The sequence below is a fragment of the Rutidosis leptorrhynchoides genome, unplaced genomic scaffold (genome assembly GCF_046630445.1).
Source record: "Rutidosis leptorrhynchoides isolate AG116_Rl617_1_P2 unplaced genomic scaffold, CSIRO_AGI_Rlap_v1 contig246, whole genome shotgun sequence".
Taxonomy (NCBI): domain Eukaryota; kingdom Viridiplantae; phylum Streptophyta; class Magnoliopsida; order Asterales; family Asteraceae; genus Rutidosis; species Rutidosis leptorrhynchoides.
In genome coordinates, this window is record NW_027266495.1 from 1 (window position 1) to 72,089 (window position 72,089).

At 33.1% G+C, this 72,089-nt stretch overlaps 3 protein-coding genes and 1 pseudogene across 3 annotated transcripts; 1 reads left to right on the forward strand and 3 right to left on the reverse strand.

Moving 5' to 3' along the window:
* Nucleotides 1–1,952: 1,952 nt before the first annotated feature.
* LOC139882228 (zinc finger BED domain-containing protein DAYSLEEPER-like) lies at nt 1,953–2,889 on the reverse strand. The gene is made up of 4 exons (XM_071866590.1): nt 2,794–2,889; nt 2,485–2,688; nt 2,083–2,407; nt 1,953–2,008 (listed from the first exon to the last, which is right to left on the reverse strand). Exons 1-4 carry the CDS (start codon nt 2,887–2,889, stop codon nt 1,953–1,955), a joined length of 681 nt encoding a protein of 226 aa, XP_071722691.1.
* A 19,046-nt stretch (nt 2,890–21,935) lies between these two features.
* Nucleotides 21,936–22,724, reverse strand: LOC139882224 (uncharacterized). The gene has a single exon (XM_071866588.1). It carries the CDS (start codon nt 22,722–22,724, stop codon nt 21,936–21,938), a length of 789 nt encoding a protein of 262 aa, XP_071722689.1.
* Nucleotides 22,725–34,871: 12,147 nt separating this feature from the next.
* On the reverse strand, nt 34,872–35,794 carry LOC139882227 (uncharacterized). The gene is made up of 2 exons (XM_071866589.1): nt 35,195–35,794; nt 34,872–35,090 (listed from the first exon to the last, which is right to left on the reverse strand). The coding sequence occupies exons 1-2, from the start codon at nt 35,792–35,794 to the stop codon at nt 34,872–34,874; spliced, it is 819 nt and encodes a 272-aa protein (XP_071722690.1).
* A 217-nt stretch (nt 35,795–36,011) lies between these two features.
* LOC139882225 (heavy metal-associated isoprenylated plant protein 8-like) lies at nt 36,012–38,454 on the forward strand (annotated as a pseudogene).
* Nucleotides 38,455–72,089: the final 33,635 nt, after the last annotated feature.

Here is a 72,089-nt window from a genome sequence, read left to right on the forward strand (position 1 = left end):
ATAGTGATGAAGTTAAGTTTTCTCATTTTGTTAAGTGCTGAGTGGATTGTATATTACTTTTATGTGAAACTTTAATATACAAGTGTAATTTTGTAAAAAAAGCCAACATGACAAGCATATAAAGCCCAACATCTAAGTCTCCCATTATTCTTTTGGTTGGGTATTTTTTTTGGTCGATTGAGTGCTTGATACAGAGTATGGCCAATTAATAGAGGAGTCACGTTTCATAAAAAAATTGGGGAGAATGAATTTTATCTGACTTAATCGGTGACATCATGATTTTTTTTTAATATATATAATAGAAAAGTTAAATGAGAGACTACAAGAAACCTATAAGTCTATGAAACGTGACTCATTCCCAAGATGAATTATTCTAGAAACCAAAATCTGCAACAAAACTAATTTTCCCAAGAAAAATCTTGAACACAGCTGGGAATTGGAGGGTGAAAAAGGAACTCATGGATTCATTGAATTCATCAGGCAAAAAAATATTAAATTGCGAGCGATTTGGCAAAATTTTGCTTAATGAGTTCAATGAATCCATGAAATGATGAGTCCAAAAATCAAATCTCGTCGAGAATTTGCCTTACAAAGATTCATCTTACGGACATATATCCCACCAAAACCTAATTTGAGAGCCGCAACTAATATTATAGGCAACTCCAGCAAGCAAAGTACATTTTTCTGTTGTATTCTCAATTAATAAAGAAGAAAGATGTTGTTACCAAAATGATCACGACGACGTAAGGGTCACGAAAGAGCACTGCCACAGTCGGAACATGCAAAACAAATCAGGAAAATGGGGGTCGCAGCTACGTTTACGGGTCTATAGTCTAGGTATGAGCTACAAGGCTCACCGCAAGACCAGATGATCGAGGGTGCGTAGCTACTCGAGATTAGATTTTCTCTCATGAAAAAGGATTTTTCTAGAGTGTCTCTAGAAAGTGTTGTGTTCATATTCCCTGCGAACGGTGGGATATATATATATATATATATATAGGAGAAGAAATTAAGACTTTTAGGTATGACCTTGTAGAGATCGTGTAGGAATCGACTCCTTTAATTAAGGGATGCTCTATGCATCAATCTTCTAATTAAGGTATAACTCTAATTACCCTTATTTTGGGGTCCATAAAAAGTCCACTTTTTTAAAGTGTCCTTTATTTTCGAGACCGTGATGCTGCCTTTGGCTCGTCCCGAACGATCGGCTTCTGCCCAAGTCATGACCCGGCCTAGCTAACTTGTCCAGCCCAACTTCGGCGGATTTTTCCCACTACAGATGCCTTACCCAAACCACATAAATTTTGAAGGTTTTGATGGTGGGTATGGGATTGTTAATGTTGTTGTCAGCATATTTTTCCATATTGCTTGACAATATCGTAGTGAAAGCAAAATCTTCTTCAACAAAACAATATCGTCCTTATCAGCAAGGAATGAAAAGTAAAAAATTATCACCAAATTGGAGAAGAGTTACCTGATTGGAATTACACAATGCTCACTCACGTTATGATCTAATCTGTAATATAGTTTGGCTTGACAATTTCACGCACACATATAAATTATGTATATATATAGAAAAAAAAAAAGCTCATAAATGCTTAGGGTTGGGAAAACGAGCTGTCCGGCCCTGACCAGCCCGGGCCCGGCCGGGCTCGGTCGGAAAACGATCCGAGCCGAGCCGGGCCTCAAAATTTTCCGATCTTCAAAATCGAGGCCCGAGTCCGGCCCGCTTCCGATCCCGAGCCGATCCCGGACAGCCCGTTTTAAATTTAAAAAAAAATAAAAAAAGATTATAAAATTCAAATACATGTTTCACAGTTTACAGTTAAACTTTCAGATCCCGAGCCAAATTGCCAATATTTCACAGTTTACATAAGTAACATAATCAATAAAGTGAATAGACAATAGTTAGAATCCACTACTTTCTTCATCTCCATGCAACTCAATTACATTTAGCCCTCGACAGAAGAGGCAGCCGGCTCAAAAACTTTCATCACATCAATTTCGTCTACAAAACAAATCAATACAATTGATCAATTCCACTCCAGTGATAGCAACATAACAGTATTTAAACATACTTACCAACAGTAGGCTCATAGCCATGAAGCCAATTACGTGTGCAAATCAAAGCTTGCACGTTTGTCGGAAGGAGAGAATTTCGATACTTATTCAGAACTCTACCACCAATACTGAATGTTGATTCCGATGCCACAGTGGTAATCGGAATGCTCAATACATCACAAGCCATTCTGGTCAATTCAGGAAACCTAGTTGCACGATCTTTCCAATAAGCTAAAACATCGAGATTTTCATAATCTTGATAATTCAATCGTGGCTCCTCTAAATACTTATCCAATTGAGATTTTTCAGATTGAGAATCAATACGACTGCTAAGGCACTTCATATCCTATTAAGTTTATTAATAATTAGCTAAAATAATCGATTTATTAATAATTTAACTAGAACAACAGTTAAGAAACTTACATTAGACACGCTGCGAGAATTAGAATTCTCTCCACTTCCATAACTTGCAGTCCTGAATATTGTGCGATGATGATCCTGTGATTGTGGTAGAATATTAATCTCAGCCGCATCCTTCATGTACTCCGCAAATAGCATCTTCAAATTCTCCATCACTCTTTCCACTTTCACATTAGCATTTATTGGATCAATTTCTTCAAAACATACCTTGCAAAAAAAGAACAAAAAGAAAAGACAGTGTAATAGAATTAGTAATAGAACGTGTAATAGAATTAGTAATAGAAAAGACAGTGTAACAAAAAGAAAACATACCTGTACCAATTCAAGCTTCATGCGAGGATCAAGAATAGATCCAAGAGAAAGAATCTCGCTGTATTCTTCCCAATACTTATCAAACTTCTCTTGCATTATCTAAATCATGACCTTTATTGTAGGATCTTCATTGCTCTTATATTTCACTAAAAGAGACTCTATCTTCCAAACTTGACTGAAATACACGTTACATGTCGGGTAGGCAGAACCAGAAATCAAAACTGTCATGTCATAAAATGGACGCAACAATTCACAATAGTTTTCCCCTCTAGTCCACTCAGCCTCATTAGGACACCACTTGTAGTTAGGATCATGAGCCTTTAGGAAATTAAAGGCTCTCTTATACTTCAAGGTACTTTCAAGCATCAAGAAAGTTGAATTCCAGCGAGTCACTACATCAAGAGACAAGTATACACCACCCTCAATACCAGCATTCTTTACTTGCTCAGCAAATACCCGTTTCCTACCATCAGATGCCTTGACATACTTGACACTCTCCCTGATTTTCATAATAGCTTCTTTGGCAGCACTCAAATTTAAACCATCTTGTACGATCAAATTCAGAATATGGGCACAACATCGTATATGAAAAAATTTTCCCTTACACGGCAAACCATCAAGCAATACAAGTGAATCTTTAAGCTTATCTTGCATGTTATCATTCGATGAAGCATTGTCTAATGTTATCGAGAATATCTTTCGCTCAATTCCCCAATCAGTTAAAACATCAAATACTTTTTGAGACAACATTTGACCGGAATGTGGAGGAGGAAAACTAGCAAATGCCAATATGTGACTATGTAACTTGAAGTTATTGTCAACAAAATGCACAGTGATAGCAATATAACCTTCAGCAGTACAAGCAGTCCAAACATCATATGTCAAACAGATTCTACCTTTAATATTCAGCATAGTTTGTTTTAGTTTAGCTTTTTCTACAAGATATATTTTCCAACAATCAGAGGATACTGTTTTCCTAGTTATATGTTGTACATCCGGATTCAAATACTTAAAGAGTTCTATTACAGCACTATACTCAACAAATGAGAAAGACAGATCATGCCGGATGATTGACATGGCCAATTTTTCACGAAAAACAGATTGAGAAATCTTTCTGCTCTTAACTCTACCCTCTTGATCCATAAACATGTCAGGCAGCCTACCAAATTTTGAGTGATATAATTTGCAAGATTTCATATGACGTTTAAGGGTTGATGTTCCATAGTTAGATCATCCACCAATTAATTTAGCTAAACAACCCCTACACTGTGACTTAAACTTGAGCTTATTATTGTCATTTTCATCAGGTTCTTCCCCAATTCTAATAAAACAATCCCATACCTCTGACCTCAAGCGTTTTGAAGTTCCACCAGTAGAAGGTCCATTCGGTAAGTGGACAACATCATCATCAGATTCAGCACCTGCACTGAATATCCTACTCTGCTCATCGATACTATCTTGATGTGCGTTCGTTCCTCGATCACCACTTAACGTATTGGCCTCAGAATCCATTCTACAGAGTACAGAAAATTACATTCGCATTTTAGAGAAGAAAATGTACTGAAGCATCCAACAATCAACAATGGAACAAAATACAGAGATTAATTAAGGTAATTAATTAATTAATCAATTCAGAGATGAGAGGAGAACTCAAACAGCCAGCCCCACCATAGTATTAAATTCTTTTATTGGAAAGAAAAACAACAAGAAGCTAATTAACATGTCATGTTCATCATGGTAGATAGTTAATTATTTCACAATCCTGTGTATTTACATTGTACTTTAACTATAAAATTAGGATTATAGACCAATATGGGGTGGCCTATCCCCGTAACTAATTTCTTTTTTATCTTTTCAATTCATGTTGTAGCAGGAAAAAAATGATTATATCCCCTTAAAAACAATCACAATATTTTGTCAAAAAAATAAAAATAAAATCACAATCACTAGCAGGTAGTCACAAAAAATGATACGAAAAGGAGATAATAAGCCAATATCTGAGTGGAATATTCAATATTGGATAAGGATTTTTCATTTTGTGTAGAAGTGGCTACCTTTAAATTATACTTCGATTGCCAAGTTCCCTTCAATTTACACAAGACGGTCGATATTAGTGATGACTGATGATGAGTGGAGACGACTGATGATGAGAGGAGACGACTTAGAAAAGGCACTGAAGCAGGAGAAGAGAAGTCGCAGAGATGAGAGGAGAACTGATGATGATTATTAGTGATGATGACTCGGGTTTCAAAGTTAAGTGAATACGTGATATAGCTGATGATGAGCTGGGCTGGGCCTCACATCAAGCCTTGAGGCTCAAGGCCTGGGTTTTTTTTTTTTTTTTAAGAAAGCCCGCGGGCTGTCCGGGATCGGCTCGGCCCGAGCCCGCAAAAAGCCCGGGTCCGTCGATCCCGATCCCAAAAAAGCCCGCGTTTTAAACGATCTTTATTTTCAAGCCCGAGACCGCTTATTTTTCGAGCCAATCCGAGCCGATCCAGAGCATTAAGCCCGTTTTCCCAGCCCTATAAGTGCTCAGTGAAACTTTATTATACACCACACACATGCACACTATTCCCCCCACTATTCATTCATCTTAGCCGTCCAATCTTACAACAATTCAAATCGAGTCATTCATTCTATGGTAAAAACAATATAATCTCTCTAAGTGATACAAAAAACCCTAATCACATATTTCTTATTCCACTCTTTACACAAAATAGAAACCTTTCACTCTATTAGGGAGAAACACACAAAACATGTAGCGATGCACCACCCTTGACTTTGGTTTTGAGGTAAGCCTTATGGATCATGTAGACCATAGACACCTAAGCATTGCTACCATCTCTTTCTTTCTTTTTCATGTTTTCATTATTCCACCTTTCTTGCGTGCCCGTCACGCTATCCCGTTTTTTATCGACGAAACATTGGCACCTGTGAATACATGTTGTATCGAGACATTGCATGCATCGAGTATAGGCACATAAATTGTCACTTTTTGACCATAACATGAATATTTTACTTGAAACATATGATTAAATTATACGAACATTTATCAAGTAAGACTGGTTCAAATCGATTAAATCGTTAAATCATGATCCAATTAATTATAAAATAAAGTTTTGGATCATCAACTGAAGACCTCACTTAGAGTCCCAAGGTGTACAAAGAAACGGACTAGAGAAGAAGAAATAACCATGTTAAAGAAACAAGTTACTGCATCAAAAAGAGAAACAATAAACAGACTTGCCACTGATTTGAGTCAATCCATCCAACAAGGAAAAGAGTATAATGACAAGATTCAATAATACAAGGAGGAACACAAAAATATGTGGTATCTAGATGAAGATAGCAATTTCCATCTTACAAGACATCTACATCATCTGTAGAATTATGTAGCATATGAAAAAGTAAGCATCATCAGACATAAACGGAGAGATTTCACAGTACTTGGAAAAGGAACATGCATTCACGAAAGTCTTCTAGAAAATATTCTACATGTACTACAACTAGAAGAAAATGTTATAAGTATCAAACTGCTCAAAAAATAACATCTAAAGGTCAAGTATGATGACACATGGTGCAAACGTGTCGATGATGAAGATAGAATGATATTCATAGGTGTCAAGACAGGAAGAGAGAAGTAACAACTCATCAACAGAGGAGGATGCAATGATGAAGTAAGTGAAAGCTATAGAGTCAACTATCTAATCAAGGTTGTTGAACAGATGGTACTAACTAACATCAAGATGAAGAGTCCAAGAGTTCATGGGCTGATCGGTGCGGCTGTAACAACGACAAAGAAGGGTTATTAGTCGAGTTAGTAGATTAGGTCTAGTATTACTAGAAGATTGCACTTATTGTTGCTAGTGAGGAAACAGAGTGTGTTTGCCACTGGATAATTTTGAGGCTTTCTCCCTGATTGTAAGAACACTTATTGGTTTCATTACCCGCATAATACGTATTTGTTAACACACCGAACTGCGATATAAATAAAAGACGCTAAGTGTTTTGCACTGAAATCTCTCGTATTATCTTTTGGTTTTGTTGAATCTAGTTTTGTGTGAAAAACAAATCAACTATATTGATAAAATCATTAGCACGGAATTTTTTTACCATGATAGGTTTTTGAAATACTGATCGAATCCATATTCGACTCAAGATTGTTTCCATAATCCATTGTTGTATCAACCGAACGAGTCAATACTCGCCTAGTGCTACATTCGTTATTCGAATCAATCCAACGCATCAATTGTCATATCATTTAGTTTGGTTCGCGCTTATAAGTCTCATATCTCATTATCGGTTATCTGTGAGACTTATCTTTTGCATGTCAGTCCAATTGAATCAATTTAACTTTAACATCATTAGAATTGATTCAATCTAAAGTCTCAACTCAAACTCCCGTTCTATTGTAGAGACTTATTCAACAAATAGTTTACTGCACCAAGCCCATTCATCAGATCATTAGATCAACAGATCATAAACTGTCTAACGTCACTAGTTCAGTATCAACTAAATTAAACTAGATCACCAGATATTGATTCAGTATTAACTAAACTGAACTAGTTCTTTACCGACACGCTAAGTCTCGTTACAGTTTGTTGATCTTATATCTTTATATTGTAAATTATTTTAGTCAAAACTAGTTTAGCATCCACTGAACTGTTCAAGTTCATTTCTTAAGAATAAATAATTAGATTTTTATTTAGAATATTCTTAAGTAGATAAATTGTAATCTTTTAATCACTTCGTTCAAAAATATAATTATATTTCGAGTGATTATTAGATAGGTGATACTGCAGAGGGGCTTTTAGGTAATTTGAACCGTGGAGCCGTGGGTGTCTTTGACTTAGGACTAATCAGGTACGTGCAGCGATTCCGTCCTCTTTGCGAGGCCACTAGCTCGGGGGCACGGACACCGCTGGCCTTGTCCTCCTTAAGAGGCCGTAAGCGTCTAAGGTCGAGGATACCTATGGTCTCCACTCTACAGAGGTCGCTTTCACAAGTATTGTGCATCCAAGAAAACCCTATATAAAGATTCATCTCAGAGATCCAGAAAAAGAGAAGTAACATTCGTAAGAGACACACAAGAGATTATGGACACTTTCTTACTCTAGAAGTCGGACACTTCCCTCTCCGGATTCGAGAACCTCCACGAAGCCCTGGGCTTCGTGGTGAGCCTTGCAGGCCTGCTCTAGGCCTTACACGCTCAAATACTTCTCAACCCCCTGTTCTGTTCTAAGTCATTCAAACGTAACTCGAAAACTAATTGGAAGAAGGCAGCGACGAAACAATAGATTCCAATTATAACTTCACATTAGATGACTTAGTCGAAAAATAGTTGGACTATCAAATTTCACGTACATCGATCCAAAAAAATTACAATAAAACTCACTGCCACTAATGTCTAAATAGAATAATTTATTCTTTCTTCATCCCAAATTTAAAAAACTTTGCTTTTCGATAAAAAAAAGTAAATTCTCCACATACCATGATATGATATATTAAATAAAATTAGAGGAACAATCCGTGTGCACACAAAAATTATTTTTATTATAAATATTTTTAATTTTGTATGACAAAATGTCAAAATTAAGATTATGTACAATAGTTATTTGTATTTAAAAGAAAAAACTACATTCTATTTCATATTAACATAAAAATAAGATTTTAGTGCATTGTAACTATGCAATGAGTTTTGTCCAACGTTCACATTTTGTTAGGGTATTTTGGTCCTCTCATAATGACCACTCAAATTTGCTCTTGTGTCAATTTTAAACAATATTGTTTTGATACTTACAGAACCTATTAAAATAATTATGTCACATTAATTCATCCAACGCAGTTTCAGATTGATAAACTATATATTTATGTCTCTAAACTTTTACTTACCCGTCTCAATAGTAAATCATGCATGTGTTATTTTGGACATAATATGTCGTTCGATTTTAAGTTTATTAAGAGTGTTTTATCCCTCCAACATAACAAACAAATTTTTGCATTAGATAAAATGAAATGGTGACCCGTGAAGACCCAAATACAAAGTTACAATATATCTAGACAAATATCATAACCCCACTGTCAAAAAATAATATAAAAGTTTACTTTTATATATCATTCCCTTAAATTATTATGAAAAATTGATAATCTTAAAGTTAATTGTAGAAATTTAAAATTTTGACTTGATCATATATTTACCTAATTTCTATATTATTCATTTTAATTAACACGACCAACTAAACATATATATGCACATACCCATAATTTTATCGAAAATATAATAATAAATATTTTTTATCTAAAATTGTAGAAATTTTAAAGTTTGGCTCTAAAAATTCAATTCCTAATAAAGTTATGCTAATATAATCTTACGGTGGATATATCATTAAATAAATATCATATTTAAATTACTCATAACTAAATAGTGCATTTGAAAACTTGACTCATAGCGACTTAAGTGTACGCTCGATAATTAGAATAATTTCATAAAACTATAATATATAAATAATTAGTGTGTAATGAAAATTTTGATGCAATAAATAAATAAATAACCGCATTTCCTAAATAAATACTCTCTCTGATCTACTTCAAGTATCTCATAATGAAATTTGCGAATCTGAAGAAAACAATAAATTACTTGTTTGTCCATCATTTATTATTCAGAAATCATAAATATTTATTTAAAATATAATATAAATTGAAATAAATACAAGGATAATAATGAAAAAAATAGCTTAAATATACATGAATTTCACAAAAAGACAATTAAAATGGACCAAAATAAATTTCATCACGAGATTCTTAAAATGGAACGGAGGGAGAAAACATAAATACACCCTCTTAACAAAACACGTAAATGTTAATTAATGATAACTAATGTTCAATATTCTCATTCACCTATATATCACTTTTAACTAGTAAATAGTATTAAAATTGTAAATGGATGATTATATAATAATAAATGTTTGAGTAATGATTAATAAATTTTATTTGCGACCATAAAAAAAATTCATTTGCGGATGATCCCCTAAATGACTCTACCCAAAACGGGAATCCTCTTTTATTAGACAAGTTAATTTCATGAGTGTTTTTACTAACATTGAGGGATTTGATTAGGCAAGTCAATATATTATAATTTATAAATTGATTTTTTAAGGTCATAAATTGATTTTTTTTATGGTCCATAAATTGATTACTTGATTAGTAACTTACCACTTTATGACATTTTCATAGTAATAATGTATCTGTATATATCACATTATTAACATCTATTCAAATTAAATCACTAAATTGAATAAATCTTCCCCTACTTTTGTTCACTTATTTTTATATTATCCTGCTTTTCTTTTAATTATCTAATGATTATGAATTTATGATAGCGAAATTTTTTCAATATCACCTTTAATCTTTGTTAATAAAGAAAAAATTGTCCACCTTAAAAAGAATCAAAATGAAAATGAATTTTATTCGTAATTTTCTCGACCTTTATATCTTAAGTGATTCATGTTAATGAACATGACACCATAATACTTGCGCCGTGCTATTTACGATCACACTTAATAACAGCTCTTCTTTTTCTTTTTGAAAGTACTTAATAACAATATTCTTAATTATGTTTTTTTGACGGTTCATTTGATACCCAAAACACACTTGCAAAATTCCAATTGCTCTCTACAATTTTGTACTTGACCATCTTTGATAATATCGCTAAGGTACTTTCCCAAGTGAACACTTGATTTCACTAACCTATCGGGAATCAGCTAAAAAAACATTTTGGATGGAAATGGAGAATATATCGATCACAAGATTAAAATATTTATCGTTGTAGTCGAAAAGTCTTCGACCGGTCTGGATCCGATCGGACGAGCAGTTTGGTCGAACATGTGTTTGGTTCATGACATCTAGTCGGTCAAACTCGGCTGACCGATCGAGAGTTTTAAAAGGAAACAACTTCTTCACCTAATTTTTTGATTCAAGAGATAGTCTTGTTGGATAAAATTTAATTATCCTATTGTGATTATGAAATTTCACACATGTTAAATGTGTAATTGGCATCATTTTAAGATATAGGAATATTTTTGACTGATCAAATATGAATTTAAATTTAAATGGCCGATAAATATGAATTTATTTGTCAGTTATGAATGATTTTTTGAGTTATAAAACCAGCTCATTGTGTCATTAAAATCCCATCTCAAAATTTCGAAATTACTGTTCATTGAGTCAAAAATCATCTTTGTATTTTTCTTGTGTCGGAGAGAGTTTGGCAATTTAGTTCAGGAGACTTTTCTCCAGCAAGTGCAGCTGTTCGAAAGGTAATTCCGTTGTATCCTGGGATCTGGCTGCTATATACGTTTTGCACTGAGTAGCGTGGCAATCATAGCTTAAGAAAAACGATTCCATAATCGTGCCTCGGTCTAGTATCACTTTCCTTTCGTTATTTAAATTCCTAATGAACAAATCACTCGTTATGATTTAATGTTGGATGTTGCGTGTTCACATGCTCTTATAAGTATTATACCGTTGTTACGTATTATAATTTCATCTTGACTGCTAATTAATTAACTACTTCATCGGATTACATGTATGATACATATATTATAATTTCATCTTGGCTGATGTAGTACGTAATTAATTTGTTTAGATCAATTCATTTGTCATCTGTTTAAATTTCAGATACTGTAATGCTCTCAATATTTATTTGATCCAATCGATACTATCTATGTCTGCTAATGCATATACTATGTATTATTTGTTCATGGAAAATTCAGTAGTTACGTACGTTTCAAGTGTTATAGCTTATGTTATCAGTTTGCAATTCAACTTTTATACCAAGTTATTCCAACAATTCTCTATTAAAGAGTCTACTTTATGTAGAAGATCATGAGGAATAAAATTTCTTGATCAAGGGGATACCACCCTATATAATCTTTATTAAGGGAAATCCTAAACAACTCATTCATTCTCGAGATACACAAGTGACCACTGTTCACGAGTGTTTTTACAGGAACTTTTTTCACGAGAAAGTTCTGTCACCTTAATCCGGTAGTTATGCACCACTCGACTAAGGTCTTGTGGTGAGCCTTGTTGGTCCCGTTCAGACTGTAGACGCTTAAATGTAGTTGCCACCCCTTTTTGTCTTATCTTATTTCACAGATTCCGATCGTACTGACATCCTACAATGATCCTTCCATAATCATGATCTTTTTAGTTCCAACAATCTTGAAAGTCAGAGCTACAACCAAATAAATAAAATATCATTATGAATGTCTTTCCCATTTGTTAATTGATTAATATATATGATTTATAAAATATTTTGCCTGCACAAAAGGAAAAGGAAAACACAAAAGGCTTACTTGAGGAATAGTAATAAGTAAACCACGCAACGAAATGTGAGTAATCATGAATAGTTATACTTTTGTTATACTCTTAATTGTTTAGGAGCTTTGTAGGATGGGATATGTTTGTTAGCATATGGAAAGCTCATTAATGAGATATAATCCCTCATTCCTAAATTTTGTATCATGTTATTTTATTTTTATAATGAGATTGGACAATTGATTAGCTCATTATCTTATTAATATTAAGATAAATGGAATAGATCGATCGATTGTCACGTTTTTTAAATTCTATATATATATATTGCTCCTCGTGATTGTTAATAAAAACTATTTTTGGTATTCAAAAATAAAGAAAAAAATCTTATATATAATAGAGAGATTTTTTTAATTTGTTTCAATTTCAAATTCAATTGCAATTCAATTGCAAATTTTATTGTCAAATCAACATCTGACACGTGGCTTTTTATTAACGAATAATAATTTGACATATATTTAAGAACTTTGAGTTTAATTAGGAAGCAAGTTATAATTTTAAACTAATGATATTATTTTTTTCCTATTCTAATTAGGTAAGCAAAATACAATAAAAACATAATGAATCCTAATAAAATTCTACCAATTAATTTTTTCAAATAAAAAAATATAATAATTTTAATTCTAATCAATTTCCTATCTATTATTTAAAAAATTATTCATAATAAAATTCATATATATTTATTTTCTATTCCTCATTAAAACGGACACATCTTCTTCTTTTTTCCTATTCAAACGAGCATATTATTGAAAAAATTCTTCCTAATTAAATTATAATATATATTATTATTTTATTAATATTATTAATATTAAGATAAATGGAATAGATCGACCGATTGTCACGTTTTTTAAATTCTATATATATATTGCTCCTCGTGATTGTTAATAAAAACTATCTTTTGGTATTCAAAAATAAAGAAAAAAATCTTATATACAATAGAGAGACTTTTTTAATTTGTTCCAATTGCAAATTCAATTGCAATTCAATTGCAAATTTTATTGTCAAATCAACATCTGACACGTGACTTTTTATTAACGAATAATAATTTGACATATATATTTAAGAACTTTGAGTTTAATTAGGAAGCAAGTTATAATTTTAAACTAATGATATTATTTTTTTCCTATTCTAATTAGGTAAGCAAAATACAATAAAAACATAATGAATCCTAATAAAATTCTACCAATTAATTTTTTCTAATAAAAAAATATAATAATTTTAATTCTAATCAATTTCCTATCTATTACTTAAAAAATTATTCATAATAAAATTCATATATATTTATTTTCTATTCCTCATTAAAACGGACACATCTTCTTCTTTTTTCCTATTCAAACGAGCATATTATTGAAAAAATTCTTCCTAATTAAATTATAATATATATTATTATTTTTCTAATTTTTTTCATTAAACTATTATTCATCATAAAAACCCGTTATATTATTGTTTCTATTCTTAATTAAAATGGGCATATATTATTTTTCAAACAATAAGAACAACTAAATTGATTAAATGCAATTATAAATTTTATTATGAAATCAATCTTGATATATAACTTTTACGTTTTGCTATGTTTATTAATTTTGAAAATAAAATAAACTTTAAATTTAATAAGATTGTAGATTTTGAAATCAAATCAAAATAAATATAACTGCTATAAAATTAAAATAATTCTCTTTGAATATAATATTTACATAAATTCAAAGTTTAAAACAAATAATTATTATATAATTTTCTATATAATATATGTTTAAATTATTAATTTTTGAAGGTACGGACTTTTCCATCCTACAAACGGACCCACTGACTAATTATTGATCAAACATGGTACTACATGTAGATACACTACCCGATTCATGATTGGAGATGGACTCGAGATCAATATATATATAATCATATCTTATCTTATATATAATAGAGAGACTTTTTCAATTTGTTTCAATTGTAAATTATATTGTCAAATCAACATTTGGCACATGGCGTTTTATTAACGAATAGTAATTTGACACATATATTTAAGAATTTTGAGTTTAATTAGGAATCAAGTTATAATTTTAAATCAATGATATTATTTTTTTCCTATTCTAATTAAGAAATCAAAACATAATAAAAATATAATGATTCCTAATAAAATTCTACCAATTATTATTTTCTAATATAATAATTTCATTCCTAATCATTTTCTTATCTATTATTTAAAAAATTATTCCTATATTCTTTTTTTCTATTCATAATTAAAACGGACATATCTTTTTTTTCCTATTCAAACGGGCATATTATTAAAACAATTATTCCTAATTAAATTACAATATACATTTTTTTTCTTATTTTTTCATTAAACTATTATTCCTCATAAAAACCCGTTATATTTTTTTTTTTCTATTCTGAATTAAAATAAGCAAATATTATTTTCAAACAATAAGAACAAATAAATTGATTAGATGTAATTATGAATTTTATTATGAAATCAAATCTTGATATATAATTTTTACCTTTTGCTATGTTTATTATTTTTTATATGTTTATTATTTTTTAAAATAAAATAAATTTTAATTTAATAGGATGGTAGATTTTGAAAACAAATCAAAATAATTATAACAGATATAAAGTTAAAATAATTCTCTTTTGATATAATATTTTACATAAATTTAATAATGTTTAATATAAATAATTATTATATAATTTTTTATATAATATATATTTAAATTATTAATTTTTAAAGATAGAGATGGACCCACTGACTAGTATATGCAATAGAAAAACTGAGAATTAATGTTTAAGGAAGATAAGATGCTTCTCTCCGTGTTTGGACTCTTTTATCTCTTGGTTGTATTTGTTCCCCCTTTATCACAAAAAATAAAAATAATACAGTTAGTGAATTATAAAACTATTATAAGTTAGACTGAAAAGAAAAACAAACTCAGGATTTATTCGGAATATAAAACCAAGGGTAAGAACATATTCTTCTTTTTTAAAGAACATAGTGTATACCTGGGAGAAAATCAAATGTAAGAGCACGTCTGAACAAAAAACAACCAAAAAAAACAAAAATCTTCTATTTATATATTTCTTTCGTCTTTTTTTATGTCATATTTATCCATTTTTTCAAATTTTTAAAAATAACATATAATAAAAAACAAAAATAATTGTCAAAAATAACATACAAAAAGGACGGAAGAAATATATAGTAGTAGAAGACAATCCATATGAGTTTGACACCTCAGCATTTGGAATGTTTTCATGCTGCCACCTCAACATAGTGAGGGAGATTTTATAAACGATTCATTGTGTAGTGATTATTGCTAATTTTATAGAGTATTACTCTTTCTCTTTCCGTTCCAAAATAGATATAAATTTTTTAATATAAATTATATATAAAAATTTGTATCTATTTGGAGACGGAAGTAGTAATTATTTCCTTCCTGACTTCCTCCCTCCCTCCCTCACATTTCATAAAATTAAAATATCAATAATAGTAATTATTAATAAATGGGTGCAATTATGTATATAACGTATATCATCCTTTCAAAAAAAAAAATAGCGTGTATCACTTTTTATTTATTTTGTCGGTTTTTCCATTCTAGGTTCATCTTTGTCCTTTTGAATAACAATATAATTTTCATTTCTAGATAAGTACATTCGTAGATTTGTTTTTTACTTAATCTTTTTTATTATACAAGTTGAAGTTAAGGTACATTCCAACCAATAATTGGTGATAAACGATCGAGCAAAGGTGGAGAGTGACGATAATGAACGGTTATACATCAAAGGACGAAGCAATATTGGTGGTCTTGGGACGATGATGTATATATAGGTCGCGACAAGAGGACCTCTTGATTGGGATGCACAATTAAAGATTGCACTTGGAGCGGCTAGAGGATTGGCATATCTTCATGAATTTTCAAACCCAAAGGTGATTCACAGACATAATTTGATGGAATTGATATTGCATGTATTTTAATTTTTTTTTTTACAAACATAAAGCTGGAAATAGCAATTTGAAATTTAAACAATATTATGGCTTTGTATTATATATATATATATATTTGGTATTCATTTCTTACGATTTTTTAATCTCTTGAATTTCTTTAACAATAAGAAAATTAATTCGATTTGTTATTCTTGCTTGATGATTGGATTTTTTCCCCTTAACATATTTCACTTATTTTCTTTTGGAATAATTAAAAAGCCGGCTTACGCTTTTGGTCTCTTTTTCCCGGATTTCTTATTGAATTCAGAATTATGTCGAACAAGAGAATTTCAAGATAATTTTCATTTTTACTTTCAGGAGTTGCTTGAAGTTAAAGGTACATTCCAACTATCCTTAGTAATGTTAAAATTTGGGCCGTCGGCTCACTTACCACCCACGGCCCATTCGTCTACACCAGCCCAAGTCTTCCTTTCTTGTCTCTACCGGTTGCTTGTGTTACAAGTCAAAGTCTTCTTCTTCTTCCTACACAAACATGGGCATATTTTCAATAACTCTAGTCATTCCAACCCCATACTAAACATATGGCACAAATATGGAAAGTGATTAGATGGTAGAAGCATGGCAAGTGATTAGATTGTTTGTACTAATTATTTTTCTAATAGGTTTCTCATTAGATGAAACTTGTAATATAAATACAATAAGAGTAGGATGTAAAAACTAATTGAGTTGAAATCAATAAAAAAGAAAGTAGTTTTCTCTCAAAATGTTCTTTCCCATATCCAAATTTCAACATGGTATCTAGAGCCACAAGAGAGAATTCTATGTTGGTTTCAACTCAATTCAACTCAAAATCACTCCGAATTTCAAAAATTCACAACTCACTCATTACTTGATCAAATCCGATAATTCAAACTGGATTTGATTCTCCTATGAGTCTTCTCCAACATATCCAAAAATTGACTCAGTTGGATTTTTCAAACTCTCAAAATTCATCCATTTGTCAACCATCATTGGCTGAGCTGGACCAGTCCGGTATGTACCTGACAATCGTCACTTTTTCGATGGAAGTTTTGATTCTCTATCATTTTTTCTATAAACTAGACACATCAATCTTCAACTTTCATGTTTATGGTAACCTCAAATTCCATCTGTGGAATGAGTTAAAAATCATCAAACATGCTGTAGTGAACCCAGTTTTTCACTAGTGTCTTTCACTGTCCAATTTCACTCAAAAATTCATAACAAATCCAAATGAAGTCCAATAATCCTCAAATCAATTTCAATTGACTCCTAACTTACGTATCTTCATTTTATCTCTTATAGCCTTTGCCTGATTCGGCTTGGTTCATGAGTATGAAGCCTCAAAGTTGGAGTCAATTTCAAAACTCACTCAAATTCTGTGCTACCTTTATGATGGCCTCAACATCAAATCATTTGGTCTTCAATCATGGTTTCGTCTTTGATTTAATATCAAGAACAATAATCATGTTTCACAATTGAAGATTTCATCAATGTGGCATTTAAAAATGTCATTTCAACTCATGAACATCAATTATGTTCATTCAACTCATTCTTGACATTTTCAAAAGTGTCAATTCAACCAAAGGAATTCAATTCCTTTTCAAATTTCAACTCCTTTAGAGAATTGTCTTCAAATTCACTAGACTTGTTGCATAAAACTTGCATAAGTTTAGATTTGTGATGTAAACATTTAGGTTTATCATCATTCTTGGCATCCTTAAAGATGTCAAAGTCAATCATCATAAGAGAATACATATTCTCTTCATGTTTCTCAACTTCATATGGAGATTTAATTCTCTCTTCACTCATATCAATCATTTTCATGGTGTCAACGTTCAAGCTCGCCTTCTTCATGTCCAAGCTCGGCGCCTACGATTTCTCTCCATTGCCGGCTTGAGGGGGGTGTTAAAATTTGGGCCGTCGGCCCACTTACCACCCACGGACCATTCGTCTACAACAGCCCAAGTCTTCCTTTCTTGTCTCTACCGGTTGCTTGTGTTACAAGCCAAAGTCTTCTTCTTCTTCCTACACAAGCATGTGCATATTTTCAACAACTCTAGTCATTCCAACCCCATACTAATCACATGGCACAAATATGGAAAATGATTAGATGGTAGAAGCATGGCAAGTGATTAGATTGTTTGTACTAATTACTTTTCTAATAATTTTCTTATTAAATAAAACTTGTAATATAAATACAACAAGAATAGGATATAAAAACTAATTAAATTTAAATTAATAAAAATAAAAGTAATTTTTTCTCAAAATATTCTTGACCATATCCAAATTTCAACAAGTAATATAATCTTATCCATGCTTGGTGTATAAACAGGTTTCAACTATCATTAGTTTTCTTGATTGTATATGGTCTAGGGAATGTTGACCGATGATCAATATGAGGTATAGTTCGATCTGTTTAATATATAAAGGACGTGTACAAAGATGCTATTATATTTTATTGTAATTAAATTGAAATATTCTTTATTTTTATTTTTTGGCAAATTATTATTTTCAATAGATAGTGAATCCAATTAATTTAGACATAATAGTATTGCAGTGACAAATGACATAATAGTATTGTAGTAATTTGCTCAATAAAGATATGAAAATTCATCATTGCATGCATGTCATGGTAATAAGATAAATGTAGTCATGAAAGCTCAATAATGCAATAATTAATTAAGCGCCCTTTATCATTTCACGTCTCGCTTATACTTGAGAAAGGAATTGTAAAAGTATGAAGCCTTTGCAAGTATTAGTTCCCAGTTGTAACAAGGAGTATTTTCCATTTCTTAGTTGTGTTACTGTAATTAATTAAATTTGCTTTGTGATTTAAATCTCTCATGATTTTCCCTTCTCGACGGAGAAAGTTGAATATTATCATATGTAATTATAACTTCACAATCTTAGATCTCTCAACAATATTTGAGATTGAATCTCAAGAAATTTTGAATTTTCTATTATATAAATTTATCCATATATCAATTTTATATACTGGCTTCCTTTCTCATTCGTTGATTGTGTATGAAACATTAAGAACCGTAGATTCATGTTTATAAATTTTTTTAATATATTTCCACTAACTTCGATAGGACTAAGAGTATTCGACAATTACATCAATGCAAAAGAGTACATGGATATATTATTTCTATCATATATAGTGAAGAAGGTTCACCACTTTGACCTTGCAGCAAGAAAATCACCTGGCGTATAAGGGTGTTAGTTGTATCTGACTGGTTTAGGCATTTTGTATTCGGAAGAGGCTCGAGCCAGTTATAAGTTGCTAGCTGAGATAACGGAAAATAGATCTTACGAATTTTTCAACAATATTTATATGTTTTTATCTAAATTTCATCAAAATTTCCCGATTGAAATAATGCCATTTACTAGCATTTCTCATCTTCATGCCATCCCATATGTAATTATATTTTTTAAAATGGTTATAATTATTGGCACCTTTACCCATTATAAGTTTAGTACATATCGAAGAAACGCCAATCAGAGATCGCATACGGATTGAACGCTTGCGCGGGCTTTTGTCTAGTTAATCATGATTGTTGTGAATGGAATGAAAATGGAGCATTATATGATAGGATGAAATATCACAAACTGTTGACAAATTAATAGGAGTATTAATGTGTTAATTGCATAATGGGTATAGAATATATTAATGTGCTATGTCAAGCTTTAATTTCAACCATAAATTATGATATAGGAAACTAAATTGGGTAAATAAGATATACTTTGAGGAAGTATTTATGTCTTTATAATGTGCCGATTTTTGTGCTAGTTCATGGTATCAAGACGTGATTCCGATTATTTCGAAACAAATATTTTTATTAGTAGGTTAGAATATAGGATCGATAAAAAAATTTATGAATAGATTTTTAAAAATATTATTATAGATAGAACAACAAAAATAAGATTCATCATAGTCTATACTGTGTGCAGCCGTATTTCCGGCTGCTAAGCAAAATGAAGATGGAAATTAGCAAAACAACGAGAATTCTTCAGTTTAAAAATGATCTAAATTTGTGAATTGTTTATTACTCCTTCCGTATTTTTTTAACATTTTTAGATATATTTATTAATATTGATTAAATATTTTTTTTTAAATATATAGAAAAAAAATATGTATTAATAGACGAAAGAAATATTATAATTCTTCCTTCCTAACTTTGATAAAATAGAAAATCTATATACATATATATTTTGTTGGGCCAAGATTTAATGGCTTCGGCCTAATTAGATTCGCGAAATAAGTCTAAGGGTCACTGAACTGCCACTCAAAGTCAAGGACTCAAGGTAGGCTGTCAATTGACAGATCAAAACCCTTCCGTAGCTAAAATAATTTGTTGGAAGGGAGTTAATTTTCACCGTAAAATAATTTCACTGCGTATAAATGTTATCATCATTACAATTAAGTATACAACCCTTGATACAGTATAATTTATTATTTATGAGTGTATTGCATATAAGTTCTAAAAGGAAAGGTGACAAATGGAGTTAATTCAATTGTTTTTTTTCTAGTTTTCTTATCCTAAAAACAACAAGAAAACGACCACCAAATCCCCTTACCTTTCTTTCTTTTTGTAGGACCCAGTACTCGTAACAAATAACCATCTATATCTCTTCTATTCAATTACTTCATATCTCTTCTATTCAATTACTTTACATTACAGACTCTAGAACAATCAATTTATATTTAGTTAAATTCCGAGTTACTACTACTAGCAACCTTTTATTTTGATTTTTATCTTTAAAGTGAGCAAACTGTTTAATTGCTTCAAGCTTTTAATCAAATAGAAAAAGACGAAATTCTTTTGGATTGAATGACCCACAAAATTACGGACAAGTGGAAAGAAGAAGACGAAATACTTGTAAACAGGGAAACTCAAAAGTTCCATTATTGCAGCCATTAATTAATGTTGCTGAAACATTTATCCAAAAACCAACCCAGCTCTTTAGGACAGTTATTTAAAGCTAAACAACATAAGCAAACTCCAAACTTTTTTAATCAATTAAGAGCTCAAATCCAGAATTGAACTAGCTAGGTCATTCGGAGCTCAAAGATGCTAAATTTGACTTCCATCGATCATCCGAAAATTCCAATCAAATTTCAACTACAATCCAATGTTAATTAGTTACTAATAACAGTACTATATATATAGTTTCATCGAAATCTAATCCCAACCCAGAATCGCCTTTGCAGTATCCAATACAAATGGCTAATTGAGAGCAAAAGAAAATTCACTACAGACAAGGTTAGAGGACACTGGAAATCAAAGAATCACACACTCATAATTTAAGGAGAAAAAAAAATAAAGGAAATTATTTTTGGGGTTTCCACTCAAAAAGGAATCAAAAGCATTAATTTGCATGGAAACCCGAATCCAGTCACCATTTAAAAAAGGTATTTTAAAAGAAACACCGAATAATATATATAAGAAAGAAAGATTTAATCAAAAAATAAAATAAAAAGGAAGAAGTCCACTACATTTCAAGCTCTAATTTAAAAAGAAAAAACACATTTCGACATGTCATTGGTGCATTAAAAATAAATTTTCTCTCTTTCTTAATCATATACCTAATCTCAGAATCTTAGTTCAAAAGAATAAACTTAACAAACCTAAAACAAAATTAAGCCAAATTAAGAGAGAGCTTTGTTGATTTTGATTAACCATACTCTCTTGTCATTCGAGTAGGAAACTAATCTGCCACACCAAAAAGTATAGTAATTTACTGACTTTTTTTCGCGGCTCGAAAAGTAGTATTAAAAATTAAAAAATACATTTTCTTATTATTCTTGTAGGGTCTAAACATTCGGACCCCAAAGATTCCATAAACGAGAATTGAATAACCCCAATACGTCCGGCAATACTTTCCTGGCCAATCCCTTATGACTGTTTCCGCTCGCCGCCGTCCGTTGAACTATCACCGTTCCTTCATCGACATTCACCGGCTCCGGCAACGGAGAGTCATTTACCGACGACCCAGCACCGTTATTCAAACTAACATTAATAGTCGTAAAAGATGAATCTTTCTCAACTTCCTCGATAAAAGAGATATCTTTGATATCTTCAGCCACAACGGGTAGTAATTTCTCGTGCTGACCCAAAACATCGGCAGGTTTATCGGCGACACGGCGGTTCGATTTGTCCCTTCTCTTACTCGTTCTCGGACTCTTCTTTGATTTCTCGCTTTCACCCTTTGTCAAGTGTTCTTCAAAGGCTTCAATGGCTTGATGTATGAGTTCACGATTCGGGGAAGAATCCCATTTTATCCAGTAACTCCGGTAACACTCGAAACAGTCGCAATCAAAAACAGGAGGCTTGTGTGCCCCAGCTCCTCCGCCACCACCATTAGCAGGACTTCCTTTCTTCGAGGATCTCGACCGTTTGGAATCAATGGGCTTGGAGGCAGCGGCGGTGGTTTTCATGGAGTTTGTAATCATGTAAGCGAAAACTTCACGGTCTTCGAGGGAAAGGACCGAAACGATGGTGAAAATGGCAGCAGGAAGAAGCTTTAGGAAGGAGAGGTAGTCACCATTTGAAGGAGGAGTTGGGGAAGGGAAGATCTTCCCTTTGTTTTTAAGCTCCACCATGGCCTTTTGTTTTAATTAACGCTTTTCTGGATTTTTTTTCTTTTTTTTCTTTTCTTTTTCAATGTGATGAGGGTTTTGTGGGCTTTGCGGTGGCGTGAGAGAGAGAGAGAGAAGAGAGAGGTGAACAGTGGTAGGTCTTTTTTGTTGATTGTCAGATGACTTGATTAACAAGGCAGAGGCTGAGAGGTCACCGTTCCTTAGCTTTTCAGGTTTTATTTATCCCCCTTTGCTTAACGCGCCAAATTACGCGCGTATCGCACCAATTCGGTTCGGTTCATTCTAGTTCCGTGTCACCGATTTAGGATTATATCTTCTACTAATCGATCGATTCACATCCAACTTCTTCTGTAGGTTGTTACATTTTAAAAGGGTTTAATAATTATTTTAGCTTTCGAGGATTTAATTATTACGTAGTATGTTCCAAAAACAATGAAAGGATTAGGATCATTGTAATCACGTTCAAAGTCGTTCGATGAATCGATCTAATTCGAGTTCAATTCGAGATCCGAACTGATGAGCGACAAGACATAGAATATTGTGCAACGCGCGTGGTAAAATCGCAGCGCATGGCATGAACCGCGCTGCGTAGGCAGGGATAGTACGATTTTCATTGTTGCGCACCATAGATTTTCGTACAACTTTTGGTATTATCGTGACGAATTAGGGGTAGTTACGTCTTTCTCTCAGCATCCAGGATAAGGACAACCGACCAAAGCACCGAGAAGTGTGTGAAAAATTATTTTGGGCTGCACTCCGAAGTAGTAGTAAAAAATAAAACTACGAGAGGTTTTGGTTTGGTAAGCTTTGATGACACGTGTGTTTACTCGTTCGTTTAAATTTTTAGAAAAACTTTTTCTTTTCTTTTTTTTTTTGAAAAAAACTACTTTCTTTTGAACTAAAACGTCAAAAAAGGTTAATTTCATCAACTAGTACTATTTTATCAATCGAATTAAGATTAGTGGTTAATTTAATAGTGAGCTTGAAGCCTAAACACCAGATTTCTTCATCATTTGCTATCACTTCGGAAAAGGCAAAAGTGATGGTTTTGGTTTCTGTTTCAAACGTTTGTGAACTGTTTCGTCCCTCCAAATATAAATCGAAAAAATGATCTTTCAAACATTAATTTTTGAATTCGTTAGTCTCTCGACTCTAACGGACGTTAATTTTTGCCAACCTGTCACTTTTAGTCAATCATAGAGTGCCACGTGTCACTTATGTGTAAACAAAATTCCACCTAGGCTTTGTTGAATCGAATCAAACCAATTTATTTGTGGATTATAAACAAACGAACCGAACCGGTTCACCTCATTCTTCTTCTTCCTCGCAACATCTCTTCCCTCGCCATTCTCTCTGCTCGCCATCGTCGATCACAACTCTGGTGGCTTATCCGGCCGAACACCAGTTGAGGCGAAGAAGAGTTGGCCACCACACCATCGACTCGGCCTCCTTTCACTATCAAATCCTCGGCTACCACAACGTTGAAGAGCTTCACGTTGGGGCGAGCCAAGAGCTTGCTCATGATGGTTGAAGTGAAGAGCGCTGCGTGCTTGATCACCACGTATGTGTCTTGCTCGTCATATTCAATTTCTAACTCGTCAAGGAAGAGGTGAGTTGGCTTCCTCACAACCTAATTCAACACATCCAAAATACTTAATTTAAAATCAAAGACAAATTCAAAACATACATTGAGCTAGTAGCGATAACGACATCGTATCCATCAAAATTGAAATTCTCTCTATCCTAGATTCATGCGAGACGATGGATTCCCTGATCGGTTCAAATCTGAAAGCATTCAGATCGTAAGAAGCCGTCACCGAAAACGCAAATGAAGCTTTCGATTGAACACGGATAGAAGAAGCGGGTGGGGGTGCAAATGGAGTACCATTGAAAGAGGTGTCGAAGAGAGATGGCTTTTGAGGTTTGCTCGCCATCGTCCATCGTCGAGCCGTGACACCACCACCGCCATGGACCGCCGCGCCGAAATCTTCAAACCGACGGTAAGAGCCCTTAAACACGCTGTATTTTCCTGAAAAATGCATAGGTAAGATCGTCACAACACCTATTACAACATATTAGAGAATCAAAGCAAAACTCCAAATTTGTTCATACATATCGAAGCCTAATTTCAAAATTAAAGAAAAATCAAGCCGAATTAGAAAAAACTAACCTCATATTTAGCTTTCCCACGACGTAAGCTTTCAAAACTAGTCTTCCATCAGCCGGATAAGCCACCGGAGTTGTGATCGACGATGGCGAGGGAAGAGATGCCGCGAGGAAGAAGAAGAATGAGGCGAACGAATTTGGTTCGTTTGTTTATAATCCACAAATAAATTGGTTCGATTCAGTTCAACAAAGCCTAGGTGGAATTTTGTTTACACGTAAGTGACACGTGGCACTCTATGATTGGCTAAAAGTGACAGATCGACAAAAATTAACGTTTGTCAGGGTCGAGGGACTAACGAGTTCAAAAATTAACGTTTGAGGGACCATTTGGTTCGATATATGTTTGGAGGGACGAAACAGTTCAAAAACGTTTGAAACAGGGATCAAACGGTTACTTTTGCCCTTCGGAAAAATAATTCACCGGATGATACAATTACAAAAATCCACCCTTGAATCATATTTTACGTTCGTTTATTCAAGACTTCGTACCGATGGTCAATCGCTTCGTTCTTCTAATATACTCCATCGTCTTTAAGGGTCTTTTTTTTTTCTTTCACTTCTACTCGTCTTGACTCGATTGTATTTGATTGTGATTTTAGATGATTGAATGTGATTTTGGTTGATTGGATGAGTTAGTGGATGATTGAGGTATGGTTAAATATATATTATAATAATATGAAAAAGTATAGAATAGGTAGGTAGTGGATGATTGATGTGTGTGGTTGAATATATATTATAATATATTTTAAATGTATAGTGGTAATTAATGATATAAAATATAATATATTTAGTTATGATTAATTGATATTAGTTAAGTTATGTTTTGAGTTAAAGTGAATCAAAATTAATCAAAGTGAATCAAGTCGAGGCAAGTCAAGAAGAAACGAAAAGAAAACGCCTAATTAACTATTGTATTAAAGATAATTTTTTAATAAAAAAGAAGTACTAAATCTACCATAATGATGATATTAGCAAACTTCACCAAATACTTCTTTTTAGAAAAAGAACAAGTCAGTTGACCCGTCCGTTGGACAGAAAATTCGTATCTTTAAAAACTAATAGTTTAAATATATCATATAAAAAATTATATAATAATTGCTTGTATTAAACATTATTTAATTTATATAAAAATTATATAAAATATAATTAATTTAATGATATATCAATTATAACTATTTTGATTTTATTTCAAAATCTACGATCCTAAAATTAATTTTTTTTTCAAAAATAATAAACATGACAAAAGGTAAAAATTACATATCAAAATTTAATTTCATGATAAAATTTATAATTGTATCTAATCAATTTAGTTGTTCCTATTGTTTGAAAAATAAGATATGCTCATTTTAATTAAGAGTAGGAAGAAAATATAGTTGATTTTTATTAAGAATAATAGTTTAATAAAAAAATTGAAAAAAAATAATATATATTATACATTGATTAGGAATAATTTTTTTAATAATATGTCCCTTTGAATAGGAAAAAATAAGATATGTCCATTTTAATTTAAAAAATAAGAAAAAAAATATAATGAATTTTAATTAGGAACAATCATTAATTGTTTGAAAAATATGAGACGTCCGTTTTAATTAAGAATTGAAAAAACATAGATGATTTTTATTAGGAATAATAGTTTAATAAAAAATTAGAGAAAATAATATATAAATAATAATTTGATTAGGAATAATTTTTTTTAATAATGAGCATGTTTGAATAGGAAAAAAGAATATATGTCCGATTTAATTAGGAATAGGAAAAAAATATAATGAATTTAAAATTTGTTTAATAAGAAAATTAGAAAAATTATAGTGTATTATAATTTTATTAGGGATGTATTTTTATTATGTTTTGATTTTCTAATTAGAATAGGAAAAAAATATCATTGATTAAAATTTGTAACGTAAAAGCTAATTAAACTCAAAGTTCTAAACTACACGTATCAAATTACTATTCATTAATTAAACGTCATGTGTCGGATGTTGATTTGATAATAAAATTTGCAATTGGAACACATTTAAAATTGAAAAATTCTCGCTATTGTATATAAGATTCCTACTTTGATACTTATACTGTATAAATATTTGGAAAAAAAATTTACTATAATCTCCGTTTCAAAATAGATGTAAATTTTTCAATATAAATTTACATATAAAAATTTTTACATCTATTTTGAGATGGAAGTAGTATGTATATATATTCAGGGTGCATTAAAGTATATTACAGTATGACTCACAGGAGCTTGGGCTCTGACTTGCTAACTGGTAAGAGGGATGATTGTTGAACTCACTTTAAATCGGACTCATCGATTTTATGAGGTAAAAATTATACGATTTGACACAAACCATTTACGATTTGTCTAATAAATTTGATGGTTTCGATATTGGATGAGTTTGTTTATCATTACCGGAAGGATGGGGTGTCCCCTTTAGAATATTTCCTTGCAAAAGTTGGATACTCGTATGAATGCATTTGCAGGGTCGGCTACAGTCTTAGGGTTTGAATTGGTTTTGTGGAGGTGGAATATAGATATCGGAAACTCATAACACGAACATGGTTAATCTGTGATTAAGAAATTCGTGATCTGAGAACACGAACTTGACAAACAAAATTAAAAAGATCGGGTTCTAGGAACCCGATCATGATATAAAAAAACATTAATTAAAATATTGGCAAGATCGTGTTCTAGGAACACGATCATGGTTTAAAATTAAAAAGATCAGGTTCTAGGAATCCGATCATGCTATTTACTTTTAAAAAAAAAATTGCAAAGATCGGGTTCTAGAAACCCGATCATGCTATAATTTTTTTTAACTTAGAATACTAGAAAGATCGTGTTCTAGGAACACGATCATGCTTTTTCCCGTCCGGCGCCACCAAGTTCGAGTTCTTAGAACACGATTTTTGATCTTGTATTGATTCCCAGCCACATGTTTTGATTTAAAATTATTTAAAAAAAATTAGATAGCCAAGTGTTGGACTTGAATTGTCGTCACATACTGCTGCTATAAGAAGGTTGATCTTCGGCACAAATCATTCACAACCATTTCTCTTCTTCTAACAGACGCAAATCAATTCTTCTTCAATTTTTTTAAGAGCCTTCTTTCTTTCAAATTTCTTCCTATAATTCGGCCACAATATGTCTTTCTTCTATTTGAATTTGTATTGGAGAAATTCTTTACTTGTAGTGGATAATAAGTTAGTGTGTTACGGTATGGCTGACTCACAATGTTTAATTGATCGTATGATCAGTTATGATGAATTTTTAGAATTAATGTATAATAGTATCGGTATTCGTCTGGAAGAATCGGTGCAGTTGTATCTCCAATTTATATACACGGATGGTAACGGTGAAAGGCAAGCTCCTATAGTGATCCATGATGACGATTAACTATCGTGGATATATCGAATTGCGACAATTAGTCGTGAAGTCTTCATCTCCGTCGCTCCAAATCAAACTTCCACAGAAATATCTAGATACCATAACGACGTACAGTCAAGTAGGTCTCAGGTAGACATTCGTGACGATGAGGACGACAATGGAGTAGAGAGTGACGAGGAAGATTTGTCCGGACTCCCTATGATTGAGTCGGAAGAAGATTGCGAGGAATACGAGACTTCTGACGATGAGGAATCTTCTGAAGACGAGGATTACATCCAGCCTGTTGTAACACACGTACGACCTACTTATCATGTGTATAGCAACATGGAAGGACCTGACATTGTATCAAATCGCCGCATGACACATGCACTAGCTAAGTACTCCGGCGACCCTAATTACATAACGATCGGAACAAATTTTAGTAAGGGCAAGAAAGAGATTAATGATGCGATAGCGAGGTGGTCTGCCCAAAGGGGAAGAGGCTATTACGTTAAAGAGAGCACCAATAATACATGGGTTGCAGAATGCCTTACGTGCAAGCCTGACTATTCCATAGAGCAACGTCACGGTATTGATTGCAACTGGAGGATCCGGGTTTTGCTGAACGACGAAACTAATTTTTGGAAAGTGGTGGTATGGTGTCCTGAACATAATTGTTACGGAGTAAATACCAGAGGCAACGACATGAATGTGTTACAAAATCTTGTAGCCCATGTCATAGCGGACCTGTGTAAGCCCCGAAACCGACACGATTCGTATCATCGATTACCGGTGATTGAAACTGGCTCGACGAATTTACAACCGGATAAGCACTGCTCGTGGAACGACGACGCCCAACTTCAAAAAACTCCCTCTCAATTGGCTGTGACAGACACTGTGGATCATCTAAGAGCGTATCCAAATCTTGGGATGCAGTGTAGTCGGAAAATATTGGGTTTTGCGATTGGTCGCCCGACCTGCCTGAAGCGGATTCAAAAACATCAAATGATATTCCTGTGAAGAACCCCTGAGATGTAGCACCACCACCTATTTGGGTGTGAATTTCCTCTTGTGAGAGAGGAAATGCCTCTGGAGGTGGGGGAGGTGGTGCTTCAGCCTGCGGAGGAGCATCATTTGCGGCTCGTTGTCCCCTGCGACGCCCCCCGCATACCCTAGCATGGGGCAAATCGTATCCCTGTGACGGGTCCACCTGTGTGTATCCTTGGCTAGACCCGATTGTCGGGTCAGTGATCTACGTGCCAGTAGCAAGACACGTCTCCGTGATCTGTTCTGCAGTCCAATGGGAATCGTTATCGTTCCGGCGTAAGTTCCTCCCAAATATTCTGCCAAACGTCCCCAACTGCAAATAATTATAAAACAACACATAAGATTTATTGATAATTGAATGTACTTCAAATTAAGTATAGTATTCATGTAATTAAAAAATACGCACCATGGATCTTACAATAGATGTGTGACCATGGTAACCGCTCCTATGGTGCCGATGACCAGGATCTTCAATGAATTGGACGGTTCGCCTATTGTACCAATCGAAATAGTCGTCATCCACTGTAAGGTATCCAACAGGAGTACCGTGGATTAAGTACTGTGCCCGCATGTTCCAATGCTCAAGGTATGTGGCATGCTTTTCCGTCCAATTCTTACTCTTCCATGACCTCTTCATTTGGTGAAGACGATTTTGCGTTTCTCGATCAAAAAGAGGGTCGGAGGGAATAGACTGCACGAAGCCGAACTGTCGCGATACCCTATTTGGTTGGTGTGGCTCCACGATATGGTAAAAGTAGAGATATGTGACAGACGCGTATATATTATGTCCAGCACGACAACCGTCTGGAAGTGTTTGGTACCTCTCATTGTATGGCATCCACTCGAACTGAAATTTATAAGAATTATTTATGAACTATAAATAAGTAAACTGACGAATATAAGAATTTTTCGATATGAACTTACGTCGTTAGGGCCCAACCAGGACAACTGATCCCAAAGTGCAACTAGACTATGGCTTGCCACCTGTGTTTTTCTCAGCCGACTACTCCACCTGCATCAAGAAATTAAATGACAATACATTATATTACAACACTAAGAGGCAAATACTTGATTTCAATAAGGAATTGAAATGATAAATCGGCCCAACAGCTTACCTCGCAGCCAATGGAAGACCAACAATTGGCGTTGCTTGACCACGAAGAAATTCCAGTCTGATCCTAGCGATCCTCTCCCAAGCCCAGTCTGGATTATGAGTCCACATGCATCAATATCTCTTGCCTCAAACTGTGCAGCCGCAGACAATCTACGGTACGTATGCGCCAGAAGGGCGCTGCCCCAACTTAGGGTACTACAAACGTCGTCATTCTCTAGCTGAGTCAGTAGGAAAAGATCAACATGTGTGCTTCTCTTATCGCATAACAAGAACCCGGCGAGCAAGTATGCAACGAAGCATCGCGCCCTCTGCAACGCCTGCAACTGTGTTGCCGGGACATACTGATTAAAAGTTTCTATGTGCTCGCTGAGGCTACTAAGCGAGACTTTCAACTTTTTTAATTCCGGAATGAAGCCGAACAACCTCCGACAGAATTCGGATGGGTCCTGGGGTACCCCATCTGGTCCTGTCACCGGATCACCGTCTACCCGTAGACCTTAAAGGACCTCCACGTCCTGTAACGTAATGGTGGCCTCTCCCACGGTGAAGTGGAATGTCTGCGTCTCAGGCCGCCAACGCTCGACCAACGCCGTAATTAAGTGATGGTCGTATATGACTTTACCGATCCTAGAGAACAATCTGAACCCCAGCATGTCAATCTGTTCTCGGACAATGTTCTGACAGTAATCCATATCCCCAACTAAATCCCAGATAATCCTGTCAGACCTTCTTACTTGCAACTCCTTGTCGTACATTGGGGCGGAACGAAAGATATGGGCAGAGCGATGATGCGGCTGCATCCACAATAGACCGAGCAGTTTGGGTCCTTGCAAAACCCACGAAGATCTTTGGGATCCACCTGACGTAGACGCCTCCATAACCTAAACGTGAATAAATATTTCTTATTAGGTCTATAAAATACAATAAAATAATAAATAAGAACTATTAACATAAGACATTTAAAAAATAAAAGAAGTCCGATTTCAAACTCTTCAAACTATACGGAATCGATTTTTAACATTCGAGCACAACTACTTCAGTACAATCGTTAAAGATTTAGAATTTAACGAAACAAATTTACATGAACAATAGATAATATACTCAATTAATTAAAGACTCCAAACACTCAACATTACAGTCATAATATGATTAATCAAATTACTCTTCCAATTAAGTATACACAACACCATATACAAAAAATTTCGTTATAAAACTATAACACATAAATATCAAACCAAAAAGTTAGTTTAAAAAATATATAAGAACTAAATTAATTTCATTTTTTACCTTAAAAATATATAAGAACGAAGAATCGAAAATATTTATAATCCGTTGATTTTCGAGACGGAAATTTTTTGAACAATATATAAGAAATTTCTTGCAAATTGTTACCACCAATTTAGATTGAGATAGTTTTGAAAAGGATTTGAGACGGAGATGGATTTGGAAAGGAAAGATTTTTGATATATTTATGAGATAGATGGAGAAAGTGTAAAGAGATTGAGACAAAGCAAGTTAGAGTTTCAATTTGGGAGATAGAGACGGACATAGTGATATATTTATGACAGAGTATTTGGAGATTGAGATAGAGTTTGAGTGTGGGGATAGAGACTGAGTTGTTTTATAGCATTCGAGGATGGATAATGTTATCCCAACACAATCCCACAGACCCACGCGAGTTTGGCACGTGTAACATTGCATGCAAGATCGCGTTCTTGGACAACGATCTTCTTACATGATCGCGTTCCCAGCTCACGAGCATGACAATGCATGTCTTCTTACATGATTGCGTTTTTGGTTCACGAGCATGACCATCTCACGAGAGTGCATGTCTTCTTACATGATCGCGTTTTTGGTTCACGAGCATGACCAGCTCACGAGATGTCAGCTAATGTCATTTCCAAAGCATAATCGCGTTTTTGGTCCCGAGTTTTGCATGATCGCGTTTTTGGTCCCTGATTTTGGCATGATCGCGTTTTTGGTCCCGAACTTATTTAATATGATTATGTAATCATGTCTTAATAATGAAGATCGCGTAATGGAACATCGATTTTGAATTTTCTTTCTTTAATCGAATTTTAATCACCCAATTAATCAGTAATTAAGGTCAAGTTCGGGTTCTTAGAACCCGAACTCCTTATTTCTGTTTACATTCAGCTTTTCATCACAAATTGTGTCTACGTTATGAAAAGAGTCGATATTTGTGTAATTAATTGATGCATTTGCGTTGCCTTAATTCATTCCATTATTAACTTCTTTTGCATGGAAGTTGCTAAGCGAACGGGTACAGTACTTTTGTGTCCTTTTTCGACCGGAGGTGAACATCAATAGCCGGACCGGAAACGGCGTTTCCGGTCCAACTAATTGTGATTACGGGGATGATTAATTAGTTAAAACCGGAAACGGGGTTTCCGGTTTTACTTAAAACCGGTAACCCCATAAGCGGTTTTAATTAAAACCGGTTATGGGATTTCCGGTTTTAATTAAAACCGGTTATGGGATTCCCGGTTTTAAGTAAAACCGGAATTGGGAAAACCGGTTTTGAGAAAAACGGTTTTGTTTAAAACCGGTTTTCAGAAAACCGGTTATAGGGGCAGAATAGTAATTTAACATTTCTTAATTAATTACTTCTTCTCCGGCGAACTCGCTCTCTCTCCCGACTCTCTCTCTCTTCGTCAACTGGTATTCCGGCCATCTCCGGCCTTGTTTCCCGTACCAAAAGATTCGTCTCTTCAACCCAAACACGACGGTATAATTTAATTTTTCTATCTCGCTTTCGTTTGTCTTAATTTTTGATTCAAAGTTTCGGTTAAAATTTTGAAAACGTCCGAATACAGTCACTTTCCCGCCGGCATTCGACGTGTTCTGGCCGGTTTCGAGATCCTCGTGGTCTCGTCTACAACATATATGAATTTCAGGCAATTTCGGTACGATTACATTTTTGACGGAATAATTAGACGAGGGAAAAGCTTTGACTTTCGGCCGGCATTCGACGTTTTCTGGCCGGTTTCGAGATCCTCGTGGTCTCGTCTACAACATATATGAATTTCAGGCAATTCCGGTACGATTACATTTTTGACGGAAAAAGCATTGACCGGTTACATGAAACGCTCCACTCACGGCTTGCCACGTGGCATTTCGAAAAAAAAAAACTAAAGACCGGGAATGGGAAACCCGGTCTTAGTTTGACCGGGAATCCTAAAACCGGTCTTATTTAACCTTAATTACGCATAATTAATTTGTTGGACCGGAAACGCGATTTTCGGTCCAATTACAAATGTTCACCTCCCGTCCTTTTTCAACAAAAATATCCACCTAATTTTTTTTCTAAATATATATGTAATTTCCTCCTAAGCGAACCTTTTCTTAATTTATTTATTTAATTTGTCATGAAATATGTTGGTAAAAATCATTAGAAAAGCAGAAGAATATTTGACAAAATTAGCAACAATAATGGGAATCCATTCCCCATCACCAACACAACACGCAACTGAAAGATCAGAAAAAGCATCTTTTTTCTTTCGGCTTGGAAAGTTGAATTCTTTATGTATAGTAAAATTTGGAATCTTAACATGCATTTTTTTATTTGGGAATTAAATCATGTATTAAACGTCTGTATTGATGAATATATATAGAACTTTTCGTTGTCGGGAGAAGAATAAGGATTGGTGTTTCAATCTTTTAAAATGATTATTTTTTTTAAAATAACTCCTACATATTTGTTTTTTAAAAGTTAAAAAATTAAATATACGAAAATTACTTTCCAAAATAATAATTTTAAAAAGCAAAAATAATAATTTTAAAAATCAAAACAAACGAAATCTAAATCATTTCAGAAAAAAAAAAAAAAGAAGTTACAATCGCTGTCAGAGGCGGAAGTCAGGAGGGTCTGAAAAGGACTATGATCCCTCCATCGCCGGAAAATTTTCAAATCGGTAGGAGTCGTAAGGAAGTATAAAAGTTTTGATATAAATATATTGCTTTGCCCTTGAAATCAATAAATTTGACTTGATTTAATGCTAAAAACATTAACCAATCAACCACGAAATCTTGAATCCATTCTTGGAGATTAACCTCTCCACAATTAAAAGGATTACCTAGGTAATTGCATATGCTCGCATAAGTTTAATCAAAGGAAATGGAAAATCAAGTCAACGGTGAGCAAGTCAAATTGCAGCGAATACTTTAAATTGACTTGAGAGATGTCAGATCAGGGCAATATTCCTAGCGCTAGTCCATCATAAAGGAAACCAAATTGATTCACAGATTTCAAAATTGACTCTCGCTAGGTCAACTATATATGTGAATCGGGTTTTGAAGAACTACACAATAAAAACAACTAGGCACGACGTATTATTTTACTGTACATAGGAACAATGTAAAAGATACGAGAGAAACTAAAAAACAGAATTAGTTGCAAACAAAAGAAACACAAGAAGACAGCACTGGGAGCTAGCATCCTAATTCAATCAGATTTCTTATCGGTTGGTTGGGAAGATTTGTTGGCCTCTGTCGATCGGTGATCCTCCAAAGATTTGGAATGGGTTTCAGCATCCCGGTCCTTAAAATATCTCTCAAACGCCCGAGGAAGAAATCGAGGGATCAGAAAACAGAACATATTTATGGAGAAGTAGACCAAATTCGCAACTGCAAGATTCCTTCCGAACCAAAACCATGCAATATCCTGCACCAACCACCAACAGATCAAGGACCAAAATAAGAATATAAGGACTATTATTGGGTTTTTTGAAAAATCTTCAGGGAAAAAATAAGCGTACTTGAATTTACCTTGGTGGGTGCATTTGCTGGCAGAGTTTTGTTGATCCATACATCAGTCAACCAATCCAAAATCACAAAGATCCTCCGGACAGTGTACAACAACGGGACTAAAGCCCGGACCGGAGCGGAAAACAAGGACAGACCGCTAATTATGTTTTCGGTTAGTATCTGAGCCGATAATAAGAACAAGTGTGGCGTAGCGGACCGAACCGCGTGATCATCACCGCGTGCGAACCCACCCAACACGTAAGCAAGAGGCAAGAACAGCCCAATTGAGGTCCCGATTACTACATACGTCCTGAACCATTTGCTTCCTTGAAAAAGCTCCTGAGAACCGGAGCTGCTGACGTGTCCCTGAGCCGGAAAGGCGAACCGGGACAGGGCTAGAAGGTAGGCTGAGGTAAATATTGGGAAGATCAAGTCTAGTAGTGGGACAAGGCCACTGATCGAAAATACCATTATGAAGGCTACTAATTGGAGCTCGATCACTCGTAACGAACCCATGAGATTTCCAAATAGGGACTGTTGTTGCTGCTGGGTTTGGATTCGGTTTGATTTTGAGGCTTCCTGTTCGGACCGAGGAGCCATGGCTAATGTTGCGCCCGACATTGTTTTGTTTAGTTTATTGATCAGTGGCTGCTGGCGGATTATTCAGGAATCAGATCAATTTGACAAGATTTTGCTAACGAGAATATATATAACCAGGACTGGAGGAAAGAAAATCATGAATGATTTGGTCAGTCTATAATAATATATTTACAAAATAAAAGAAGAGAACATACCAGAGAATAGAAACTCAAACTAGTGTGATTGGTACAACAAATTCATGTCATGCAGGTTGAATTCAGTGATCGATGTTGAGCGGCAAAGTATAATTGAATATAGTTTGACCTTTCGACGTGGTACTAGATTTGATGGACGCGTGGCGATACGTGGGAGCATGAAACTTTACCACAGGCCTTTTGTTTATTCAGCCTTATCTAAAAAAATGACGGCGGTTTGTATTCCGTATTTGCTAAAAAGGCTGGCCCGTTGTAAGCCCAACAATTTCAGCCCAGCTCTGGGCCCATATCTGGTTTCCTCTTTTGGTCGTTTTATGACTTTGAGAATAGTAATGGTACTATGAGACACGTTTGCCTTTCTAGTACGGGATAATATCACCCAAGGTACCTGAAACCAAACAAAAATTTATTTCGCGACATTTTGCTAACGAACTCATACCTATTTCGTTAAATTTCTTAACAAACTCATATCTACCGTTAATCTTACCTAACGAAGGCTGCACCTTTAAGCTTAGATCTATACAAAACGATTCCAAATTTGAAAAATTCGACACCACCACCACGTTCATCTCCTTGAAACGGGTCCGGACATGTAAGATTTGATGGAATCCGGCGACTACCAACCACCGACCACCGGTTCCGCCACTTTTGGCGGTGCCGCGGGTCGCTGGTCGTCGAATACAGGAAATTTTTATATGGTCTGAAATGTTTCGACGAGATGAACGTCGTGGTGGTGTCGGATTTTTCACATTTGGAATCGTTTGGTGTAGATATAAGTTTAAAGGTGCAATGGCTGAAACTTTAAACTTAGATCTATACCAAATGGTTCCAAATTTGAAAAATGACACCACCATGATGTTCATCTAGTCGAAATAAGTCCGGCCATGTAAGATTAGCCGGAATTCGGTGACTATCAATTTTTTTAACGGCAAGTATGAGTTTGTTAAGAATTTAACTGAATAGATATGAGTTCGTTAACAAAAAGTCTCGAGGTAACTTTTTATTAAAAAAGTTTGGTTATAAGTACCTTTGGGTGATATTATCCCTTCTAGTAAATTGACATTAATTACAGGATAAAATTCATGTAATAGTTGCCCATTTATTTATTTTAGGTTAAGAAAAGAACTTGAAGAGGCTACAATGGATATTCAAAAAAAAAAAAAAAAAAGAAGAAGAGGCTACAATGGACGGTTACAGGACCTAACGCATTTTAAGCTCTAATTAATTGATTGAAACTGCTTTAAAACACATCTGGAAATTAAATTATGTGTAGACGAGTAATGTTTAGTAACTAAATCGATCGTATCATCATTCATTCTTCTATTCTAACCAAAAAACTTTATTACTAGCCAATTCTCCAAATTCCATAGTCATCATCTAGCTATTTGCTCACGTGGAAAGAAAATGGACAAGGTAAAATTTCCGTCTGCCAAATAATTATGTTTACATACATATATATACTGATTATTTGCTTGCTTCTGAATTGTTGGAAGAACAGAATCCAATCGTCCTACGCGTGTACATGCATTGTAAAGGATGTTCGGACAAAGTTTACGATTGCTTGAAATGCTTCCAAGGTTTGTGTTTTCGAAATAGTACGTTCATTTGTTTTTTCGTCCACGTTTTTTGAATATAATATTATGTTTGTTCTCAGGAGTTGAAGATATTGAGATCGATATTGATAACAATCAAGTTATAGTCAAAGGTACAAAGGCCGATCCATTAAGAGTTTTGGCAAGAATTCGGAAAAAATATAGTAAAAATTGTGAGCTACAGAGTCCAATACCAGAAACTAAGGAAGAGAAAACTCCAGACAAGAAGAAAGAAGAGGTACTTATTAAATAATATTTTTATTATTTAAAAATATATAGTTAATTGTAAGTTAACATGGTATTAATTTTGCAGCCTAAAGTGATAACTGTGGTGTTCAAAATGTTAATGCACTGCCAAGGTTGTGTAGAAGATATTAGGCTCACAATAGAGAAAATGAAAGTTATCTTATTCTCACAGTACATATTTTTTAAACTTTTTATTTTATTTAAAAATAATATTCTCATATATAATTTAAATCAAAATATATTATATCTTTTATTAACGAAGGGAGTATTATTTATAGATTTGGAATATCATGTATAATTTTTTTTGAAGTTACCATGTATAATTTTAGTTAATTTCTCACTCGATTTTGTAATTTGATCGTGTGTTAAAAGGAATTTTAACGGTAGAGGTATGGGGAATTCTCAAGTAATAGTGAAAGGGATACTTGATCCTTAAAAAGTGTCTGAAACTGCCGGCAAGAGGTTAGGAAAGTTTGTGGAGATTTTGAAGGTAGAAGAGCCCAAGGACAAGGAGAAACCAAAGAAATCCAAAATCAAAGTAGAGGACAATGAACATGTATTTCATTACCCGCCTCAATATTCCATTAATTATATTTATCCAGATCAAACTTTTAGCGATGAAAATGTTTATTCATGTATTATCATGTAAAAAAATATGCATCAACTTTTATAATAGTTGTTGTAATTAGTAAAAAAATAAAAGTGATGATCATTTTCAAACTTAAAAAAAGAAAAAAATTATATTACTTTATTAATTATTGATTATATTACTATTAACGTGACAAGTGGCAACATAAAATTCGATAAGTGGCTGCCACATAGATATATTACTTTATTAATTATTGATTATATAATTATGGAAATATCTTTATCTTTATATATATATATATACATATACATATATTAAAGTATGATAGTTTTCAAGGCTTTTTATCAACGTGACAAGTGGTAACATAAATATTCGACAAGTAGATGCCACATAGATATATTACCTTATTAATTCTTGATTATATAGTTATGGAATTATACAATTAAATTCAATTCATTTTGAAAGACAATTTAATGGGGTGTGACTAAATCCTAGAGATAAAATATTAAATCCAAAAAAATTAACTTTTATTTTGACTTATTAATCCTTTTTATTTAATGTATTTTTTATAATATCCACGATTAAGAGAACTAAATTATGTCACAATGTAAAGTAATACAAGTCAGTTCGATTTAAAAATTGACAGATTACACAACCAAAAATTCTATCATAATTTAAGTTTGCAACCCATGATGAAGACCGTTTTTCAAAGAATTAGTTTTAAAAAATAAATCTAAGAAAATCAATGAAGGAAAGATTGTTGTAATTATGAAAGAATCAATAACATAGAAAATAGTCCAATATTTTTGTTTAAAAAATTATTAAAACTTTAAAATTTGAAGGGAAAAAGAAAAAAGAGAAAAAATTTCAGGATTTATGCAAGTGGTAGTTTAAATTGGATATATGTATTTCAAAACTAATAAAAAATATAATAATAATTTCAAAAATATTAATGAAAAGATAGTATCTCTACTTTTCAATTAAAAGGCAATTATCGTAAGATAAATATATTTATCAAGTTTCTCATAATATATTAATATTATATCATAGAAATTTTTACAGCCTACATATATCGAGTGATTTTTATGGAATATATTTTCGTTTTTGATAAACAAATTTTTTATTCACCACAAAAAAGCCTCGCAAAAGAGTATTTTTATGGAAAATTATAATTAAATATTAATTATTTTTTCCATAATTATATAATACCAAAAATTAATATAATGCCAAAATATAATACCAAAAATTAATATAAACTAATTATAATTTTTTTATTACACAATTAATTTTTGATAGTCTTTATAACAATATATAACCAATTCAAAGTTTATACTATCTATTTTTTTCATTTAATATTCTAATAAATTATTTTAATCATTATATATATTACCTCCGTTCCTAATTAACTGTCGCATTTCTTATGCCAATTTTGCATAGAAAATGCGACAGTTAATTAGAGATGGAGGAGTATAACATTAAAATAGAATAGTTTCTAAGGCTCAAGTTCGTATAAATTACTACCTTTATATCAAAATACATGATGTTTAGATTCATACAATTAAATATGTATTTAGTCAATAATCTTCACCAGATATATGTTCATTTGGATAAATCTATAAATTTAAAACATCATATATTTTGATACGGAAGGAGTAATTATGATAAATTGTTTATTATTTCTAAGATTAATATAATTAAGGAAAATTGGAAAAATATATGGAGATGCTTTAGCTTTGATGATTAAGCAATTAATTCACTACAATTTTGATAATAAATTCTATGTAGATATAAATCATATGATTATAAGTTATGTTTGCAAATGTTTTTACACGTGGTAATTTAAGATGGTCAAAAAATGTCTCGAAAGATACAAATAAAGAATTATGATAATGCAATAAAAAATTATGATTTTTGAATAAATTAAATATATTTAGACAATTATAATATTTGAAATTTTAAATATAATATAATATTTAAGTCCATTAATAAAAGAGCATATATAGTAAAGATAATGTAATTAGTTAATTGGCTAATAGATTCTAATAAAACTCAAATGAGGTTAATATAAATAAAAAATTTGGTACTATTTTTATTTAATTATTTTTTAAAGATTATATATCATGAGATTATCTTTTTTGTACAAGACTTCAAAAAAAATTATATACATATTTTTTTCTGAAAAATCGACCAAACCTTTCATATTTTACTTCAACTTTATGCATGAGAATGTCAATTTTATGTTTGAATTTTAAAGAGAATAACATAAGGTTTTGTCTTTTATAGTTACAATGTTTTGAGGATTGAAAAAGAAGTCCTAAACATAATAAGAGTGTTTGTCGTCGCGTTTACGCAGAACACCACGCATATGCGTGGGTTCTACGTGATTTTTCATTTTTCCCGTTGTCCTACGCATAATCCACGCATAATTCACGCATAATGCATGGGATTTTCTGTTCCTCCACGCATAATTCCACGCATATGCGCGGGTTATGCTTAGCTTCGTCCAGTTTTCGTAAACTTTTCATATCTTGAGCTCTCGATGTCCGAATGACCTGATTTTTTATGACTTGATCTACAACTTTTATGTTGAACACATTCGCTGATTCACATTAGATGTTGTTCGAAAATCACGATGGAATCAGAACATGTGCATGAACTCTTATTCTTTCGATTTTTTGCCTCAATAAGCTCCAACATATCTATAAGCACTTTAAAAGATCAAAATATTTCTTAATTCCTGCATTTGCATCACAAAAGAAATACCAAACATAAAATCTAACAAATAAAGAAAACTTATTTAGAAACCGACACTTTGTACAAGAACGAACAAAGCGATGACAAAATCGGAACGTAAATAATAACATTTTTGGGCGTTATCATAGTGGTAGGAGGTAAGTCGTGTTGGTGGTGGGTTATGTCAGACGGTAATGGAAGATATAGAAGATTTTTTTTTTGAAAATAGAAGATATAGAAGATTAAAATTTAATTTAATTTAATTTGATTTTCATGATATAGATAGATTAATGATATGTAAGAAAAGTAATTATTAATATTAAATATGTTGAAAATAAAATCAAATTTTATTACAAAATCAATTTATTTGTTGGCCAATGATGGTCATGATGATGGGTGGTGGCGGCGATTGATTATGGTATAATTGGTGGCAGTGGCAAACGGGGATGGCGAAGCTGGTTGTGGCGAGAGGTGGTGGCGGGTGGTTAGAAATATATGATTGTAGAGATTTAACTATATGGATTCGTTTATAACATCGGATCTATAGGAGGATAAAACGAATTTTTTTTAAAATTTTTTTCATTAAAATTTTAAAAAATATCATATTAGATTTAAGATCAAAAATTAAATATATTCAAATATTTATTGAGAATTACATAAGTTAAAATTTTAATTTATATATTAATAATTTTTACATAAAATTTTAATAATTTATATAATAATATATTATATAATAAAATGAGACGTCCGCATTTCGACCCCTCTCATTGGTCTAATGCGGGGCCCGTTGGTACCTTTTATCGTCTGCGGAAACTGGGCCCTAGCCATGCCTCGTAACCTGAACCTGGAGAAAACATTTTATTTGTAGAAAACTGTAAGCTATAATGCTTAGTGAGGTTTTATATTGAAAACACTTAATGAAACATTTAATAATAAATATTTATATTCTAAAACATCATAAATTATTCTGTCATTAGAACTCGTGGTAATACATCTTTATTCTTCATAAACACTTATAAAGAAAAATTCCTCGTAAAATATTTATCGAACCCTTTTCGGTGGAAAAACTTTAGGATAACTACTATGGGGGACCCACTGTAGTATCCTTAATCTCGGCACCCGTCAACATGGGCGCAAATATAAACTCCAGCTAGATAAACTAGGGGAGCCGTACCCTCTGATCAGACCGTAAACATGGGGCCGCGTAAGGACCAAGTACTCTCTTTGGATTGGTCGCCATAAAGTCGACCGAATCCCCTCGAATAAAACATTTACATTGGGTTCGCATTTATATACATTATGTATAATAAAGCAAAACTTGCTTTTAAATTTGTCGTTAAGAAGCAAATAAAACTTTGCTTAAAGGATATTTGAAAGTTCTCTCCAGTTTTCAAAAGTATAATACTTATCTATGCCATAAATTTAAATAAATTTTAAGCAGCAAGATAATCGAAAACTATGGCATAGTAATATATATATTTCATAAAGCATCAACATATTCTTCGTAATGAAAATGAAAGTAACACTCACAGTATCGTTGAGTCTCGAGTCGTTCCTTCTGCGTAACGTAACGTCGCGATTTAATCACCTATCGAAATATCATTGATTAACCTCGTAAATATTAACGCTTTTTAAGAAAATTTACTTGAATTAATCCTACTCATCATTTCGTCGCATACATTCCTATCTTTCAAATCAATTACTCTTCCATTATTTTTATTTATTAATTGACTTAAAGGTTATTTCCTTAGTTTAATTGCTTATTATATATTACCTATAATAGAATAAATATCAAAAAATTATATAATATTCCTATTGGTTGAAAATGATATTCCAAAATTATGAAATTATTTCCTACGTTAGAATATGGATTAAAATAATTTTTGAAATACTTAGTTACTTTTAAATTATTTTCTTAAAACTAAATCAACACAGAAATTAATATAAATTAAATCTGGCTTCGGAAAATTATGAACTTTTGATATTCTGTAGAAACTAATATTTTTAGTTTACTATAAAAATTTCATAGGTTCGGAACATATATTTTAGGTTATATTAGGTTCGGAAAATAAATTTGGTTCGGATTTTGTAAAATAACCCGAATAACCTTTGACTGAAATCTAACTCGTTGGTAATTTTGCAATTTTATAAGACAGTGAAGGGTATAAAAGTCTTTTAACCCAGGTGCAGATAATTAAAATCAAACCGGCCCAATCATATTAAAATAAACCAAATTGAACCGAAATAAACCGAAAGAACCGATTTTAATTCTATGAAAAGACAAATATAACCTTTAACTTTTTCTTTGACCGGTAAAAACACGTTAACATTTTTGTAAATACTTAAAAATGGAATGGGCATATTAGTAATTGAACAATAAAATTGATTTTTCTGATTGGCTATAAAAAGGATTGGACCGGTCGGTTTAATCACTTCTTCTTCTTCTTCTTCCCCGGACAACTCTCTCTCTCTCTCCTCGATCTCTCCGTGCCGACTCACTGTGTCGTCGTCGTTCTTGCCGATTCCGGCGACGACTGCCTCCGATCCATATACCAATCGACTCGTCTCGTCTCAAGGATCACAAATATCCGGTTAGATCCTCTCAATTTCGCTCCGTTAGTCTTTAATTTCAATTCTACGTTTCGGTTAAATTTTTCTAAATTGTCGAATTGAGGTCTAAGCTGTTAGTATGTTGTTTTATGGTTGTTTGGGAACGTTTTTATGCTAAAATTAGACCGAATTACACACAGGAAAGCTTTGGATTTTACCTTTGAAAAATTCCGGCCACCACCTTTCACGTCGGCTGATGCACGGTTCGACTCGTTGAAGCTCCTGGACGGTTCTGGTGCACGAACTCGGTCAAGATTCTTCCAACTCGATCACGGCCCAATCTTAACTCGGTCGTGACTCAGTGGTTTCCAGCCATCGAGTCGGTATACTCCTTCTATGAAAAACGTTTATTTCCGTCTCTAGTACGACATATGTCAATTTGGGATCATTCTGGAAATTTCGAGTTTGAACAGTGTTGCATGTGTCGATTTCGTGAAATTATTTCTCCGTAGGCTTGTTACGGAACAATTGGGCTGTAATTTTACTGTATTTGAACTGTAATTGTTGTATTGAATTGGTTTGATTTGAAAGAAACTTTGCTTGCTTGTGGTTGCTTGCTGTGTAGTTTGTTTGTTGTCAAAGAAGAATGAAATGGCGAGACGGAGGAAGTATATACATGTTTCTATTGTGCATGGATAGGAAAAGAAAGAAAGTATTAGGAGGAAAGAAGTGAGTGTCGGTGGTGGTGGGAAACACAATTATACTTGTGGGTCCCACCACATTAATTATTATTTATATATAATAAGTCAATAGTGGACCATTAATAGTAGATCTTCCGTTCCGCAATTCGATCTCCAGTCGCGATATTGCAGCATTAGGTCGAAACGTTACTCGACAATTTACTCACATTACAACACGAATAGATTTTTCGAAAATAACAAATCCATTTTCTACGCGAAGAAAAATCAAATCGATTCAATGAAAATAGTCGCGCGTCGATATCACTCGATTAAATTTTATTACTAAAATATTAGCACGTCGCTGTCGCTACACTATTATCTAAGTTCGAATTTTCGGGTCGTTACAATTCTCCCCTCCTTAAGAATTTTCGTCCTCGAAAATGAACTTGTTTGATGGATGGAATGCTTCGTTTATGTGACTGAAATAAAATCATGATACACATCCTCTCTCTAAGCTGTCGGGAGTCGTGTATGAGACTTGCTTATAAGATAAGTCTGGTCTGAATTCAACTGATGGATATTTAAAATATGGGAAAGGTCGGAATTTACTACTGGAAAACTAATACATGAGACACCACGTGGAACTTCGACGTTACTGATGGCATGATAGAACGATAAGAGATTTTATCGATCTCCGGAATGATTCTGCGTGGAATCATGTATAGTGACGTTAACTTGCCTTGCTTACCGAATCGTAATACTCCTTTCCATGGTGGGTTTTTCAAGAATACTAAGTCTCCTCCTTCGTTCTCGTCTTGACTCTGAAAGAACTTGCTTGAAATTTTCATTTCATTAGGTGATATCCTGAATTTCCTATATTGAACTTAACATCTATTGACTACCTCATTCGCATATTGCAACAGATCATAAAGGTTGTTGGAAATAGAGGAAGATATTGGATTTGCGATTTCATAACTTAGATTGTTCGTGAATCTCCTCTCCCAGCGACTAATTCAGGGGCGAATCTGGAAAGCTTTGTGAATTTCTGTTCATACTCTACAACAGTCTTGTCATGCTGAATCAAATGATCAAACCGTTCGTACTTCCCATCCTTGAAATACATTGGATAATACACTTCCATAAATTCTGTCTCAAAATCTTTCTAGAGAAAACCTTGAGCTTACTAGCTAAGCATGGACTCAAAATCGTCTTCTCTTTATCCGGAATGCAATATTATCATCGAGTAATTCGTTCATCATCTTCAAGATGCGTGTCGTATCGCGCAACCATATGTAGAATTTATCTGGTCCTTCATCATCATTGAAATCTTTGGCTCCCATGCTGCGAGGCCTCTCAATTGGAGTTTCATCTTCCCTTCGGTTCATCATCTTTTCGACGTTAGCCAGCGTGGCTTCTAGAACTTCTGGATTAGGCGGCGGGGCCTCATTAACACGACTAGTGGAATCTCTGCTTGACTGTTATGAATTAACGTTCTGAATCTGGCGGACATTTCTAAAACGTCGAGCTATTATTGGCGACATATCTATACGTAGAAAAATATCTTAGTTGTCCACTTCAATAAGCGAAATTCTTCATTCCTCGTGAATATAGCTCGATCGATCATGACTTGATTTGATTAACTTCCCATGGATCAATTTTTTTTTCAACTCGTCTTTTCAAAACTTAAAACGAAAGTTCTTCATTTAAAGAATTATTTCATAAAAATATTTTCATTTAAACCGACTCTCGAGTTGATTACTGAAAAAGAAATTTTTTGCGTGATCACGACTCTTAAAAATTTAGCTGATCCATAGTCCGTCATCTTATCAGAACATGATTTATTGATTCTTCTTTCATCTTTCACTTCCCTCTTCATCGTTCGTATTTCTTGAACCTTCACTTCGAGATTGTCACGTTTATCGAATGTAAAATGATATCGTTTATTGTTCAAATCATAAGACTTTTAAAATCGATCGTTATGTTTTAGAATTTTTTTTATCTCTTTTACTCAATCTAGGTTATCAGGTTACTTTTGGAGGCATAACTATAACGTACTATGTAAGGAAAGTACGGATATTAGAATTTTTAGTACCTAAAACGGACTTTAGCTAACAACTTGATACCTCAAATTTTTTTTTTCTATCAAGTGGGTACCTGTTCCGTTGAATTTCTAACAAAATCATACCTACCGTCAAAAATTGCTAATGTGGCACCATTATTCCGTCAAATCTTTCCCAGTCAGCTTCACATGTGCAACACGTCACGTGTTGCCCAAGTGACACGTCATCATCCTCAACTTTCGTCAAAGAAATTATCAGAATCCGGCGACCATTATTCCATCAAGTCTTACCCTAACTTGTTTCGACGAGGTGAACGCCGTGGTGGTGTCGAAATTTCCAAATTTAAAACCGTTTGGTGTAGATTTAAGCTTAAAGATACGGAGGCCGCACCTTTAAACTTAGGCCGCACCTTTAAGCTTAGATCTGCACCAAACGATTTTAAATTTGGAAATTCCGACACCACCACGACGTTCACCTCTTCAAAACAAGAATGGGTATACGAATTTTTCAAAATCCAAAGATCACCGACGGCGGCCGGACCACCGTGGTGGTCGCCGGATTCTGGAAATTTTTTTGACGAAAGTTGAGGATGATGATGTGTCACGTGGGCTGAGTTAACATGTGAAGTGTTGTATATGTGGAGCTGATTGGACAAGACTTGACGGAATAATGGTGCCACGTTAGCGATTTTTTATGATAGATATGATTTTGTTAGAAATTTAACGAAATAGATATCCATTTATAAAAAAAAAAATTCGAGATACCAACTTATTAGCTAAAGTAAAATGCAATTATCCGAAGGAAAGTATGTATTGTGGATAATTATTTAATTGGATTATTATACAAAAACCTTTAACATAACTTTCTTCCGCACCGTTACTACTTGCTACTAAACAAAAAACGTGCCACACTAGATACCCACTGCTTCAATTATGAGGGGGAATAAAGCATACTGTAGCAAATTACTTAATACAAAAGGCATGGTTTTGCCAATTGTCACTTATCTAATTACCACTTCAGTCTTCCCTTCCAATACGCATCCGATAAAAGAAAAGGCTTCAAGGTAGTAGACGTAGTACATATAAATTTGACACCTTCCAAAGTAGTAAGACAAAAGGAAAAAGCTTATTCATTTCTTCTCCAACCTTTATCCTGTGGATAAAACATTTACCTTGATCGGTAGTACGTAGTTGAAGCAATTCATGCCTTAATAACTTTTCGATGCAAATAAGAAATCGATTCAATCATGTCTTAGTGTTATATCTAATCAATAATATGTTGTGTATATCGGTGAGTATGTTGTACCAATTCATTAAAAAATATATGTATAGCTCTCTAAGAGAGGTCATGTGATTTATGCTCTCAAAGACGACTTGTTGGGAGGGACATGCACATACTTTCGAATATAAATAATTAAATCTCTAACAAAAATACCTGAACCACATAAAATAAATATATTATCTCCGTCCCAAATTAGATGTTAATATTTGTTATTTCACTTAAATCAAAGAAACCACAACATAAGCTCATTTTCCAACATAATTATGATTATAAAGACTTAAAAACTCTTAAAATTACAATTAATAACCAAATACATGAGGAGAGTGCATGTGAGACATGAGGATGAAGATGGTGAAGTGGTTGCATGAGGGTATAATGGATAAATATAATTAATGTTCCTTAAATTTGTCAAAATTTATATCTAATTCGGGAAAAAAATTATTTTATATTTACATCTAATTTAAGACGGAAGGAGTATATATATAGTTGATATTGCAAATTTTTTATAATAATTACATATATTATTCTTTTGATAGTTTAGCTAATAACTTATTATGTAAAGAAAAAACCATGAGTGCATTTTTTTTTTCGATTTGAATTACACAAGTCGGTACCGACCGTCCGTTGGATGAGAAGTTAATATCTTTAAAAATATAATAAAAAAATATTATAAATAATTATATTATAATAATATGTGTTAAAAAAATTATTTGTATTTGAGGAATTAAACTAAAAAGAGAAAAAATTGGTAGACTTTAATTATGAACATATAATAAACTCATTGTAATTTTTTTGACTTATTTTAATAATTATAATCTTACAAACTTTAACTCTTAAATAATATATGATGTATATATATGGTTTGTAAATTAGGAAGAATGTGAATAGAAAAGAAAAAAAAGACATGATGATATTTTGATTATGAATAAAAAGTTTAATTAGAAAGTTGGAAAAATATAATCTATTATAATTTGATTAGAAATAATTTTTTAAATGATAAATAGAAAAAAGAAGATCCATATGTCAAATTTTAACTCGTCAATAAAAATCAAGTGTTGAATTTCGATTTGATAATAAAATCTACAACTAGAACAAATTCATATGCCCGTATTAATTAGGAATAATAAGAATAGAAAAATCGAATGTAGTGAGATTTTGATTAGGAATAAGAGTTTAATTAGGAAGTTGGAATAACTACTTAAATAATAAATAGAAAAAATATATGTGTCAAATTTGAATTGGTTAATAAAATCTGCAATCGAGACAACTTAATTAATATTTATACATACTTAAAATATAGATCTATTTATTTAGTCGGATGATCGTACGTCATAGGTGAATGTATATATTTTAAAATTTATTTAAACAAATATTTTTTAAGAAAAGTTAAATAGAATCTATATATAATTATTTTATTATATTTTATATTTAAGAAAGTTATATGAGTTAGAATGTTTTCAATCATGTTAAATAAAATAGAATTAATATTAATATTAATAAAAATTAAAATTTTAAAAAAGTTATTTTTAGAATTTAATTCTAGAATAGGATGTGACATGTGTATATATACACTCCCATTTTAGTGATGAATAATATGAATAGAAAAGTATAATGTATATGGAATTTTATTAGGAATAAGAGTTTAAATAAGAAGTTAGTTTTTGATTAGGAATAAGACTTTAAATAGGAAGTTGGAAAAAATATTGTGTAGTGTAATTTTATGAGGAATAATTGTTAAAATAATAAATAGGCAGTGGTCAAATTTTAATTCGTCAATAAAATGCCAAGTAAAATCTGCAATTTGAACAAATCAAAAAATTATTCCTGTTGTCTATAAGATATTTTTTAATAATTTGATTCTTATTGTCTTGAGTCAAAGTAATCTTATTAAGAAATATTTTGTTCACATTGTGTTTTTTTTTAATTAAAACAGAAAAAAAATATTATTTGCTTAAAATTATACCTTAATTCTTAATTAAACTCGTCATATATTTTTATTCTTTTTTATATTGAAATTCGTACATTTAAAAATATAATACATAGATATATAAATAGTAATCTAATTATAGTTATAATAGTATGCACGCATTAATAATAATAATTAGTTTAATAATTACATGTGGCTAATTAGATCTGAAACGGAAAAAAAAGATGGAGTTAGTTGAGTTTAATTAGAAATATAAACCAATTATGATTCTTTGGACTATATTTCAAGAGTTATAATTAAAATTTTATTTTTATTTTTAAACTAATAAATAGATTGAAAAATAAAGACACGTCTCAAAATTTAATTTGACAATAAAATTTATTATTGAAACAAATTGAAAAATTGTTTTTATTGTCTATAAGATTTTATTTTATTAGAAATAATTATGTTATTATTGTATTTTGGTTTCCTAATTAGAGTAGAAAAAAATATGATTGACTTAAAATTTTAACTTATTCATAATTAAACTCAAAATTTTAAAATACATGTATCAAATTATAATTCTTAAATAAAACGTTATGTGTCGAATTTTGTAATTAAAACAAATTGAAAAGTTATTACTATTTCTTTAAGGGATGTCAAGAACAATTTTAAGTGGTATTTACATAGGTTTAAAGTTGTCCAATCAGAATAGGGCATGTCATCAAAACAAGCCACTTTGGGTTCCAATCATCAATGAGAGAGAGGAAATGGGGAAAAAAGGATCATGAAGAAAAACAACGGAAAGCAAATGAACATAAAATAATTCTGAATCACATTTGCCGTAGCTTTTCCAAAAGCAACTCCATTGTCATACAAAGTAAGTAAAAAAGTAAATTCTAAAAAATATCACCTAAACATTAACCTCTACCTTTCTCTCCACTATATAATTGAATGCATTGTGCTCATTTTCTCCTCGTTCAGTTCAGCCAATAATAATTATTATTTATGAGATTTAAAATCATACAATAATCAAAACCCTCTAGAATTCATTTCTTCTAGGAATAAACTTAAGCTCCCAACAATGGAGGATTTAGCAACTATCAAGGCCAAGAAGATTCTAGCAATGAAAAGTTACAAGAGAAAACAGCTTCTTTACAAGCTGATTTTTAATTCACTAATTGCATTGGGATGTTGTTTTATTTCCTCCTACCCTTTATCTTGCTTGCTAACTTCAATAAGTGCGTTTGTTAAGCACTTTTTCATCTCTCTTCCTTACATTTGGACCTTCTTCTTTAGCCCTAAGTTCTTGTTCATAGTTGTAAATGTCATTGTTGTGTTCCTTCTCGGAGAATCAAAGCTTTTGCGCACGAAAACGGCACCATCATCTCCATCTGATCAAATTTATGATGAATATGTTGAGAGGACAAAGCTACTTAGAGGACAAGTTCCAGTCCAACAGCCAATTAATAATAGTGTAATAATTAGTGACGAAAACTTTGTGATGGAGCAACCAGAAGAGTTGGTTGCTAATGTGAAAGAGACATTTATCTCTGAGCAACCAGAAATTGTAGATGATGAGAATGGAAATGAAGAAGAAAATATCGAGGAGGAAATTCGAGAAGAGAAGGAAACAATCGTGGAAGAAATTCGAGAAGGGAAGAATGAGGAAAGTACAATTGTGGAAAAAATTCGAGAAGAGAAGAAAGAAGAAGAATTACCAACTGAGGAACTAAACAGGAGGATTGAAAATTTCATTGCAAGGGTTAATAGACAAAGGTGGCTTGAGAGTCGATCATTAGTTTGCTGTAACGCTTAATTAATTTGTATTAAATATTAATTAAGCTTTGTTCATGTATAGACTATATAATTAATTCTGGTCTGTGTATGATCATGGGGGATAATAATAAGGGCTTGAGCAGAAGGATCGTATATTATAAAATGTAAAGAGACACAAAATATATAAATGAAATGGAGCCAGATTTTTCTGAATTTATTTTTTGACTTAAAAATGGGGTTAATTTGAAGTTATAGTTGAAAAATAATAACTTTCGGTACTAATTGAAAACGAAACGTAACAATAATAATGCTAATTAATTAATTAATTCTTTTTTTTTTGTTTTTCTTTTTGAAGTCCAATTCTTTCTTGAATATACAGAATTACATATTTTATAAAACTCAAACAATGAAGCTATATAGAATATATAACCGAATCTAGCGGTACGTACAACTTTTTTTTTTTTAATAAATTACTAATACAATTTACTCATATCCCAAAATTCGCTCTTACAAAAATCGAATTCATGATTTTTATAAAGAAATAAACGTCATAATTATCGGGCCACGCCCTGATTAACAGTACATACAACTTTAAAAGAAACAAAGATGATGATGCATGTTTATGTCTTAATTAGATTATAGTACTAGTATATATCTTGAGTACTGTACTGTCGGATGTTTTAGTTTTGGATATGGGATCTAAATTCTGAAATCATAATTGTTCAATCATGATCTTTCGTATATAACTTAAAAAAAGAAAAAAACTTTCATACATAATTTAATTAAAGTTAATCAATACGTATTTTTTCTGATTAAATATTTATATTATACTATTCATCCAAAATTCATTCTCTATAATATTAAATATATTTCCTTAATTTACATCAGAAATGTCTAACTAATTAAACAACGTCCTTGATTTGCAACAGTACGTATCTTTTGATATTGTTAGAACTATTGATAGGAAGATATTGTTTGTGTTATTGGTTATGATGAAGGAGTACAAAATATATAGAAAAGATATGAGACTTGGTGAACAGTAAATCTCTAAAATATATTGTTTTCTATTCAAATATTAACCCTTAATTATTAAATATTTATTTTCCTCTACAGATATAAAATATATGTATAATTTATGCAGTATGTTGTGACACAATATCTTCATTTATACTCAAAGTTGATATTTATCATTCATGGTATATACTTACAGAAATGATAAACAAATTGATGATTTTTAGAGCTGATACTATTACTTCGTTTTAAGGATTCTGGCCTCGATTAATACAAATATGTGAGCTAATACTCAATTCGTATATTGAATTGAACATTTCAGGGAATGTGACAAGTAAACTGAAATATATGTTCCTCAAAACTACAACATTTTAAAGCAGTTTGTTTGTGTCATCTATATATTGTCATTTATCAAGCATTTGCTTGTAGATTTTTTTAAAAAAAAAAATTACATTATTGAAAAATTTTCTTCTTGATCATACATATATGTAAATTGCCGTCTCTCGATCGTATTTTATTCTTGACATTCTCGAAAAAATCGAAACTTCAACCTCTTAATAAAAAAAACGATATCTTAACTATTAGACCATTGTTCTAGTCGGCGCCACTCAATTACTTCAGTACTTATAGGATACGTTTTAAATACTTAGACAGGACAAAAATAAGAAATGTACTTGAACTAAAGATTTTGTGTACTTTGGTGAAGTTTGGATCATGTATCCACAACTAATTAACTTTTTGCCGTTAAATTTTACGGCAGTTAAATTATTGATGATATTAATAGATAATATTTATTTTATTTTTGCCTTTGAAATTTTTAATTTGAAAGACTATATTTTAATTTAGAAATTATCGACATGATTTATAATCCATCTATGTCTTAATTAATTAATAATAATACCTTTTTATCAAAAAGAAAAGACTAATTTTTCTCGTTTTTTTTTCCTGATAAAAAGAGTTATCGAGGAGCATCAAATATAAAGGTAGTCCAAGATAAATATCAGAAAGCGGAAAATGAAATTTTTACTATTATAATGCATAACATTATTCATTTGTTTGTGATTCTTTTATATTCGGTTGTTTCGTAGAATCGAATGAATTAAGTATTTTTGAGAAAATTTATAGCTACGGCAACGACTTTTGAATAAGTAACATCTTTCAAATCAATCCATTTTTAACCTAAAATCAATAATAGTCTTTATTTTTTCTTCAATGTCACGAATTGCGAGTCTAAGAGGAGAGTGGGTAAAGTTGTTTATTGCCCTTCTTAATGTCGAGTCAGAATCCACAATAGACAAATTAGAATCAACTGGATGGAGGTCAATGGAAAATGCCTATTTCAGGGATATTGTTTATTCAAGATGGTTTTCTATTGAGATGGACAAATTTTGATAATGTGTTAGCAAAATAATCGAAGGAAGAATTCTTCCTAAAAATAATCTGAGATTGGATAAGAAAATCCAGTGTGCAAATATATGTATATACATAAGTATTATAACGTATATATGTGAAAATGTATAAAGTATTTTAAAGATAATAGGAACAATTTTTCTTCAAATCGTAGATTTTATTGTCGAATCGAAATTCGACACATAATTTTTTATTAACGAATTAAAATTCGGCATAAAAATTTATTTCTATTTATTATTTAAAAAGTTATTCATAATCAAATTATAATTCAAAATATTATTTTTCCAACTTCGTAATCGAACTCTTATTCCTAATCAAAATTTCACGACATTTTATTTTTCTATTTCCATTCTTTCTAAATAAAACGACTATATATATACATATGTATTTTATACACATCACATGCTACAATTGTAAAACTATTTAATTTTTATTAAATGAAGTTATATTTTATTTAACATGATTTTAAAAAAACCATATAACTCACATATAATATAATATTTTTAAATATATAAAATGTAATAAAATAATGATATATAGCATTTATTTATTTATTTTTAAAGAAAGTATACATTCACATAAGATGTACACTCCCTCTGACTAAATAAATAGGTATATGTTTTTAAGTCCGTATAAATATTAATTGAGTTGTTCAAATTACATATTGTATTATCAAATCGAAATTTGATACATGAATTTTTATTCATGAATGAAAATTTGACACATAATCTTTTTCTCTACTTACCATTTAAAAGTTTATTCCTAGTAAAATTTCGATACAATATTTTTTTCCAACTTACAAATTAAATTGTTTATTACTAATCAAAATATTATGTACTTTTTTTTTTCTATTATCATTCTTTTAATTTTTATCGATATATTTTCAGCGGGATTCGAACATTTAATTTCAAAGACAATAAATACCACATTCAGACATGTCTTGGTGACATCATTCTTTCTAATTTAAACAACTATATATATAAATACATTTATAGTTAATTTTTTTAATTAAATTATAGAATTATTATACTCCCGTCGGATAGGCACCATGACTATTAACCGATAATATAACGATTTTCGTATTATGTCTCATTCCACATATCAAAATACAAAACTGAAGCTTAGAGCTACACCACAAGAAAATATCTAAAATTCTAATAAAAAAATTCCATAGATTCGGGAGTCGTTGGTTTTACTAGTTCAAAAAAGTATACACTGTATGGGGGTTTGAGCAGCACACAGTGTATGGACAGTGGGTGGTATTGAATTTTGAACTAAAGACTGCTGTGGTGACCACTAAATAAATAAGAATTCCTTTCTTAGCATCTAAGATATACATACTTTAACTTTTCCGTCCAAAGAGAAGAGTCCTTATACACCACCTAACCCAACAAAAGGCTCGCCTATGTCTTTCTTTGTTTGGGTAATTAAAATTCCTACCAATTTGAATCCTCACTGCCTAAATTGAATCCACTTTTTCTCTTTTTGATGGGTTAATTGAATCCAAACGAATATGTACATATAAATTGAATCCACTTACTCTCAGAAATATTGAATTCACTGAGCTGTGTTACATTACACAAGTTATTTTTTAATGTGTAGTATATGCATAAAATTTCGACATTTCTAGATTGTCAGCCATATATACATATTTTTAATTTGTACTACCAATCGTACTAGTTATTCTATAAAAATAAATCGTACTTTGAAAAGAAATTAATGGCTTAGATTTCATTAACTTTGAAAAGTCTAACCGCAAAAGAATAACTACACCATTTATAATGCAAATTAATACTCTCACCGATTTATTTCAAGTGTCGCATAATGAAATATATTTTGGTCAATTTTAAACGTCGTTTTATGAAATTCATGCATATTTGAGTTATTTATCCAGTCTTATCTTTATTTTTAATTTCTATAATAAAAAAATATAATTACTCTATTTATTTAAATATTTATAATTTTGGAGTAATAAATAAAAGACAAATGTGTAATTATTCCTATCATTATTTAAGATTTACCATTTTTATTACGCGATATTTAAAGTCGACCGAAAAGAGTAAAAGAGAATCTGAGCTCCAGTTATTTTCTACAAAAAGGAAAAAAAAAGGAAAAAATGATCACGTTGGTTGTTCTCTGGACTGAAAAAGCTACACTTCATATGCAATTGCCATTCAAAAAGAAAAAAAAAAATGATTTGGGCAAAAGCCCACAAGACGACTCTTATAGAGGAAGACGTTGGGCCACCAAGACATATCCATAATCCAAACTCTAAGTCGGGTTTCGGTTTAATACATCAACCGTTTAAGGTTTCCATTTTGATTTTGAGTGAAATTGAAAATATTGGTGTACAGTACTACCAGTTTTGAGTTGATTTTTAGCCAGTTATGGCTCGGAGAAATTATGAACCAGTCATCAGCTAGTTACAAGTCAATTCTAAGTCGAACCTTCATCGAACCAGACTTGATCGGTTCACAATGATTTGAATTTTATGAAAAGATTTAGTGTTGTTTTTGTGTTTTTTTTTTCTTTAATAATTGATAGTTGATACTTTGGTTGAACATGTAAAGATTATCAGAAATAATAATTAGCCGATGATGAATCATTCAAAATTAAATACACTGAGCCAATTAGATTTAAACCAGCAGATCACGAGTTTTAGAAATGAGTAAACCGATCAAGATATGTATTTATGACGGGTCCGAAATTGATTCATACCAATCCCGATAAGAATACATCTTAGCTTTTACTGTATTTTGATTGACTTTTTGCAGACAGGGTAGAGTGGGATTAATAAGGATTTGGAATAATTAGAAAATTATAAGAATGAAGAGTTGTTCTTTAGGAAAACATTTTCACTTCTAATTCGTCTTGATAGTCGAGTTGTGGACGATGTTATCGACAATATTCACGATTTTTGTGTTTAGACACCTAGTTTGAGAACTAGGATTTTATTTGAGGATTGTTCGACAATTGATACAATTTGATTCGACCATTTATAAATTTAATTAATATAAACATACCTCTCTTATGTGTGTATATATATGTTGTGACCAAAAAGATCACGGTGACGGAAGGGTCACTGTAGTACGTCGGCACGATCGGAACCTGCAAAATAAGATAAGAAGATAGGGGGTGTAGCTATGTATAGGTGTCTACGGTCTTAACTGGACCAACAAGGGCTTACCACAAGGCCTTAGCCAGTGGTGCGTAGTTGCCGAATAATTTGACAGAACTTCTCTCATTCGAGAAGCTCTTGTGATCACTTGTGAGCAAGGGTCACTTGTGTGTCGGGTATCTCGATGGATGAATGAGTGTGTCTCTAGGGTTTACCTTTAGAGAGATTATATAGGAGAGTGTCCCATTGTTCAAGGGATTTCATTCTCCGTGATCTTCTATTTAAGGTAGAACTCTTAATGGAGAATATTTCTTGGCCCACAAAATCAGTCGAAGAAATTGTTTTGTTTCGAGACTTTTAGAGCCCTACGAGGATAGTTTTGTTGGTGATCTCAATTTGCCCGTTTACAGCCGAGTGGGTGACTGATGCGAATCTGAGCTTAATCTCGTAGTTGTCTAGGATATCCTTGAGCCTTTGGTCTGCGAACTGGGTACCATTATCTGCGGCGATGCATTGGGGCATACCGAACCGACAGATTATTGATTCTCAAATGAACTTTTATATTTGTTGCTTTGCTATGGTGGCCAAGGACTTGGCCTCAACCCATTTCGTGAAGCAATCAATGGAAACTACCACATACTTGCATTTGCCTTCAGACAGGGGAAAATGTCCCAATAGGTCAATGCCCCATACAACAAAAGGAAATGGTGGGAGAATGGAGCTTAACTCCTCGGCGAGCTGCCGAGGGTGGGTGCGTGCCTCTAGTACTCATCACATTTCCGGACGAAATCCTGAGCATCCTTATACAGTGTGGGCCAGTAGAAGCACTACCAAATCAGCTTGTCTCCCAGCGCTCGACCCCCTAGGTGTTGTCCGCAAATTCCTTCGTGAACTACCCGTAGAGCCCATATCGCATCTTCAGGCGCCAGACATTTGAGATAATGAATAGAGAAAGACCTGTTGTATAGTACTCCATCTATGATGGTGAACCGGGCAGCTTGGAGTGCTAATTTCTTGGCCTCAGCTGGATCCTCCGGTACAGTACCATTAGTGAGATAAGCCCTTAAAGGAGTCATCCAGTCATCTGAGCTCTCTATGGCTGCCACGGTCTTCTGCTCTATACTGGGGGCCGAGAGTCGCTTTGTGTAGATTGGTCCCGAAAGTTCCTCCAACTCGCCAGAGGCTAGCTTGGATGAGATGTTTGCATGCACATTCTCCTATCTCGGGACATGATTCATTTCGTACTCCTTGAAGAGTTCTAGCATGTTACGCACCTCTTCTAGGTAATTGATCATCCGTTTTTCTTTAGCGGCATATTCCTCGGTAACCTGTTTGGTGACTAGGTGGGAGGCTAGTGAACATGGCCTCATATTCGGCTTCTTTATTAGTGGTTGGAAAATCTAAGGCGAGCGCATATTCAATGATAAAGCAATCGGGGCTGGTCAGCACGACGCCCGCGCCACTTCCCTTTGAGCTGAATGCCCCGTCGAAGCAGATGTCCCAAAATTCTATTTCGAGGGCGGCTGGTTCCGCACCTTCTTGGGCTGCCAAGACTCCTTAGAGTTGCCCGGGATGGTGCACTATACTACGAAGTCTGCCAAGGCTTGTCCCTTGATGGTTGATTGGGGCCCAATTGATCATCCTTCCACTAGATTTGTAATCATGCAAAATTTTTCGTAAAGATTGGTCAGTGAGTACCTAGAAGTAGGGACGTAGCTTCCAGGCTACCGTAATCAGCGCTAACGCAAACTTCTCCACTCTGGTGTACCGGGTCTCAGCATTCTGAAGCAGCTTGCTGACGTAGTAGACCGGCTGTTGGAGACCGTCCCTCCTCTCAAACTAGTACGACTCTCACGGCCACATCGGATACGGGTAAGTAAATAATGAGAGGCTCTTGCTCCTTCAGTTTGGCCAGCAACGGTTGTGAGGCTAGGTAGTTTTTCAGGTGCCAGAAGGCTTCGCGACATTCCTCGATCCACTTGAAGTTCTTGGTTTTCTTCAGGGTTTCAAAGAACGATAGACATTTGTCCCCTGATTGAGACATGAATCGTCCCAAAGCGGCTATCCGACCCGTCAAAATTTGAACGTCCTTCACGCATTCCGGCTAGGTCATGTCCATGATGGCCTTGATTTTTTTGGGATTGGCCTCAATACCTCTATGTGAGACCATAGGTCATAGGAACTTTCCAGACTTGACACCGAAGGCGCATTTGGCCGGATTGAGTTTCATCTTGTACTTCCTTTGGACATCAAAGGCTTTTGCAAAATCCCAAATGTGATCTTCCTTTCGGGCACTCTTCACTAGCATGTCATCCACGTACACCTTCATGTTACGACCGATCTGAGATTTGAAGATCTCATTGACCAACCGTTGATAGGTTTCCCCGGCGTTCTTGAGGCCGAAAGGCATGATGACATAACAATAAAGCCCTTAGTCGGTGATAAACGACACTTTAGGGATGTCCTCCATGAAGCTGAGTAGTTCATGGTTGGTCGTAGCATCAATGAGGATATCGATCCGTGGCAAGGGGTAGTAGTCTTTCGGGCAAGCTTTATTCAGGTCCCTAAAGTCGATGCATATGCGCCACTTGCCATTACTCTTCTTTACCATCATCGGGCTAGCTAACTACTCGGGATACTTAATCTCCTTGATGAATTCTTCTTTCATCAACTTGTCCACCTCCTCCACGATGGTCGCCTGCTTGTCGGCAACGTGGCCCTTTTTCTTCTATTTGATCAGCTTACAGGTTGGGTCCACATTGAGTCAGTGGACCATTACTTTGGGATCTATGTTGGGCATGTCCGCAACGGACCAAGCAAATTCGTCTTTGTTGCCTTTGGGGAACCGAACGATTCCTTCCTTTAATTCTCCCCAAAGTTCAAATCCTATGAAGGTGACTTTCTGTGGATCGCCCTCAATGATTTGAACTGAGGTCAGCTCCTCTACTGGTTAGCCTGAGGGTCTTCGGCTTCATCCCTAACGTCGAAGTCGACCGAGAAGGATCCCTCGGAGGGAGTATCTTCAACCGCTTGTGGCTGGTCGGAGGCGCCTGGGCCCCTCACAGTGGTGAGATAGTAGCTCCGTGCGACCCCTTGATCTCCTCAAACACAACCAATGTCGTTCGGGGTTGGGAACTTCATAACCTGATGCAGGAATGAGGCTACCCCTTATAATACAACGATGCCATCCCGTCCGACAATCATGTTGTAGCAGGAGGGACCTTTCATCATAGCCCGCGTGATTTCCCAGGTGAGACGCCGATCTCCCTGACCGAGGGTGATTGGGATCTAAATGGTTTCAAGGATTGGGAGCTCGATCTGATTAGTCGCGTAGATGATCTCCTAGGAGGAACCAACTGTTCGTCTCGAAATCCCAAACCTTGTAAGGCGGGGTAGTACATGATATCTACGCCATTCCCGTCGTCGACTAGGACCCGTTTTACCATGGCGTAGCCACCTGCATAATAATAACCTATGGATCGCTGTGCGGCTTAGTGATTCCTACGGTGTCTGCGTCCGAGAACCCTATGGAGGTTTATGGGCGAGATCTCTTTTTGGAGCCCACGGTTTGATTAGCCGAGGAAGGATCCTTAGATAGAGTACAAACAGCTCTGCGCGGTTGACGACCAAGTTGTCCGGTGGACCATTGTGCCCTGGTGCCCCAACGGGTTTAGGTGATTCGCCTGTGAAGGCCCGACAAGACGCCTGATCTGATCCGATCGTCTTTTGGTTCGATTCTTGACAAGTCATGCTTGTCGCCGTGTGCTCCGATTATGCTGATGGAATAAATGATAGAGGAAACCACTTCTAGACGCAATCCCCACGGTCGGCGCCAATATTGTGACCAAAAAGATCACGGTGATGGAAGGGTCACTGTAGCACGTCGGTACGATAGGATCCTACAAAATAAGATAGGAAAATAGGGGGTGCATCTACATATAGGCGTCTACGGTCTCAACAGAATCGACAAGTCTCACCATAAGGCCTTAGCCGAGTGGTGCGAAGCTGCCGAATAATTTGACAAAACTTCTCTCGTGCGAGAAGCTCTTGTGATCACTTGTGAGCAAAGGTCACTTGTGTGTTGTGTATCTCGATGGATGAATGAGTGTGTCTCTAGGGTTTACCTTTAGAGAGATTATATAGGATAGTGTCCCATTGATTAAGAGATTTCATTCTCCATGATCTTCTATTTAAGATAGAATTCTTAATGGAGAATATCTCTTGGCCCACAAAATCAACTGAAGAGGTTGTTTTGTTTCGGGACTCTTTGATAGTCAGCCGATCTTGGTTGGCTGACTGTATGGGCCAAACGTATTGAGGTGCGGTAGAGTAATGGAAACGAAAGTAAAAGATGAAGTGAGAGTGAGAATTTTTATCATATTTGGGATGAAATTTTAGCAAATGATGGCTTTATAAATTTTCTTGAGAAAATGAAAGTAAGTTTAAAGTTAAAGTTTATAAAAACAACCTCCTTATTTAAAAGTAGTTATAATTAAATATGAATATGATATAAGAAATTTATTCAATTGTTAAAATATCTATCACAAATTTCAATAGACTTGTCTTCTACGAAAATAATAAACTCTAGAATATAATGAAAAGTCTATCTTAAATATTTATTTAAAAAATAAAAGTAGAATATTCGATCATGGACATAACTCATGATGATAAGAAACTTTAATCTAATTTTATGATCACCAATGCCCCTCATCATATGCATCAACAAATTTTTATGTTCCTTCCATAAATATCCATGTAAAACTCTCAACATATTTGGCTCTTTCATGAGATAGAGATATGCATTGATCCTATGAAGCTGCTCAACTCCTAAGTACACAAGCAAAATTCATATCTCATCTTCTAAAATAAAAAGTCGTTTATTAGATGTAGCAAAATTTATGAGTCTGCCTTTGAAATATTTAGATCATCAACAACACATCTTTTTTGCTTTCTTCACCTCAAAGGATGTTGGCATTTCAAAGAACATCCCATCTAGATCACCATCTTCAATGGTGTTTAATGAATGATGGTTAACAGACCTCTCACGTCTCTCACGTCTCATCTATAATGTAGTTTCACCATGAATTCCAATAGCTCTATTTTTTGCATACATTTCAATCATCTTATAATAGTTTATTACTTCTTATCTTTCCATTTGACGCATGTAGGTTGGGCCTACATTATAAGAAAATAAAAGAATGATTTACTTCATAAATAATAATTTAAAAACTTACCCCAATGTACGTTTTCCAAACTTCAGGTTCCGCATCCTATAGTCGGATAATATGCAAAATCACTCATCTTTTGATTGAATATATCATAACACTTGATGAATTTTGTTTTTAGATTCTTCACGCAATTTAGAACTTTATCCTTGTTCACATAACTGTAAAAAATTGTATCATTCAACTCATTGACAATGTTTTCTATCGCAAAAGTTGTGAATGTTCCCCCAGTTCCACTGCTAGCTCTATGTTGATACAAATATGCATCTACTAGAGCATCATCCATCAAACATGTCAATTACATTGAGTTTTTCTTCGTCGACATAATGATTACTATAATAAACTATAAAATATTTAATAAAAATAAATTGTAAAACACTTTTAAAGTATAAAACATATATAATTGCAAAGTTTTCGAAACAAAAACCCAAAAATTCATCGGCTAAAGGTTTCTTCTTCAGTTTGGATGCATGACGATCTTTATGATTTTGTTCATGACTCATGTTACCCAAGACACCATTGATATCCAAAATCAACAGTTTATCTTCTAAAATTATGTATTCTACATGAAGAGGGCAATGTTTTGTGGTTTCATTAGTTGATTTCTTGACGTAAAGCTACTACGATAGAAATACCTACTAAAATTCAGGTTTTGGGATTCATTTGTTTATAAATAGTTATTTTCAAAAATAAATTAGAATTATTAGTAATTAATTTAAAGATCTCTCGTCACTCTTGTCATATTTTTATTGTCTATGAATGTATTTTCTTTAATAAAAAATCTCATATTCAAGAAACCTCACATGTTTCATCTATCGGTTCTCCTCTGACTTCTTTTGTTTGGAAAAGGGCTCAAAACTTGCTGAAGAAGCAATATCGTTGAACGCACCTCGAGCCTTTGTTTCCATTTCTTGAGATGAACGTACATACAAATTTATAATGTATGAGGATGTGTTGATTTTGGAAAAACTATATTTTTTTAATTGAAAATGAAGTTTTTAGTTGATTTTCATTTAGCGTGTCTGGTACTAAATTTGATTACCTATGAGTAATGATTGATGTTTCACGTCTCATTAATTGTTTAGTTGCCATTCTTCCATTTTAGCTACCAATTTAAACTTAAATGCGTAAGGTGAACAATGTTAACAACTTTAGGATACAAAATTATGTATTTTATATATGAGGAGGGCAGTATTTTTTTGGTTTTATTAGTTCATTTCTTGACATAAAGCTATTGCGGTCTAATACCTACCAAAATTCATGTTTTGGAAAGTATTAGAAGTAGTGATAGTTAGGTGTCTGATTGCTCCTTAGCTTTCCGATAAGACAGTGGGCCAATATCTATTTGTGTACTACTTCATTTTCTACAAATCCACTCTAATTTTACTTGTCTTAATTGGCTATTACTACAGAGCAGTTGGTAGCTCTTCGACCATGTAAGATAAACAATGATTATTACACGGATGCCACCTTAAGTTTAATCAAATTTATGAATTGCTACCTAAAGTTTCATTTGTTTATAATTAGTTAATTACAAAAATAAATTAGAATTATTAGTAATTAATTTAAAGATTTCTAGTCACTCTTGTAATATTTGTCTTTGCTTTTTTTCTAGACAATGGAAACACATGAACATCTGAGTTATTTTAAAGATTTATATACCTAGTCAATTGATGTTAAAGAAACTATTAAGGATATGGACTTTGAGGCATTTCTGGAGATTGATTCTAAAAGCAACCAAATTAAAACTTTGAATAAATTTCTTGTAGAGCACTATGATCGAGAAACGAATTACTTCAGATTACCGTAGGGTCATTATTTCATGTATGGTTTGAGAGATATATATTATTTCTATGGATTGCCCATTGAAGGAAAGCTTGTTAATTTTCAACCTCTCCCTAATAAGAAAGAAGTGTTAGACTATATTCAAAAATATTTGGGAGCTGGCACCAAACTATACAATCCAAGACGTGGCCTAATCATGAGTCAACTAAATAAAAGATGAAAGATAATGCTAAGAGTTGTCATGTAAGGGAAAGGGCGGCTATATTGCTAATAATAGGTACGGTTATCCATTCAGGACTATCATCGGACTATTTGGACCCTATGTTTCTTCCCCTTGCTCAAGATGTTGCACGAGTTCGTGATTAATCTTGGGGACAAGTCTATTTGTCTATTGTCCATGAGCAACTATCTAAAGCTTGAATGATCATTATTTCTTATTTATTTATGTATTTATTATCTTCTTCATTGTGATATAATCTTTTATATTTAATTTGATTGTATATATAACTATTTTCACTTATATATTTAATCTCCTCTTATAGGTTTTCTTGTTCTTACACTTTCTTACTTTGACGACACTGCTTGAAATTAAACATGTCAAGATAGTATTTTCTCTGTGCAAAATTTGGTTCAAAAAAGTTAGAAAAGGACCTAACAACCATATTGCTGCTCACAATATGGATTTTGAGGGAAACATGATGGATTGCATTGTAAGTAATAATTATTGGATTTTACTTTATTTATACTACTATAATTAAGGGATGATTAATGTTCATACACCGTAGCCGTTAAGTGAAAGATATTTAGCTGCTGAAGGCATTTTGCCATATCTAAGAATAAAAATTGGACAATTAAGAGAGATATAACGCCATGTTTGTTTGTACGTTTTTTTTACTCATCGACTTTCGAGATTCATAAAAATAAAAATACATTACTATGCCCTATAGAGAAATTGTAAACCCTAAGAGGAAAAGTAATAAAATTATATATCGTAAAATTTAAATATGAATCTCAAAAGTAAAAATGCAACAAACAAGCCCTTAACTAAAAATCTTACATATTCTTTATCTTTCTTATGTGGCAACTTTTAAGTGGTGGGAGTAGTAAAATGCTGCTCCTACGAGAGCGGCGGATTATTTTTCAGCGTTTAATCCTCCCTTTTAATATATATGACTTTCACTTTTGACTAAAATCGTGACCCTTCATTTGTTTTTTTGTCAGTACGTGGGGTCACGTGAGAATGCATCGATCCGTGTAATATTTTTTTTCCTTTCTCTGCCTTTAAAACAGGGGGTTTGTTTACGACGGTTTAACAAACCCCCGTTTTGGATTCTCTCTTTTTACATCTCACTCGCTCGTCTCTATCTCTATTCTCTTTTTTCTCTCACACAGTCACACACCGTCTGCTTTAGTTGAATTTCGTAGAATTTTTCATCTCAATGTTGGTGTGCCATTTGCTGCGGGATTTGTCTTCCAAGTGAGCTTACTTCTATTATGCTCTTATTTCAAAATAATATGAGTAGCCTCTCACCACTATTATGGTGTTGATCGAATTTGACTCCATGAATTGATTTGGTTTGAGTTGCTATTTGTTTTTATTTTTCATTGAGCTGTGGGTAATGTTATGAAGATTTTTTTCCTTATCGGTACAGTGGTTTTCATGCTACATGGAAGGTGTTTGAGAAAATGCCAAAGAGAGATCCTAAAAACTAAATGAAGTGAGTTTGTATTCATTAAACTATTTTGCCTGACCTTGATACATCCATGTCTTATGCATACTCTTAAGAATTGGTTTCGTATAATCAGCTGTATGAGATGAGAAATATAGGTAATATGCATTTTATGGACAAGGGTGTCTAAAATATTTACTTTGTCTGGTGAAATGCTTTGATTGAATGGTATTTGATGCATCATAATGGTGTTCATCCTTCTTTCATTCAGTTATTGATGACTATTTGATGCATCATAATGGTGTTCATCCTTCTTCCATTCAGTTATTGATGACAAAACATGCCAAGAGAGGCTTATGAAGACGAGACATTGTGGAGAAACAAACTTTTACTTGTGTGAAATCAATCGGGAAATGCTCATTGATGCCACAAAGAAAGAAAACAAATCAAAATACATAAACCATAGCTATTCTCCTAATACTAAGATGCATAAATGGTAAATTTTTGACCTGTCTATCTACTTTAAATTTGTGTTCTTTTCTTTCACCTACTTATTATGATTACATGCAAAAACACCTTATTTATTTTCTTAAGCTGTCTTTTCGGAGCACACTCAGATGCTCAATTTATGCAAATGTCCACTTTGATATTTTTAATAAAATCTCTTTTTTTGAATGAAAGTAAGCTTGATTTGATACTATTTTGAGGATGATTTTCTTGAAACTCTAGTACTTTAGCTTAATTGCATTTGAATTACTCCTTCATTCATTACCATTATGTTAATTCGGTTATTAAAATTAGTATTGGACTGTCAAGTTCAATATTAGGCTCTATTTAGTGCATCTAAGGTCAAATCATCTATTTTTTGTAGGATACTCCCACAAAGAATCCATTGGTGTTAACTGTTGAGGATGGTTGTTTTGATGTTTGTCGTGGTCGGTAAAGTGAGGACGAAAGCAGTGCCTTCCATATTGCATTTGAGCTGTGGAAGAAGGAAGATGTAGTTAAAGGTGCTCATATCTATAGTGAAAGATTGCCTTTATTTCATCTGTCTTTACCATGTTTCTTGAATTTCTCTTTTGTGCGTACATTAGTGAACGAGAGAGGTCATGAAATTTATGCGTAATTATAATTGCTGGAAATTTGCTATGTTAGAAGAATATATGAGATGATGGATTAAACCATGGCTGATCTTTAGTTTCTGAAGCTTACAATATTTTGTAGAGGTTGAATGCTTTTAAAGCTACAAATTCATTCACACTCTTGAGTCTTAACAAAGGTTGCTATACCAGCAAAATATGTTGTAGGACTACGTGAGGATAGGTACTAATGCTGCAAATATCCCTTTTATTTAATCAATTATTACCTATGCATTAAGTTCTTTAGTTGTATGGAAGCAGCACTATAACTCTTGAGATTAGCTAATGGTGCAAGTGTGAAATCTGTTAACTATCAACTATCTCAAATGTTTAGTATTAGAATGAGTGATACTTCTTAGTGAGTAGAGCTGGCAAAGTGTCCCGTGACCCATGACCCATGACCCGATAATCCTAAAAATTAGCGGGTAAGGGTCGTCGAATTTGACCTGTTAAGCTAATTGACCCACACCCATTAACCCATTAACATTAACAGGTAGATTGACCCAACCCATTAATGACCCCTTTACCCATTAAACCAAATTCGTTTTGGGCTTTTAGAATCAACTGAGCTTTTGACAATAAAAAATTAATAGCCCTAAACTTCATGCATATAAGTATTTAACTATTGTAATTTTAGTCGTAACTTTTGTTTCTTAATTTCTATGTACAAGAGGAAGAAGATATGGCTTTTCTTGAAAGTGGTATGGAAGCCATGTCCATAACAAGTCAATCTTCTAATGTGATTAATATTGATGCTGATTAATGACAATTGAATGATAGGATTAAGTTCCACGGAAGCAGTTTACAATTTACTTTGTTTTAATTTTTTCGCATTCAACTACCTTTTTTTTAATTTTATGGATTGATGATATTGATGGTATGTATAAGACTTGGTTATGTTGTTTGGTTTAGCACTTTTTATCACTGATTTTATTGTTAAAATCTATCTAGCTAGATATTTTTGAAGTGATTTAGGTCAACCTGTTTTGTAGTAAACCGACCCGACCCATTAACCCGTTAAGGATTTTATTACTCATTTTATTACTTTTAGTAGGTCCACCCGTCAACCAATTAACCCGTTAGGATCGAGTACGAGTCACGATATACGACCCAAATTTTTTTTGACCCTACCCGACCCAACCCGCTAACCCAAACCTTTTTTGGGTCGGGTCGAGCCAACCCGACCCATTGCGGGCTCTATTAGTGAGTGATAGATATAGCTGAATAATTGTGAGCTTTGTTGGTTATGCATAAGCTTATTGGAATTGTGGTCGTGTAGTCTTACAGAACTTAAATTCATTTGAGAATCTATGGACGTGGTCTTTCAGCTCTTGCAATATTTTTGGATTTTAAAATGGTAGATTCCACTTCTCTATCTCATTTTTTGTTTTGACTTCACTCTTAGAGCTTTTTACAGTATGTAATTTGAAGTTTAGATTTGAACACCCAAGACACTAATGTTTCCATTGAATGCACATGAATGAATCTCTGATGTTTACAAGTATGGTCGTTCAAATATAGCTTGTCTTTTAGTTATGGTTTTATTACTCTCAGTTTCTAAATATATTCTCAAGTGGTAACCACCATATATTTATTTCCAGAGTCTGGATGCTTCATGACAATCAAGTAACATTTCGGAACTAATGAAGACATTGTGGGCTTTGGATGCCCTCAAGGAAAATATAATGAAGGGACTAGAAAGCGGACTCAGAAATGATGCTACAGATGTTGTAATAGTTATGTGTCAAAAGGTAAGGTCACTCTCAAGGAACTCTTCAAAATATATCATGACCAAATAGTTACTATAAACGTTATTATGATTCTTATTATCTCAATTTCTTGTGTGATTGATTGGAGACTATATTTACAGATTTCTCAATGCACTTGAGGTTATAGGGGGGCTCTTGAGCTTTCAAAAAATATTGAATCCAATAACATTAGCTCTTGGAGCGACCCCCTTGATGCTTTGGTGTTTGGTATTAATCTAATGGCTTGTCTAGTTGGAAGGCTCTAGAATGTACTACTATAAAAAATGAGATCAAAGCTTGGAAGGAGAAAGGTCTTTTTGATATGGAGGGTTCGTTTCTTTTTCCATCTTTTATCTGGGTAGTTATGAACTTCGGTATTTTCTCATTCACATTTTGTTTCTTATAAAGAAAATGAAGATGGGAAGAGAAAGTCTTTTCTTTTGATATTGTACTATGTAAAAAGTTAGAATGTGGCATTTTCTTGTTCAAGGTATGTTGAAGCCCTTCATTTGTATAGCAGAAAGAGTTGATAGTAGCTTAGAGAATTCTACTGATGGTGTTTCTATCTTTCGCATATTCATAAAGGATACCTCCTGCTTCTGAGACAGTCAATATTTCATATGTAATTTCCAAAAAGGACTTCTCAAGGAAAGATACTAAAAGACTGATTTTGTTTCTGCTCATTGTTTTGGTTGATGGTCTTTAGATAGTACTGTCAAACTATATCTCTTTATCTTCGTACTTTTTCTAGGATGAATCTCGTTCTTTGTTTTGGTACAATACACTTTCTTTAGGTGATTGTTATAATTTTGTGCAGACCTAATTTACAGCTCCCTGGTGTCAGCGAACCTGTTATGGCAGTTCCTTTCTGTCCTTGACTTTCAACCATAGAGGATTTAACTCGGGTAGTGAAATGCTCTGTTTCAAAACACGTTCATATTTAATGGATCACCTGCAGAGCTGGAAACATCCAAGAGTACGCTTTTGGGATTTTTCTTTTTCATATTGCGAAGAAGCTATGAGACAAAATGTATTCATGCATTTATTTTTGGCCGATATAAATATTTGCTTATGGCTACCCCTTGATATCCTATTGGCTTTTTGATCAAACTGTTTACATATTCCAAATCTAAATTGTTGTTACCTGTCATTTGTAGTTTAGATTCACTATACCTCAGCGTCCTTTTCCTATGAACGTCATTGTGCATGATGGAATTTCATGAAATCTATTTTAAAGCATTGTTTGATGGCATGAGTTAAATTTATTCTTTAACTCTTTTGTTCACAAAAAACAGTCCTTGACCCTCAAAGTTTGCTCAAAGAAAAGGAAGAAAAGATAGCAACTACTGAATATGTGTTTTGTCTGGCGGGATAAGATATTACAAAAAAGGAGTTTGAATTAAATAAGTGACTTGGACTATAAGTTAGTAAATTACCTCTTTCATATCAGTATATATAAATCATCTCTTTCAGTTAATTAGTACACTTATTTCATGGTTTAATGCCATGTCTCTGTGATCATATACCTCAGAAATTTAATCCAAAGATGCATAGATCGGGAGTGTCGTCCACTATTCTTTGTGGAGGTAGATTTTTTCGGGTGTTTTTTGCTAATGTATTAATGTATGTTTGAGTGAACTTTTCATTGTTTTGTTGCTTTCATTCCATCCTTTCTCACTCTCGTGGATGTAACTCACTCCATTTTAAACAGGGAGAAGAAATCTGTACTTGAGGAAGGTAAGAATTCTGAAAGATCACCAATGCAATATTTTCATGAGATCGAAGACAACTATTCTAGAAGTTTATAAAGGAGGTTATTTGATGAGATAGGTCACTGTATCATTCACGTGTATGCTGGGATTTTGTATCTTTGGTTGCTTATGAGATGTTCATTTACGTGAGAAGGACGATTTGTATCCAATGGGCCATTTCCAAGTTTTTGAGGCAGGTGTACTCATTATAATAATAAATAAACTAGATTGATACTTCATACACTTAATTCTTATATTGGTTCTCAAAAAAAATCTTATATTGGTTTCATTAGAGGAACGGGTTCCTAGCTCGAAATGGCAAGTTGCTTGATTTGTTCACGAATGAGACGAAATCGAACCAAACCACTGTTTCATTATTGGGTTCACTTGCAATGTTTTTTTTTATTTGTTTATTTCTTTACTAATCGACTGAGTGTCAAAAAAAATATCCATGACACGATTAATTCCTATTCTTTCTTTAGGAAAATGATTTCCTAGATCTCTGAACCACAATATTTATGTTATGGTTTAATTCTTATTTTTTAAAATTTATATAGGAACCACCGAATCGAACCAGAACTAGGTCGGAACTCATAGATGCTAGGTTCGGTTTCACAAGTTCTAAAACAATAATTCTTATATTCCATTCTTAGGGAAACGAGTTCTTAGCTCGAAATGGGGAGTTGCTTGATTTGGTGGCTTGAATGCCTAGGCGGTGAGGTTGGAGAGTTATGTCCAGATAAGAGAGGAGACGAACATCTTTGAGGAGAGAGAGAAAGCGAGAACTTAACAGGGATATCTTTTGCGAAATATACGGATTATCTCAATTTATATTTGGTTTTCCACGTGTAGAGGGAACATCAATCATATTTATCAACTAACAATTGTTTATGCCACGCATGATAACGTCAATGGTGTATGTTGAATGGATTGATAGTTTAAGGTGTTGTAGATGGTGTTAATTAGGTTAAAGGATTAGGTGTGGTCTTCATCATAGTTTAAGGATATTTAGAGTTGCATTTAGGGTCTTTGCTGGTGCTGTCACACCATTGAATGATTCGACGATTTCCAGACCTACCGTTTGAGCTTCCTTGCCTTCCAATGCAAGTCATTAATCTGTTCTTCTTCTTATTATATGTATTCTACTCTGATCTATTCATAAACTGACTCCCAACAAATTATTTGCAGGATGAGGATGTTGAGTTTAAAGATATTGACAATAGCGATGATAATTTAGATGGAAAAAAAATTGAACTTGCCAGGCACTCAGGGTGCCTCATCTAGCGAGGAATGCCTCCTTTTTTCCAAAAAGATTTTCTTTCTAGATTTTGTAATGAATTTTTTATACTCAAAGTTTGTTCCTTTCGTTGCTTGACAAAGAAGATTTCTATTAAAAAAAGAAGAAAAAAGAGTATTTCAATGTTAGAGATATGGGGTAAGTTGGTGATTGGTGGTTAAAGTTTTACGACTCTAATAATTATTTACAAGACAATTATTAACTAACAAAAACCAATTGAAGCAATTTTTTTTATTAATCATCGGTTTCGAAACAATTTTTTAGTGATCGACTGAGTGCCTAAACAGACATACATGTAGAGTTCTAGATATGATCATGGTTTGGTTTTGAACCAGAAACGAATTGGATCAGCGGTTATGGATCGGAACATAATATTTATGTTCCGGGTTCGATTCTTATTTTCTAGAAAATTATATAGGAACCATCGAATCAGAACTAGGTCGGAACCGATAGATACGTAAGGTTCGTTCCATAAATTCTAGAACTATAAATCGTCAGTTCTGAATTGAAACCGGATCGAAACAGACCGTTGCCATTTCTAGAAGTAAAATA

What these genes read in the sequence shown, in the direction of transcription:
- LOC139882227 (XM_071866589.1), bottom strand. Translation starts at nt 35,794, where the DNA reads ATGTCGGGCGCAACATTAGCCATGGCTCCTCGGTCCGAACAGGAAGCC. An exon ending in CAGCAAATGCACCCACCAAG is followed by an intron (nt 35,091 to 35,194) that starts GTAAATTCAAGT and finishes TGGTTGGTGCAG; the next exon opens with GATATTGCATGGTTTTGGTT.
- LOC139882224 (XM_071866588.1), bottom strand. Translation starts at nt 22,724, where the DNA reads ATGGTGGAGCTTAAAAACAAAGGGAAGATCTTCCCTTCCCCAACTCCT.
- LOC139882228 (XM_071866590.1), bottom strand. Translation starts at nt 2,889, where the DNA reads ATGCAAGAGAAGTTTGATAAGTATTGGGAAGAATACAGCGAGATTCTT. An exon ending in TGAAGCTTGAATTGGTACAG is followed by an intron (nt 2,689 to 2,793) that starts GTATGTTTTCTT and finishes TTTTTTTGCAAG; the next exon opens with GTATGTTTTGAAGAAATTGA. An exon ending in TGGCTATGAGCCTACTGTTG is followed by an intron (nt 2,009 to 2,082) that starts GTAAGTATGTTT and finishes TTTGTTTTGTAG; the next exon opens with ACGAAATTGATGTGATGAAA.